The sequence below is a fragment of the Gobio gobio genome (assembly GCF_949357685.1).
Source record: "Gobio gobio genome assembly, chromosome: 13".
NCBI lineage: Eukaryota > Metazoa > Chordata > Actinopteri > Cypriniformes > Gobionidae > Gobio > Gobio gobio.
The window spans coordinates 30726620-30790029 of record NC_137106.1 but is presented as its reverse complement, the minus strand read 5'-3'; the positions used below and the strand labels follow the sequence as shown (position 1 = coordinate 30790029).

The 63410-nt window shown below is 41.1% G+C and overlaps 1 protein-coding gene across 3 annotated transcripts; it reads left to right on the top strand.

Annotated features, from left to right (window-relative positions):
* The first annotated feature begins 13263 nt into the window (after positions 1 to 13263).
* On the top strand, positions 13264 to 60320 carry bcl11ba (BCL11 transcription factor B a). 3 transcript variants are annotated; one of them, XM_079833332.1, is made up of 4 exons: positions 13264 to 14400; positions 26601 to 26984; positions 55622 to 57475; positions 59439 to 60320. In XM_079833332.1, exons 1-4 carry the CDS (start codon positions 14343 to 14345, stop codon positions 59459 to 59461), a joined length of 2319 nt encoding a protein of 772 aa, XP_079689458.1. In that variant the 5' UTR covers positions 13264 to 14342; the 3' UTR covers positions 59462 to 60320. The 3 variants fall into 3 exon arrangements, with proteins under 3 accessions (XP_079689458.1, XP_079689456.1, XP_079689457.1); XM_079833330.1 differs by having other exon boundaries at positions 55622 to 59768; XM_079833331.1 differs by having other exon boundaries at positions 14270 to 14400; positions 26604 to 26984; positions 55622 to 59768.
* The last annotated feature ends 3090 nt before the right edge of the window (positions 60321 to 63410 follow it).

Below are 63410 nucleotides of genomic sequence, written 5' to 3'. Positions count from 1 at the left end.
TGCGTGTTGTGTCTGAACTTGCATATAGTCCTCACCGTGAAGTACCACACAGCAGGAAGAAACCTCTAGAGAATAATCACAATAGAATTGTGCGTGTCTGCTGTTTACAGAATCAATTTCTGCGAGCGCTTGTTATAATGAGTTGAATTGTTATTAGTAAAGCATAATTACATTAAAATTGATACAGGCTCTCGGCAGCATGAGCCTTCGATGGTAATTCTCTCTATTCTTTGCTGATAGGGCACAACGCCTGTTGACATAGCAGTGCTCATTACTGCTTGATTAAAGACTTGTACTTTAACAGGAATTAGGCTCCTGAACTGTACACAGATACTCTTCATCTATTATTCAGTAGGCAATTAATATTTAATTGTGCTTTCATATCGGTGGAATGGCAACCTTTTAAATGTGACTGTGCTACCTCGACTGTTGTTAATTAAAGTGAGTGGTGCTAAGCACACGCACCAGCAGGAGTTATGAACAGAACTGGCATTAGATGGGCTGGAGCAATCATACAATGGGCTTGTTAAGGCTCCGTACAGGACTGATTGCTTGTTGCCTTTGCAAATAGCTCCATAATACCTAAATGATGCAATGTGGGAGTGTATGTTTGAGTCAAAAGATGATTATTCCTCTTCGACTTCTAACTTATTTCTCATTCAGTCAGTAGAGTAGGCTACTGTACAATGGTTTGTCATTTTCACCACTGTGAAGCGTTCAACCAGAGGAGGGCAGTAGCGGGTAGTTAATGAGACAAATCCTGTAATTAGTTGTCCAGCTAAATTCTGATTCAAAGGCTGAAAAAAATGGAAAGAAATAATGCATGCGTTTTGAACATGGGGAAAAATCAAAGCTCCTACCAACTGTTTTGCAAATCCTTCTCTTTGTTAGCATTGGACTTGTTCACAAGCCACTTCTTGGTTGTCTCTGCAATTTGGGCAGGAGCATTGTCTTGTTGAAAGGTAACATCTGATCAACTTTTCAACTGTGGGAAGCAAACAATTCTTCAATATTCTCCTGTTCTCCAAAGCATTAAATTACTAAAAAGGCTCCCCACACAATGGCAACACTTCTCCCATGCTTCACTGTAGTAGAGATGCATTTATTATTATATTTCTCACCCGATTTTCAAAGACACCTCTCTGGAACTCTGGAATCGTGTTTCATTGTGAAAAACATTGTAAAACACACACACACGCATCGGACTTGTTTGTTCAGCACATCCCTATGCAGCCCCATACGCAACAAACTGTGATGCACTGTGTATTCTGACACCTTTCTATCAGAACTACCATTAACTTCTAGAGCAATTTTGAGCTACAGTAGCTCGTCTGTTTGATCTGACCACACGGGACAGCCTTCGCTCCCCACGTGCATCAATGAGCTTTGGGCGCCCATCACCCTGTCGCCGGTTCACAACTGATCGTCTTGTTTTTGATAGATACTGACCACTACAGACCCCACAAGAGCTGCAGTTTTAGAGATGGTCTTACCCAGTCGTCTAGCCATCGTGTGTGTGTGTGTGTGTGTGTGTGTGTGTGTGTGTGTGCGACTGTGCGTGCACGTGTTTTTTTTTTTTTTTTTACAATGTTATTTATACAAATGAATTCATATTAACTATGAATTCTGAAACACTCAGTTTCAGTCAATCTCATGTCAGTCTTGAGTACCTAGAGTAGAATTGCATCCTTCATATCTCTGAAAAGTCTTTAGTTTTATTATATTTATAAAAGAAAGATACATTGTACCGAGCGGCTGGAGGCGTATCATGTGGGCGGAGCTAAAGTGTCACGAGCGCGCGCAGCTATTGCGTTGAGAGCGTCTGAAAACTCTGAAAACATTAATAATGATAATGAAAACATTATCCTAAATAAACCATGGAGATCAATCAGATTTAGCCATACATGTATGATCCAGAATCAGATCTAGAGGCTGAAATTGAACAGGAGAAGCAGCAACGACGACTACAGCAGGACGTCTCAATGGAGTACTGTAGCTGTAACTTATATACTTGCTTAGCGGCTTGTCATGTGTGAGTTTTACAACATTTGTGTGTGTGTTTACTCGTGGATTGCGATGACATAATTTGGTGTATGGACTATTGTATGCGATTTAATGTTAGCAGTAGCAAGCGGAACAGGTTTGCACGTCAGACTAGTGCGTGTTTACATAGAAAAACATTGGAATAGTAGCGCATTTGAATGAACGAGTCGGTAGCCAACAAAGACATTTGAAGCAGTTTTACTCACCGCCTGCTTCCAATGCATGACCGTGAACCTTAATCACTGAGACCACTCCATCTCTCAGCATTAGACGAGCTACAAATCCAGCGTCGAACTGGGCCTTGCTTATAAAACCATCGTAGCCGAAATGCAGGGAACAAGCAAAACACTTGCATAACTCCGTTGCTGCTCCGGAAAAACAAACTCCATCCACTGTCCCATTAACGCTGGGTTCTTTAGGAAGCTGTGCAGGGTTGTCTTGCCCTGACAACCAAAAACACACATCTTCGGTGACATTGTTGATGTCGTGAAGCCCTGTGACTTCAGCGCAGCCGAGCAAAGCGCTTTGATGGGCGTACTGCTTTCGCTCTGGTCCACGGGTGCGCCCGCGCCCTTCCCCTTAGGGCCTGTTTAAAGGGGGGGGGGAACACTCAGTTTCAGTCAGTCTCATGTCAATCTTGAGTACCTATAGAGTAGCACTGCATCCTGCATATCTCCGAAAAGTCTTTATTTTTATTATAATTATAAAAGAAAGATGCGCTGTTCCGAGTCTTTCCGGAAAAAGCCGTGCGGCTGGGGCGTATCGTGTGGGCGGAGCTAAAGAATGTCGAGCGCGCGCCGCTGTTACTGTGTTGAGTGCGTCTGAAAGCTGCGTCATCCCTAAAAGCGGGGAAAAACTTTATTCAACATAAAAAATGGCTTTTAATCAGATACAGCCATACATCTATGATCCGGAATCAGACCCAGAGGCTGAAGTTGAACAGGAGCAGCAGCAAAAACGACTAGAGCAGGACGTCAACTATGTGGTATAAGTTACACTAACTATATAATATGTTTAGCGGCTTGTGTTATTTAGAACACCATGTCAAGCGCGAGTGTTACAATGTGTGTGTGTGTGTATGTGTGTGTGTGTGTGTTTACGCGTGGTTTGTGAAGACATGATTTGTAGTAAGCGGACTGGTTTTGCGCGTCAGGCTAGTGTTTACATAGAAAGACATGGAATAGTAGCGCATTTGAATGAAGAACCACGCTTATTTAGTTCAACATATTTCCCCATTCTTTGTGTATTGTTGTTTGGAGTGCTTTTACAATACACAAACATACACATATAGTGGCCAGCTAAACAAATGTACACACACTATACATCGCATGCTCCATTGATCAATACGTGATCATGTTTGGGCTACTTGATGGGCATAGGCAAAAACAGACATTTGAAGCAGTCAAACCTGCGGTTCCAACGTTGGGACCTTTATCGTTGGGACCGCTCCATCCTTCAGTATTAGGCGATCTGAAAATCCGGCGTCGAACTGGGCCTTGTTTATAAAACAATCGGCACCGAAATGCAGGGAACAGACATAAATATTTGCGCAACTCAGTTGTTGATCCGGAAAAGCAAATTCCATCTGTACGAGCCAGCGCTTTGATGGGCGTAGCCTATTGCTTTCACGCTCTCTCTCTCTCTCGCGCGCGCGCTCTTCCGGTAGAATTGTCTGTACGGCCCATACAAGGAAATTCCGCCCTGTTGACGTCAAGCGGACCCATGATCGAAAAAAACTTTCCGAAACTTATGACTAACAGGAAGTACTAATTTTGGCAAAGAAATACTCCCATCAAACGTCCACCTTAGCTTATGAAACGGTGTCCATGTTTAGCATGGGAATCCAAGTCTTTAACAGTGCCAAAAGATCAGTATGCATGAAACAGCATTTCACCCCCCCTTTAAGGAAATTCCGCCCCATTTGACGTCACATAGGCCCATACTCGAAAAAAACTTTCCGAAAACTTGCGAGAAACCTGAAGGAGTATTTTTGCCACAGAAATACTCCATCAAGCGTCTAACTTAATTTTTGAAACTTTGTCCATGTTTAGGATCGGAATCCGAATCTTTAACAGTGTAAAAAACTCAGTATGCATGAAACAGCATTTCACCCCCCCCCCCCCCCCCTTTAACCTTTTTCTTTTTTAAAAACTTTTTTTGCATAAATTGCTTAGACTAGTCTAACAAATTGTCAGAATACACAGTGCATCGCAGTTTGTTGCGTATGGGGCTGCTTAGGGATGTGCTGAACACACAAGTACGATCCGTGGAGGCCCCACCTCACAACTTACAGGACTTAAAGGATCTGCTGCTAACATCATGGTTCCAGCCCAGCACACCTTCAGACATTTTTTTTTTTTAAATGGTAAAAGATGTTATGCAAAAACAAAAAGAAACATTATCATCCCATTATGCTTGGAGAATAAAGCTCCGTTTGTCTTCTTTCAGATGATACCACAACTATGCTCATACCCCAAAGGGTTTAGGAAAGACAACAATTTGAAAAGGGGGGTGCGCACCAAGAGGTCAAGTTGGTTACATAAAAAGGTAGATTGGTCTAACCGAAAAGTAAGAAATTAGCCCTACTAATTGCTTATTGGTCAGACTTATAGCGGCTTTGGTAATGGCCACGGGTTTCCTCATTCTCCAAGCACAACGCTTGCCTCTAGAACAACAAGTCATTATTTTATTACTGCCCACTTCTTTTTAATACAAAGTGACATCCATTTAACCGATTACATAAATAATCACAAGGAAAATCTATTTGGGGAAAAAAAGTGTGTGAGCTGGAGTGTGAAAAGATATCACGGTTCCTGCGAGCGCTGTGCACTGTATTGTGTATTCCACCTTTTGGGCTAGTGTAGCATGTAGTGTGCTGATGAGCCATCGATTTTAATTCCAGATAGAGGCAGATTGAACTGATAATCACAATTCTGTCTAAACTAATTTATCAGTCACCTCTGCATAATTAAGGGCAAGCACTGTATTGATAAGGGATTAAAGCGTACTCGGATACAAGGCAGTACATTTCCTCTAACGAACGCATCAGACAAGACGCACTCTATCGAACATTATTAGGCTAAAAAGGTTGATTTATCCATTCTTGAAAGATCTTTTCTTCTGACACTTTCTGCGTTTTGAGATAGACGCTCATGTTTTTAACATCTTGCTTAGTTGCATGGCTGGAACATTGTATTGACCAATTAGCATCCAGGACCATAAACATCCATTTTTATCCTAGGTTCCTAATCTTGTGTCTTTTCTCTTATTCTCGTTCCTCCCTGTGCAATGTGGCACAGTCTGGCTGAAGGGGCTGACATTGAGATGGTAGATAACGCTCAATGACGGAGAGGCCGTTTGCTGCTGATCCTGGGGTGATGAATCGCACGAGCAGAGTGAGATGAGCTCGGAGCGTGGAGGAGAGAAATGTGAAACAAGAAGATAGTCAGTGGAGAGGCCAAAATTAAGGCCCTGTCGAGACTGCGATGAGGGGTTGGGAGAGGGGGGACATGGCCGGCCTGCGAGGACCCCGTGTCGAGCCTGCAGGAGGGAGCGTAGTGTGATAAGGAAAGGTAGGACTTAATCTTCTAAAGTGCTGATGGTGCTGGATGGAGAAGACTACGACTGGTACTGCCGCTTTCAAAAAAGGACGCCATTATTCACCATCAGAGTGCAGGGCCCGCAAAGATTGTACGCCTGTGTGTGCGTCTAAGAGATAGTGTGTGCGCAAAGACCCATTTGTGTAAAGTATGTATGGTGTCCCTCGAAACGCTGATTCCTGATAACAAGTCACGGCGACAAACAAATACAGCAGGTTCAGCCTGTGGGGTCACTGTGTGTGTGTGTGTGTGTGTGTGTGTGTGTGTGTGTGTGTGTGTGTGTGTGAGACATGTTGATTAACTCTGTCCACCGCTTACAGTCTGGAGTGAAAGAATCTGCATCACTGCTCAAATAGCAGTCTTTACATTATGATAGCCAAAAACATGATTTACGTTATAAAAGTTAAAGTTGCAATCTGATTGGATGGGCCGAAGCTGTCTGATATACGCACACCTGTGACAGATTAAAGGGTGTTCACCCAAAAATGAAAATTCTGTCATTTACTTTCGTTCATCTTTGAAACACAAATGAAGATATTTTAACGAAATAGGGACAGAGAGATCTTCCTTTTTGGTTTCGAAGATGAACGAAAGTCTATGTAAATGATGACAGAATTTTTTTTTTTGGGTGAATATCCCTTTAATTGAACTCTATATTAATGTACCAAATTTGCTACAAAACAGTTTTTTTCAAACTAGGGTAGCAAGGGTTTGCTTGGGGTCTGCGGATCATTTGAGGGAGAAAAAAACATTTTTTTAGTACTGTCAAAGTTAACATGTTAACTTAAGATATTAATTAAATAAGTTTAACGCAACTTTTTTTTTTTTTAGGAACATCTGATTTATTATCTGATCTTTTTAATTTGATATTAGTACCGTTTCATTATGCGTTCAGGTCAAAATCATTTTATTTTTAAAATTTCTTTCTTTTCATATTTTACTATTTTTTATTTATCTGGAAATTATGTATAAATTAAAATGTATTTATTTAAGCATTATTTATAAATAAAATGTATTTATTTATTTTTCAAAATGTATTTTATTTATACGTTTTACTCGATTAGTGGGTAGAAAAAAGATGGACTGTCAACATTCAAAGTAAATATTCTCCAGATAATATTTTAATAATTTGTTTTGACATCAGTGCGGTGATGGTCATTGTTTGTCTAATTCAGTTTGATGTTAGTGATGCAGAAATTATTCGTTGAACATTGGGATCTTTATTCATTGTTGTTGCCTCCATTTTATAAAAGGAATTGCCCGTTTAAAGGGATAGTTCACAGATATTTATATTAAGATAGATATAAAAAAATGTCCTGGCTTTTCCAAGCTTTATAATGGCAGTGAATGGCAGCCCAAAATTTGAAGCCCAAAAAAAGTGCATCCATCCATCCATTATAAAAGTAATCCACACGGCTCTGGAGGGTTAATAAAAGCCGCCTTAAGTGAAGTGATGGGTTTGTGTGAGACCAATATCCATATTTATTTAACACGTTAGAAAGTAAAATATCTAGCTTCCGGCGGACCGCCTTCCGTATTCAAACGAATAAAGCATAACTAGCACGCCGATGACGCCGGTCGTAGCGCGTTTTGAACTGCGAGAGGTGCTACACTTTCTTCGTAAGTTGAATACTGAAGGCAGTCCGCCAGAAGCTAGATATTTTACTTTATAACGTGTTGAATATGGATACTTTTCTTACAAACTTCTTACGCTTCAGACAGCTTTTAATATCCCCCCGGAGCCTTGTGGATTACTTTTATAATGGATGGATGCACTTTTTTGGTTTTCAAATTTTGGGCTGCCATTATAAAGCATGGAAGAGCCAGGGCCTTTTTTTAATATAACTCCAATTGTATTTGTCTGAAAGAAGAAGGTCGTATTATACACCTAGGATGGCTTGAGGGTGAGTAAATCATGGGTTAATTTTCATTTTTGGGTGAACTTTCCCTTTAAAGGCACAGTTAAGCTTTATGTTGTGCTTAACTTTGGTAAAATCATTGCCATGCATGACCTCTTGTCACTTTATTAAATCATCTGGCAGATATAAGGATGGTTGTGGCAAAGCTGTTTCTCAGTCATTCCTGAAGGGACGATAGCAAGGTAACTGGATTGCCATCGTTCTCTTGTATCCTGACGCTTCAAAAATGGCAGTGTGAGCATTGCTCATGATTGCATCATTGCAACATGCCCACAAGAAAACAATGAGAACTAATTTGTGTCATCATTTTCGTACTTTGCAGCAGTTGCGCCTGGTCTTCTTGTTGAAAGCGTGTCAGGCCTTTTGATATGGTACAGCCCCGAAACCATCCCGCGAGCTCTCGGTGGGAGGACACGCGCGTACGCAATCCCACACACACGCATTTGTCATCTCTTGATGTAAATGAGCCCCGCATTTACGGCTGGAGCGGCGTTATCGGTGTGAACCGGGAGTGACTTCTGTGTAAGGACGGCAGGAGATGGCGACCGTACTATACATCACTGTAAAGATGCACACCTCAGGCTAACACGGTCATCTGACCAACCCTGAGTACGGAGAGGGTACGGGGCATTAGATTATAGCAGATTTAATGATGGACAGCTTTATGCCACAAATACCACAGTGATGAAATGTGCTGCCAGGGGAAACCGGAGAAAGGGACAGCTGAGCAAAACTCTGTAGTCAGCCTGACATCAGCCAAGAAGCTGAAGGATAAAGACGAGATCTTCTTCACATTTCTTCGGTTTAATCCCTGTGGTCTCCTCAAACGCCAGATCTCCCTTTCCGTGGTGGTTTTAAGTCGACAGGCCGGCACTCTTACACCTCTCCTGAAAGTTTCTCCGCAAAGCTTGTCGTGCATGTGTGTTAGAAACGAGATGATCGCCCCATTTGTGTTGGGGCTTATGAAGTTGCATTAAGAGGTTGGGTTTGTCCCTGTTTATCTACTTAGACTCCTTGATGGGCCGTCACTCCCGCACTCCTCTGCAGATTTAGAGACGCGGCAGCCGGCAGCTGTAAATGATGTCAGCCCAGAGTGAAAGAGAGCTGTTCCTCTAAACAAAAGCAGGCGATTAGATAACCACCTAGGGGATGGATAACCATGGGGCTGGGACTGAAAAGGTAGCTAATTGTTGTGAATGTGCGCCTTTGGCAACGTTCAACTTTTCGATCTGATGCCAGGATTCGCGGGCCCCGCGTTTTCTCTCGGGAGCGGTGGAATCAAGCCTTTGTCCGGCTGCCAAGCAAACCGATTTAGTCACACTCTGTTGCCATTTTTCTTTTCAAACAGTCATGTTTTACCCCCCGGACCCACTCACCGGGTCCCGGAAGGTGCAGGGAATGTGCCCGTCCCAACAGGGATCGGTGATCGGAGTCGTCCCGAAAGCCCCTGGGCAGAAACAAAACTGTTTGGTTTTATTTGCTGGCCTGAGGTGAGCGTCGCCCACAAGATGGCCACCAGGCCTTGAGCTGAGTGATGACAGGAGGCTGAGATGTGATTTATCCGACGGTCTTATCGCTCACATCTTTTATTGCTTGACAAAGCCATGTCTTTCCATTTTATCTCTTTTTTTCCCAATGAACAGCAATTAAGGCTGACATTCCTTCAGATTCACTAGATTAATGTTTCTCTCTTGATGGTGACATAGCAGGGGTGGGAGAAAGTCGGGGACAGATGAAATAAGATGAATCTTCATAGACTGATCCTAAGCTCTATGATGAGGATATGCTGGGTGTGTATTCATATTCATTGTGATGTTTAGTGGATTTTAGATTTTGTTCCCGAATTTCAAAAACATTTGAAAAGTAGGAAGATTTTGTCCCCCTCTGTGAAAGTAATTTCCACAAATTAACATTTCAATTCTTTGTTTTATGTTCACAGTGCACATCAGGCTATTTTTACAATCTGAAATCATTTTTAATATAATGCATAACAACATGTAGATTTATAAATCTGTCCGTTTTTATCAGCGCATTTGTTTTAATAACTTTTAAATTAGCTATACACTCTAAAAAAAAAGGCTCGTAATCATAGGGGAACCTTTTTTAGTGCTATATAGCACCAATTTTGGTGCTTCAGTGGTTCTTTAGCGGTTCTTCAGAGGTGCTATATAGCACCTTAGTCAAAGAACCGGTGAAGAGCCTCTGAAGAACCACTGAAGAACCTCTGAAGAACCACTAAAGAACCACTGAAGCACCAAAATTGGTGCTATATAGCACTAAAAAAGGTTCCCCTATGATTACGAGCCAAGAACCATTTTTGGTGCCATATAGAACCTTTTTTTTTTTTAGAGTGTATTACTATCTTCAAGCAAACAAACATCCGAGATGTTTGTGATTGGCTTATGCATTGTGAGCAGTTTTCCAAGTGGTGTTTGAGAGATGACAAGAAGTGAAGTAAAACCAAGGTGACTTAATTGCTCATTAAACATCTCTCAAACTATCTAGCTCTGAATATAGAGTTCAATCGGCATCCTCCAACATACAAAGTCTGTTCAGTTCTTTATTATAAAATGTCGAAGAAACAACATATCAACATGATTTATAATTAAACAATATTTTAATAAAAGAAACTCGTTAGAACACAGTTTTATATTCTTTATTCTCTTAATGTAAACACAACGTAAATTATGGTTACAAATTGGGTCATTTTGTATTTTCAGAAAAACATATGTAGATAACTAATTCCAACACAATACATGTTAGCTATTCTAAATGAAGTTGGTTGTTTCATTTTGGCATGGGGAAAAAGAATTATGATGTGTGAAATTGAAGGAAATGGGTGTTTGAGATCCAAGCTTGTGAATTTTTATGGCAGTAACTGGCCAATAGAGGGTACTGTTGCATTGCAAGTTCAGCACTTGGGAAAGCTAGATTGCAAATACATATATCTTGTCAAGTGTGGTGGACACACTTAGTCCTTATAACTGAACACAAATTTTAAGAATTTAATGTCCTGGGTTTGACATCACATATGAAGATATTTATTGCATGAGCATTGCAATATAAAATACGGTGCACTGTGTCTAAATTCTGGTGAAGTGAACTAAATTTAGAGTTTGTGCTTCCAATATTTGATTTGTGATTCACCTCAGCAAGGCTGTAGGCTTGTCTGTGTTTTATTCTGTTAGTACTTTGTTTTTAAAGAACCGCATTTAGAACTTTATTGAGATGCACAAAATGAGTTTTATATCATTGTGGCATTGCCTTCTTCCATAGGCACATGTATGGAAGTTGTCTTTTATAGAACTAGTCATACATGAAGATGCGTGTGTGTGTCCGAATTCCATGATAAGCACCTGAAAAAATGTGGCCCAAAATATAGGTAACTTTATTAACATTGAAGCAAAATTGATTCATATCATTTTTAAATAATCGTTTTACACATTTGCTGAGGTGAACAAGAATGAAAGACACCATTACTCTCACTGCCAATGTATGGAGGAGAAAGTTTGTTCTCAGTTTTTTTTTTTTTTTTTTTGGACTGAAAACTGATTTCAGTCAAAAATATTGTTATAGAGACAAATGCATTGGCATTTAGCAGGAAAAAAAAAACACTCAATGCAAAACTGAGCAAAGTACAGGATGTGTCCAATGAATTCATGCAATAAAATAGGATTCTCAGCTGTGGGTAGCCACTGCTTTTCAGAGAACATTTTATGTTTTTTTTATAGGGAGAATAATCCAGCAGTAGCAGAGCCCATATCAGCTACAGCCTTCTCCAATCCTGATTTCCAGGAAGATGATGTGTCTAGATTTGAACATTCTTGTAAATCATAAAAATGTCTTTTTTTTGGCAACAACTGGAATTTCAAATGTATTTCAGTAACTCTATTATCTATCTATCTATCTATCTATCTATCTATCTATCTATCTATCTATCTATCTATCTATCTATCTATCTATCTATCTATCTATCTATCTATCTATCTATCTATCTATCTATCTATCTATCTATGGATGTGAAAGTTGTGGTGTCGTTTACAGTGGCAGGATATACGGCATTGTTGGCGAGGCTGTGCCACCCAGCATCACATCCCATGATGGATTATGAGCAGACGGATCAACGCGTTTGGGCACTACCTGCCTCTGAACTGGCACAAGCCAGCCCCTTTGGTAGCGCCAATGCTCTTCGGTTAATCAACTGTTGAAGGTACAGACTCTATACGAATTAAAATGGTAATAACTTGTCCCGTTCCCCTCAATCCCATACCATTAGCTTACTTTTCCACAGCATGTTTCGAAATGCCTATCTAATTGGTTTCAATTTACACTAAACATGTTCACATCGTACACGTTACTATAATTAAGTGCTATAGCAATAACAAAAAGAATGCCTAATTACACGCAGTTCTAGAAAATAATTACATATTTAGTGCTTGTAGTTCATTAGTTTTCCTCAGTGTTAACACATGTATGAACACTAAAGTGTGACCTCTTATTTTTTTAATTGAAGTGTCATTTTGAACAAACTAGCTGGTTATATAGAGTGACACTTCTGAGAAGCCCAGTTAAAAAAAATTGAACTTTAAAACAAAGGTGCAAACTTGAAAATAATTACCCAGAAATGGGAATTGAATCTATAGTGTAACATTTGTAGAACCAACATTTAAAAATAAAATAAAGGTTGGTTCTAATAAGAAAAAAGTTTAAAACACAATGTTAAAGTACCTAGAAACCAACACACTGATCTGAAGAACCTGCCCCAAAAACAAAAATGTCATTTTTTACAAGACAGTTACGTTTTTTGCTAAACCTAAAACCGCAGAAGAACCTATATTTTTAACTTGCATTTTCATTTATATCTCACATTTTGTTTTTTTCTTTACAATTTTCAAATTTCAGTGAGAAATGATCGAAAAAAATCTGAGCCACATGACCAGCTTTCATATTACTGATGCACGCTGAGTGTAAAATAGAAGCGAAGGAACGCCGCTTGCATTTCACCCAGTAAACTCAAATCATGCAAGTATTTGCACAACACACCTCCCTATTTTCATTTCCTCCAGTATTCAGTCTTGCGTTTCCACGCATGCAACAGTTTAAGTCTAGCGTTCATACATTTGTTCAAATGTGATCATATTTTTAAATGACAATAATGCATGGATTTAAATGATAATTAGATTGCCTACCTAAAAAAGATTAAGAAATGTACATTGAGCACTTCACAATAATTTTTCTTCTTTCTGATTTTTTCCCCTTCTTCAAATGTGGGTTTAATTTAATAATGTCATTTCTGTAGGACATAAAACACATAAGGAAGAAATGTGATGTGAGTATATCAACGCCTGTCTTGTCTCATGTAATGTATTGCTTGTGAGGTAAACAGCACACTTATGTCTCACTGAAGTGTATTCTTTGTGCTTGCATTCACGCTTTAATCTTTCTATCAAATGATTTGAGATTTTCCGATTTGAATGTTTCCTGTTAATGCATGCCTATCAATAGTACAGTTTCCCTATTGTTTATTTTATTTTTTATTTGCATGCATGAAATATGTAAATGCAATTAACATAAGTACGGGCAAATATTTTTTTTTTCATATATAAGCTATTTGCAACATTTCCCCTTTAAATGCATTACAAACGTTGTAGTGCATGCGATTTTGCATTGTTTTATTTGCACTAAAGCGGATACAGACAAGCAGTGCGCCGGTCTGTCAGGTGCTGTGTGTTTGTGCGCGTGTATGTGTGTGTGTATGCGTGTCTGTGTGTGTGTGTGTGTGTAAGACAGCGGCTCGCGATGTCCACGCTCTCCACCACTGTTCTGGTGATCCGATAGTTGTGAAAAGCCACCACTAGTCGCCCCCAGTGCTCTTGCAGTCTCCAATTTTCTTTCCCACTGTAGACTTAACGTCACGTCCGCACTTGAACTTGAATTTTATCCCATTGTACGGAGGCAGCCCTCGCCACAGAGACACAGAGAGCTCCCGGAGAAGCAGGACTCCGCCATCTTCATAGAGGCAGAAAAGGGAGAAAAAAAAGCTTCATTCATTTGGAAGGGAGGTGGCAAGTCCATGTCCCTGGTCTCCAGTGCGCAAAGCCGAGTAGGGGAGCAAGTGCAAAGAGTTGGAGAGAGTGCAAAGTAACCGGGCATCGCATGCACTTAGAGCCCAGGAGAGAAGAAGAACTGTCCAGTGCTTGGCACAATCAAGTGCCAAGTCAAGGAGAATTTGGATTCGTTTCATCCAATCTAATAAGTAATGACCATTTTTCTTTTTTAGAATTATTTTGACTCAGAGAAGAAGAAAAAAAAATCAAAATCAAACTGCCTTTGACAAATCCACAAGGCGCAGACCGGACGAAGAGAGAGCCACCACAGGGTCCAACCTATCCAAACGCACCGGGTATCTCAATCTGAGACATTTCCAGTGGTTTCTTCACAACTGTCACTCGTCAAGGATATTTTCGCCCTCGGACAGATCGCGCGCGGCACACAGCTGAAGTGCATGTGTGTGTGTCGCTGAGGTACTGACGGTCTGCGCGTCTCTGGTCATCTGGAGAGCCGGAGCGCAAAGATACTTTCGCTTCTCTCACATTCACGGGACCCCTATCTCTATCCACGGCTCGGAGCTGTGGCAGTTCTTTGGAAGTCCCGGGAAAAGTTTGTTACCGAGGGGGGGAAAGCAAGCCCACGCCACGGCCACGGACACGGAGGACAGAAGACGCGAGCCGACTATTCCTTGTGCGGGTCTCTGGGCGATGCCAGTGTAAATGCCAGGGCAATGTCCCGTCGCAAGCAGGGAAACCCTCAGCATTTGTCGCAAAGAGAAATTATAACACGTAAGTCAATCTTTTGATTATTATTTGTGTTTAGGTGGATGTTTAGCGATTTCTGTCTAGGAACGATCTTGTGGTGTCCGTGATGAACTGATTAGCTTATATTAAAACGCGTTAAATCATTATAACCTTCTCAAGTAGAAGAACAGAATTAGAACAGTCGAATTAATTCAATTAATTGTTAAGATATTTATGAGTTCGGCTTTAAGCAAACAGACAGGTTTATAGACTTGCTGTAAACGAATTAAAAAGTGATTTGCTTAAACTGTATTTAAAGAATTAAATAGAACCATTTTCTGCTCTACTTTAAAAAACAAATCTTTCTTTTAGTCTTGGTTCTGTTGTTTAATTTTGATATCAGGGAGTTTGGATTAATGTAAGAATTGTTAGCAGGCCATGAGATCAGATTAAAAACTTTAAATTGCATTGATTATCGGAGTATTTGCAAAGTTTATGTGAAGTCAAGTTTAGTTAGTTTAAATTGAAGCGTAGGTTGAGCAAGGTGTGTGTTATTTTAGTATTTAAGCATCATTAAATAAATTATGCAAATTTAGGGTAAACATGCTGTATTTTTTATTTTCTCTAGTAAAACCCATTTATGAATTGGACATTTTATTAGGCTATATATGTTCATTAAAATAATTGATTGCAAGAGAAAATAAATGTTTAGTGCATGTTTTATTTTGCTCACAAAAATGGCTTGCTTGAGTTGTAGGCCTGTCTTTTCAAATCCAAATGCAGTGTAACTTTATCTGTCGTGTTTTGTTTTAAACCAAAGTCTCTGCACTTTTTTTTCCTTTTTATTTTACAAGATATCTGTAGTAGTTCTCAAGGTGAGAAGCTACCTGTAACCACCGAGCACAAGAACAGTTTACGGTTTTAATTTTGCAGTGCACACACTGCACGATAGCAGAGAGATTGTGTTGTTGCTGTTAAACTAGGTTAAATTGATTGTAATTGTTCAACATTTGTGCTTTTAAGTCTTAGACGTGCACTTGAATGAAAAGAGGTGTCGGGGCAAGGAAAACGATTTAGTTGAAGTGGAACTTGATGTCAAAGGTGATACAAATGTAAAGTATGTTTACTTGTACTTTAGCTGTTAAACTGAATAAGAAAATACATTTTTGAATCGGCTTCTCACACAACTCACTCTTCTATGCAGTGCTTTTACTTTTGTGGAGAAAACAGAAGTTTGCAAAATCAATACGAGCGTACACAGAAACAAAGGAGGCGTAGGTCTAATAATGTTTCTCACACTTAGCTTTGCCCCCGAGTCAAGGTTGTGACTGTAAAGCGTAGGTAATGTGAGGAACATACTGAAATAGAGACTTTTCGTGACAAAGTTCCAAACAAAGACAACAGTTATATTCTATTGCTTGATAATTTCCTTTTTAGATTTCGCTCGACTCATAAATAATTTGTAGGGTATACACATGTATACAAACTCACATCCAGCAACTCATTTTAAAACGTGTGTATGCAACTGTCGCAGTATAAAAATATAAAACAACTTAAAAGTCAATGAAATCTGTCCTGATTTAGTTTCATATTCATTCTTAAGTGTAGTCTACAGAGCATAGATAATTCATAGCAGAACCCTAGTGATGTAATGCCACCCAAATCTGCTTTGTGTTGCAGGGTTAAGGCCATGCATGCTGTGCATATATGCACAAACACACACCATTCTTTTGCTAATGGCTTGATCTGTTACTGTACGTACACATATGTACGCCGTTGCACTGTAAACATTTAGCATGCCTGTGCTTTTGTGTGTTTGAATTTGCTGTTGAGTCTTATGAATATGACTATGACTTATGACCGACTGCGAATGGAGATGTTATTTAAAGCTTAATGCACATGATTTTGCTTGGTTTGCATGTTGCTAGGTTTGCCATAGGGTATGCGCTGCCCTTTTTGTGTGTCGTCCGCATATGCGATTATGACAGTCGTTTAAATATATTTTTCTCATATTTAAATGTGCCCCAGCATGTGCATGCATGCAAACCGATTTAGTTTACTGCATAAATGGCCTCCGTTCAATATGCATGTAAAACAATCATTCTGGTTTAGCAGAAAATGACCCTTTTTGAAATTCCGTCGCTATAGTTATCACATGTCCCATCAGTCATTGCATGTACAATGGCTGTGGTTATTAATTTGGGCTTTAAATTTCAGAATGCTCCTGTTACACCAAGGAACTTTCCCTGAGTGCTTTCTCTCCCTCACACACACACACACACACACACAAATGCAGACGTGCACATGAGTAAAGCAGACGCCAGTTTAGACATCAAGCTTTTGTGTTTTTTTTTCTTTCTTTTTTTTACATGCACGCAGTGAAAGAGAGAGAAATGAAGGTGGTTGACTTTCTCCTTCTTAGAAACTAGAGATTGAAAGGTGTTCATTGCATCACCGGTGAATGAATATATAAGCTTCAGAGAGGTTCCTTAAACGTATAATGCCTTAGTGGTTTTTATGCAGAGGGCATGTAGGCCAGGTGCTAGCAGATAGTCATCTGAGCTCAGGGGTACGTTCATTCCTCGTAGTTCAGAATTCTCATCACATGCTGATGTGTACGAGTTTGTGGCTACGGTTTTGATGTAACGAGTGTTTTTGTTTGTGCTAGGCACTGTATGAATTTTTCGTGCACGACAGCGTGTGTGCAAATGTGCAAGCTCAAAGGCCAGCTTGTTCACTCTTATTCTGTTTGATATGTGGCCGATTATGTGAAATGGCTTCAAAATTAGCATGGAGACAGGTGATACATCTGGGGGTTTTTTTCTTTGCAATAGTCAAATTTTGCTTTAAATGTCAAGGTCAAAAACACAGTGGTCCCAACCTCAAAGTTTTATTTTTGAGGACATATTTGGAGCTGTAAACAAGGGTGTGTGTGTGTGTGCATGTCTGCTCGTCAGCATGTCTTCTGTGGTATTTAGTTTTGTTAACCACGGTGTCTTAGCTGGATTAGCCTCGAGTTAGTGAGAGGCAATTTTTGTCTGCTCAAGTGTTCAGGAGAGAGAGAGAGTGTGTGTGTGTGTGTGTGTGTGTGTAGTTACGTCCATGGTAATTTATGTGTCCTCGGCGTGAGTGATCTGCAAACTTTGCAGTGCTGTACATCAGTAGTTTTAATGGTTTATCAGCCTGTGGTTGTGTGCTACATTACGCCACTCGAACGAATATTCTATAAACCCAGTGGTTTATTAGTTCTGCGTGAAATGCGAACGGATAACGTATTTTCTTTATATATGTTGGAATTTTCATTATTTTATTGACTGAACTGAAAGTATTTAAAAGTTTTGTAGTTTTCTAATACGAATGAATGATGAAAATCACATATCTTGTTCTGTAAGTTACCATATACATTTTCTTTAATGTATAAGTGCATTCATGTGAGCGTGTCATCACTGAATTGGCTGAATTTAAATGAGATTTTTTTTTACACCTGTTCAGTTTGTCGTTTCAGTGTAGTGCCTTTTTATACAGTAGGGATTTAAAAATAAATCAAAAAGCGAGTTAACAGATGTCCTCTTTAAATGAAGGAAATCAGATGACAACGAGAAGGTAATTTTTTCTCCGGTGAATTTTGAAATTGTAATACATTTTCAGCTCTTGCTTGAGATGCATGTTTCACACAGGAAACTCTTTCAGAACTTTGTTTTGAATGCCTTTAGGGCATCAATTTTAGCCATGACTTCATGTCATCACATCTGAGAGAATTGAATTTATGATAATAGCTCGGATCAAAACACATTCTTACCTGTTTGGATATAAACATTAACGTATTTGGTTATAGTAACTAAAAAAGTCCAGATATTTGGATGCAGGCACAGGCATTAATACAAGAGGTGTGCAGCTGCAGACATGCATAACACATTGTCTTTTTATTTTATTTATTTATTACAAAAACATTTTTTTTTCTTTATTTATTTGTCATTTGCAAAAGTATGTATAAAATAGGCAGGGTTTTATTTTATATTATTTTAAGTTGAACTAAACAGGTCTAAAAAATATGTTCAAGTTGCCTTTTTTAAATGCTAATTTTATTAATTTCTTTCATTTTTATTTCATTTTGTCTGGGTGCTGAAATGGGCCACCTTGCATTTGCAGTGCAGAGTTTGCTGGCCATGACCTGCTAGGGGGAGCTCTAAGTCTGCCAGAGGGGGTGGAAGGCAGTTCTCAAAAAGTGTAAAAACATATTTCCTAAATGTACTTAAATGGTTAAGTCGAGTGAAATAGGGGGCTGCGGCTTCCGACGACTCTGCATAGATGTTTCAAACGATACTGCCATTAACACACATGCTCAGACGCAAACTGTCAACGCCTCACAGCAGCAGCTGGTCTTAAAACATGATGGCCCTGTCATTCTCTCTCCCTTTTTTTTAACTTTGTCTTTAGCGCTCAAACCCTTATTTAATTATTTACAGTGAGGGTTAGTGCTCATTTAGATGTGTAATACGTGTATGATAGGTGTAGCTTTAAATATAGATAGAGTGACACCAAAACAAACAAATTTAGGTTGAACGTCACCTCGCTCGTTTTTCCAAGCGTGCTTAAAAGTGAATGATGAAGTGTCTCTGGAACTTGTGGGCCCCTCTGACTGAGGACCTATTGTTCTTGCCATCTAAATAAATAAATTTGAGTCTGTGATATAAAAAATGGTAGCCTCTACAGAGCTTACACTCTCCACATAACAATGGGCAAAATGTCTGCCTGGCACGTTTGATTAATATGCTTGCATATTCTCTCTTCCTTTCAGTTTCAGGTGCCTTTTGTTTGCGCCACGAGCGGGAGAGTGAGAAAGCCCTCTCTGATGAAATGTACAGAAGTCTATGGCTGTCTGTCAGTAGAAACGCATCAAGGCGGCTGAATCCTTAGGACGACATCAAAAGTGGGCATAGTTTTCCATGGCTTGATTTATGAGACGCGGACACTCGTAATAGTGGCTCGAGTGTTTGACGTCCCACAGCTGGCTGAGTTCTGACCAGCTCCGAGCATGGAAATGCTGCGCTTCCTGAGCATCGGATGAGCGTGTTGTGTGGGAATGTGTTACTAGTTCTGTGATTATATACGTTCCTTTAGTGTTATTTCATTAAAAACCAAGAGAGATGCTAAGCTTCAGGTAATATTCTAGCTACCCATAATTCCTCCCATCTTCTTTCCTTGTGAAAATATTAGGTAATATCTCCCTGATGAGATTTGCAGATAAAGGGTTAGTGATGCTTAGACGGGCTCCCAGTGGACATCATCATGTTAATCTCCTTTTACCTGCAAGACAACTCATTTTCTTTTTTTTCCCCCCTTTTTTAATTAAACAATGGACTAGTGCCGCCGCGGCGGCCGAGGATCACGCTTTTAAAATTCCACCGCCGCCGTGTGCCACGATGATCCCTGTTCTCTTCTTGTTAACAGCTTCATTTGCACATGCACCACGCTTTGCGCTCACACATGCACGCCGCCACCGCGCACGCATTTACTAGTGTTTTAAAACCTCGCCGAGGCGCTTTGCATCTGCACAGAAGCACTCTGCAAGCTAAATATCCTGAACAAGTGTCGTTCTTGTGTTTTATTTTATAGGATTTGCGAAGGCCTTCAGGCTGACAGTCTCCTAAAACAGGATGGTGTCACTTATTGAAGAGTGTTTTATGTAACACATTTTGACACAAATTTAGCTATGCAAACAGGTCGCAGAGACGTTTTTAAACAAGAGAAAACAGGAAAAACTAGAGGCCTAGCGCAAGGCGGAGGTTTGCGGTTTGAGCGTTGGTGCGCTTGACTGTAGGTTACAGATTAATGACGGACTAATTAATTCCTGATAAATTCCTGTAAGCGCCGCTGATACGTGTGCATGTGTTACACAGGCCTTTTGCACGTGCGATGAACGTGAAATGACTAGAGAGACGGCTGCCGTTGACTCGCCACCTCTTTGTCAATCTGTTGTGTGTGTGTGTGTGTTTGTTTGTTTGCGTGCCATCTGAGAGGAAGGCTCAACCCAAATCCAGCCTGTCCTACTCAGCTAGCCTGCATCTCTGTTATGTGCTTGGGTAGCGGGCGGCTCAGAGTGGGTATTTCAGAATTTTAGTTTGTGGGCTGGTGTGGTGAGGTTTGTGTACGTAGCAGGGCAAATAGCGAAGCCCCCACCCACTGCTTCTGCTCTTGTGCAGCTCGGGCTGATGGGAAACATAAGAAAATAACGCACAAACAGTAAAGCGGAGCTTTTATTGTTTGATTAGACCCTTTCCCTGGCTTTCATTTTCAGCACGCTCTCCCCTTTGCGCGCACAGTTCTGTGAATGGCTTTAATTGGCATGGGGTAAATCTTTATATCTGGACAGCATTATAAAGTCTTTCAAGATTTAAATACGAAAATTTATGGACCCAGTAAAAAACAATATGAAATCCGTTAAATGGTGTGTGTGTGTGTGTGTGTGTGTTGTCTAATTAGGCCCTAACAGTTGCAATGGCTAAAAAATCCTGTTTGTCTGAGACTTTTCGTCCTGATATCGCTACGGAAAATCTCAGCAGCTCAACTGTCAGCCAAACAGCGCTGAGCGTTAATGGTGAGGTTTGCAGGGTGACAGTCCGAGGATGAAAGGTACCCTAACGTTGGGCTGCTGAAGCGCTGTTACGTAACACGCAGACCTTTGTGTGCTTTGGAGGGAAAGCCAGACTGTATCGTGATCAGCCAAATACCTGTCAACAGCAATTTGGTTCCTCACAAACAAAAAGACTTCGCAAGTATGAGTCAGAGGGTCCATGAACAATGGTGCGCAAATCCAGAATGGAAAAGGATAAATCCAGAACTGTGCCTTGTGATGTGTTCGTTTTTGGAAGCCATGTCTTTTTTTAGTTTTATGTTTTCTAGAAATCCTATTAGTGTGCATTCTGACTCAGGCTTATTTTTGAACATTTCCACGTTTTACTAATTGCAGGTAATATGTGGGTGAAAAATATTGCCTACTGTATTTGTGCTTTTTTCATTCAAAAATGTAATTGAGGTAAAATAGTAAGCGCATTTTATCCAAAGTCGAGATTTCATTTCATGTCATCCTTTTTTAGCCACCTATAAATATTATTAGATTAGTCTTACTTCCGCTGTCCCTCACTGTCTTTCTCTCCGGCTGCCAGAGAGTGCTTGATAAAGACAAATAACATTTGACATTTCGGTGGCCCTGATAGAATTATATGGAGTATTTGTTGAGGGATCAGAGAAAATCATGAGCTGTAATGTTACCTTGGTGACAGCATTGTTATCGCTGGTGGATGAGAGTGTGTGTGAGAGTGTGAGTGTGTGTGACTGTGAGGAATTGCAGACTCTCACCTGTTTGCCTAGAGCAGGAAACGCAAACCGTCTGATCGGGCCTGCGTAGTTCAATCTCGTATCTTGAAGAGAGTTACCTTCAAGATCTCTTAAAAATGAAAATTCTGTCATTTATTCTGTCGCTTGTCTTTCCAAACCTGTACGACTATCTTTTCTCCCCCCACCCCCCTGCGGAATGCAAAAGGAGATGTTTGGAAGAATGTCTGAGCTGCTCTTTTCCATGAAAGCACCAAGATAGTTGTTCATAAACTACATTCTAAAAATGCCGTACAGGTTTTGAATGACATATAATGACATATTTATGGTGTTTTACCCACTTATGGATTAGTTCAGACTCTATATTCAAGTCCAAGACTGTACCGTATGTTTACATGATTACAACACCTGGTGTGTGTGTGTGTGTGTGTGTGTGTGTGTGTGTGTGTGTGTGTGTGTGTGTGTGTTTGTGTGTACGGGGGTCCCTTCTTTTGAAGTGCGTACTCGCGGCATTGCTTGCAAGCAGCGTGTTTCCTGTGGTTGGCACAGACAGAGAAAAAGAAGGGGACAGAGGGAGAGAGAAAATTTCAGCTGCGCTCGTTCTTTACCACTCTGTTTTTTTTCTCCAGCTGTCACTTTGATTCAGGTCTGTGCTAGACCTATGACACATTAAACTAACGCTTTCCACTCGCGCACCTTAAATTCTCTCCCACAGTACAGCGAGGCTGCAATCTCACTCTCACCTCCTGTTATGCAGTCTGAGAGCTTCACTCTGCTTATTACTTTATTTTATTTTATTGTACGACTTATTACCTGTTTGGCGAATTATAGCTGTTTATATGAGTCTATTACAAATGTCAAAAATATGCACTGTGGTTCATGTTGTCTTTTTGAACTTGTAAATCATAGAAAATTACCTCTTCCTGTAGTGGTGTGTATGTAAGGGTTAGTCGTTCCAGTGTGTGTGTGTGTGCATCTCTGCTGGTGCAGCTTCCCAGGATGCGCAAATGCGTGACACACAAACAGGCGCACACGCATTGCTCATGTGCATGTCTGCAAGCAATCTTCATTTATTGGTTCAAATGCAAATGCTTTTTTGTGCATGTGTTCACAGGTGCAAATACAGTTACAGATATAGTCACAGATATATGTAAAACAGTTTTTGTTGTGAGATCTCTCCCAGTGATTGAGAAATGTATTTACAGTGGGGTACTTATATATACATACATGTGTGTGTGTGTGTGTGTGTGTGTGTGTGTGTGTGTGTGTGTGTGTGTGTGTGTGTGTGTGTGTGTGTGTGTGTGTGTGTGTGTGTGTGTGTGTGTGTGTGTGTGTGTGTGTGTGTGTGTGTGTGTGTGTGTGTATATACACTCTAAAAAATGCTGGGTTAAACATAACCCAAGTTAGGTTGAAAATGGACTAACCCAGCGATTGGGTTGTTTTAACCCAGCAAATGGGTTTTTTAAGCAAACATTTAACCCAGCCGCTGGGTTAAAACAACCCAAATTCTGGGTTATTTTTAACCCAGCATTTTTTAGAATGTGTGTATATATAAATGTGTGTGTGTGTATGTGTATGTATATATATATATATATATATATATATATATATATATATATATATATATATATATTATCATATACATATATATATATTTATATATATATATATTATCATATACATATATATATATTTATATATATATATATTATCATATACATATATATATTATCATATACATACATATATATATATATACACACACTCTAAAAAAATGCTGGGTTAAAAATAACCCAGCATTTGGGTTGTGTTAACCCAGCAGTTGGGTATGTATATATGTATGTATATATATATATATGTATATGTGTATATATATGTATGTTAAAATAAATATTAACATATTAAAAAATAGGGCTTAATATGTGTGAATGTACTGTGCATAATTATTGTATATATTTGAATACACACACGTATATATTTAAGAAATATTTGCATGTATATATATATTCATAACATTTATATTATATATAAATATTTTATATAGAAATATATTTAAAAAATATTAAGTATATACAGGCATGTGTGTGTGTATTTATATATACATAATAATTATACACAGTACACACATACATTATGTCAACACAAACTTTTATTTCGGATGCGATTAATCACGATTAATCGTTTGACACCACTAATAAAAAAATAATTTATTTGAATTATGTCACTGCAATGTAGTCAGTGTCACAGTCATAATTTCAGTGCAGTGTATTACAAAGGTTGATTAGTCTCTGTGCAGGCCTTTCTCTTTATTTACATGCAGACTAATCTAATGCACAGATGGTCTGATATTGCCCGGAGGAGGTCTGTGCTCCACTCCTATATGTCTGAGTCGGGGGGCTGGATTTGAGGGGGGTTGAAGTACCTTAGTCATCTTCAGTTATTTCCTTCATCATGGTGCAAAATCTGAACCCAGTGAGCTGAAATAAGATATTTTTGAATACATCATGCTAACTGAAATGCTTCCTTAATAAAATTAGCAAAGTGTTCAGATGCTGTTGTTTAACAGGATGCAGATCTGAAGTCACTCTAATGTAGTACGTATCGTCTGAAATGGAGATAAGAGGGGGTTTAGTGGTTTCGTTTTCAAAGCTGCATTCCGAGCTTGACATTACAAATCTGTCCGCATTCATAATTTGGACCGTGGACAAATTGCAGATGGGTGCGCAGGCTGCTCGTAATTTATCATCGAAAATTAGTGGTTAGGCAGTTCCTCTGGGAGATGTAAACAGGGCTACCTGTGTTGTGTGAGCAGAGTGGTCCGTTCCTCCATCTTTGTCTCGCTCGGCGTCTGTCTCTTCTCATGCCGTTCCACGGTTTCACTCGCTTCTCTGGCCTCAGGGAGGCTTTTAGGCCTTGTACTGGCGAAAAGCGCATTTAAAGATGAAAACAATCGAATACATTAGATCCTAATATGCGAGTAGTTCCGCAAGGTAGTTGTTTCTTTAAAAACATCTCGCATTTGTCATTTAGGCTCTGGCAATTTGAGAATTCCGCCCTTCATTCTCCTTCCAGATTTATGTGCACTTCAAAAATCCGCACCTGCTCACTGTTTGGCTCTAAGTGTTGCTATGGTAGTGTTTTTCTTCTTTTTTCCTGCTTTCACCCAAATCATGCAGCGTGTTGAGTAGAGAGAGCATGAAAGCAGTGACAGGAAGCTGAAGAGTGTAAAGTGGCAGTCAGAGAGGTGTTTGTCTAGATCTTATGATTAGTATGGCGCAAGGATAAGCTGTCAAATGTAACATCAACAGAGCTGTCTGTCAGGGGGTCCCGAGGGGGCTTTGTCAAGGGCCTCTACTGTCTTTGATAAAACTGCTCTTGCACTCGGGCTACAAAGGGCCGATTGTGGCCGCAGAGTGGAAGGTGAGGCTGAAATTTCAAAATGGAGGCAGAGGGACTGAGGTTGTCCGGCGTACTCTGTGGTTTCAGCGCCCGTCGCTCCTCGCTGTTTATCTAGGTGACAGAATCAACCAGAAGATCTGCAGGGCCTCTTGCTCTCATGGCTGTGCAAATATCTCTCACAGCCAAAAACGGAGCCCTCCCTCCTTCCTACTTGCTTTTTCTTTCACTCTCTTCTCCCTTCAGACTCGCTCTCTTTCTGTTTCAGGTCTGGCGGTCTCATTCTCAGCCTCACAAGTACTGTATTGTATATTAATAACAGTTCTTTGCTCTTGGGTCTCGGCCTCACATATGGATGTTTATCAAGAGTTGGCTGGTTACAGGACAGAACACGCCGAAACGAGACTGAGGTGCCTCGTGTGTGGCCGCTGGGATGATTAAATTGAAGTCTGCCTTTATTTTCTGCTCTCAAAGTTTAGTGGGACTGTCATGGGACATAGGTGAACGCTTAAACGGGCCCCAACATTCATTTCCTTTATTTTAACAAGCTGCCAAATAACAAAATGCTAAATGACCTGACCCTGAACTCTCAGAAAACGTGTGATTGCGTCTCAAGTTCCACACCATTTGTATTTTATTTCAATTCCCTGCACTGATGTGTTCAAGTCAGGTTTTTGTTTCATGAATTAGTGTATGAAGGTGGCTAGGGAGGCAGTTTTGGAGGGAAAATGCATGGGTAGATTATGGGGGGCAAATTATGAGTTGAAGATGAATCGACGTTTGCCATAATATTAAACAGGAAATAACTTCGAGTGATTTGATTGGATTGTGAGGGCATATTATGTTTTGCTGTGATATTATTGGTTAATATTTTGTGTCATCCCCAGTGGCCAAGTGGCCAGTTTTCCCCCCACATGAATTTGTGTAGGAAGGCAGGTGAAAGAATCTGGAAGAGGAAAAATGCATGGATGGATACAGTATTAACAATTAACATTTGTAAATGCATTTCATTTGCATAAAGTGGCGCATTTCAGAATGAAACGGGGTGTTAAGCAAGAAAAGAAAAGTTGTATTATTATTATTGGTTAATCATTTTACTCATCCAAGTGGCCAGTATTTTATTTTGATTTCCCATACTGATGTATTTAAATAAGGGTTAAAGGATCTGGAAGAGGGAAAATACGAGTTAAAGATTAATTGTAAATGCACTTAATTTTGGATGTGAAACAGAATATTATGTGGGAAATAATCTAGGGTGGGACTTTGGGATTTTATTTATCAGTATCTGATTAGATCGTGAAATTGGATTAAACGTGTTATTCTGTGGTGTTATTGGATAATATTTTTCCTCACCCGCATGGCCTCGGTTACATCAGCAGAACTGAAAGTAATTTCAGAAGTAGACTAAGTTATTAAGATGAAATCATTTTTTATTTGTTTAGACCACTGCACAGAGATGTTATTAAGATTTCATGTTGTCTCAAAGCACTTCTTTCTTTTGGTCTTCCTCGTAGCAGAAGCTGAGCATGTGGATGCGGGACTGGCCGTGGCTGATCTCCACTCTCACCCGTTGCTGGATCCCAGCATGCCTGGGCCTCTGCCTCCGGGCTTGGGCGACCACGACCTCCTCACCTGTGGCCAGTGCCAACTAACCTTCCCACTGGGGGACATTCTGCTCTTCATCGAGCACAAGAAAAAGCAATGCCAGGGTCTGACGACTGGCCACGGCTGCTACGACAAGATGGCGGACCGCAATAGCCCCTCGCCGCCCCGCGCCGAGCTGAGGAAAGTGGTGGAACCGGTCGAAATTGGAATCCAGGTGACACCTGAAGAGGAGGACGAGAGACTGTTGACGCCCCTAAAAGGAATTTGCCCCAAGCAAGAAAGTGGCCTGGCAGGTAGGTCAAACTCTCTCAAGAAAAGTTTCGAGCAGGCATAAGAAGCTGACGCTAATGAACTCGCACGTTCTCTCGCGCCAGCATGTTTTCTAATACTGATGTGCGCAAACGTACACTTACAGCCTGCAGAGTTGCAGACAAAGGGAGACACGCACTCATTTACCTCAGTAGGACTCTGGGCGTCCTGTAGTGATTGTGATACCGCTCATCTGCGAGCCTCAAGAGAGATTGTTTTTCCTTCAGCTGATTTCATTAGGGGAGCCTACGCCGCGCAAAGTGAAACATCACATTACTGACTCAAAGCCCTAAAACCCCCTGAAGGACTCTGGTAGTTGAAACAAATTGTGCAAGACGTGACGGAGAACTCACCCTACTTTCATGGAGAAATCCAGCCTGAGCCATCTGCTTAAAAGGTGAAAAGCTCATTAAAATTCAAATGCTCAACAAAAAAAAAAAAGAGAGAGGGAGGGAGGGAGGGAGGGAGGGAGAGGAGAGAAGGAAAGAAATGGAGTAGGATTAAAAGAGTGAGTTTCCTATTGAATAGGGGTAAAGAGGCAGTTTAGTTTAGTCCAGCTGTAGGGAGAGAACTCTCCCAGTTATCTTACAAAACAGCGCAGTCAAGTCCTTCACAAAGAAGCCGGAGGGATCTTGGGAAATGGGTCTCATAAAATAATATTCTAGGTTGGACAAAGTTACCGGGGGAAACGCAGGGGAGCGGCTTATGACACTGCCTCGGTTTTTAATAACGTCGTTTTTTAATGCCTCACAATCCTTATTTGCGAAAGTTACCCGCGGCATCGGAGACAATTTATTCCGTGCCACCACAATGCCTCGTGTATTTAAATGTCTGTAATAATGAGGCCGCTGCTAAATTACTCAGTACCTCACATGATGCAGGCAGACTTCACTCCCAGACTGACTGACTGGCTGGCTGCTCGCACAGAGAGAGTGTTGGCGTCAGTTGTGAAATATGATGCAAGCATCCACACAGTTACGTGCAAACTGTTCCACTACAGTTCATCAGTGATGTTTTTTTTTTTTTTCTTCTGAAGACTGACTGGTAAACGTGTGCTTTGCTAACCACACAATTTGCTAAATAAAGAGATTAGGTCAGGGTCCAAAAGTGAAAGTTTTAGGGCACCGGCAAATATTCACCTTTTATGTTATTTTTTATTCTATAATTTATTGATAATAATTCATTTTGAAATCAAAATAATACAGTTAATGGCTGTTTTTTTCTTGCATATTAGTGACAAACAGTGGAGTAACAAAATGTGAGGATAACACTTTTTTTTTCCCTTTCCTCTAAAGAAATGTACATATGTTTACATATGTGTGTTGTGGCATTCTAGAGGAAAATATATGCAAGCACCCTAAATGGACATTTTTTTATGATACATTATTCATTAAAGTGACAGTCATGATACGTCAGCAAAAGTTTATAAAAGTTTATTTTTTAAGTTTAAAAATTATTATAGGTTAAGTTAATTTCACTTGCAATTGACATTTGGCGGGCGTATCGTATCGTCTTTGTCCTTTTTTATTTTTGTAAAAATACTTTAAAAACCTTTAAATGACTTATTCCTGAGTATACAGAATTTTTGTTCTTAACAAAAATCTCTTTTTTTTTAACTGTTAAAAAACAGCCTGTATTTTTAATGATACAAAGAAAACGATCACTATTTATCTTCTAGTGCGAATAAAAAAAAAATTGTGATTACCCAATTCATGTTATTTCAGTCAATGCCATACAAAATGACTAAATCTCTCTTCATTTTGAGTCACCATTGTGGTAAGATCCGCATTGAAAAGTAGTTTTAATCTCATTTAAACTTTAGAATTTGAAAAATGGGATATTAAAATGAAAGCTGAACATTTGCCTTTGTAAATCAGCAAGAGTAAATTTTACACCTTTCATTAATTCAGGGCTGGAGAGGGAGGCAGTTCGCAGAGAAGAATATAACGGCAGATGAAACATCCTCTGAAAGTGATTAAGACGCTTGAATGTCAGCTTGAGCATGCGGCTAAACACTCACAGGCTGCCTTGTATTCATAATTGCCTCCCAGCAGGTTAAAGTATTCTTTTATGCTAAACCTTTCCCGTTCCATTTGTTCTCGACGTGAAACAGAAAATGACACGCAAAAAAACACTCATCCACTCCGCCTTGAAAATAGCAGTGGTACTCTTGCTCTCAAAGCACAGATCATTTTTCATGAATTTGTTTTTTTCTCCTATAATATATCCATCTGCTAGCTTCAAGTGGAGAAACGGGTGAGAGCATGAGAATGCGCGAGAGAGATGTGGATGAGGAAGACCACTTCTGGATCCATCGATAAGATTCCAAAAGCCAACTCTGATCATACCAACGTTATTTTCACAAGAGTTCCCTGCACTTCCAGACCCTCGCAGCTTTTTTTCTTTCTTTTTCGGCCAGAGTGCATTTTGATCTTTTCATTTAACCGTCCGTGTAACCTTGACACACGAGCACTGTTGTGACAGGCCTTAAACTCCACCGCTTCATTCCCACATGTCAGCCTCCATCACATCAGCCCGTCCTTATGTGATTCACCATTAGTCCAACGGGAAGAGCATCATTTCAGGCCTTACTTCCTGAAGTTAACGTTCCCAATATCACAGATCACATCTTGCGTAATATTACAGGCCTTTAGGAAGAAAATCATCCAAGTGATTCTTTGTTTTTGGTTGAGGGGAGATACCGAACGGCAACTTCATTAAGTCACATACGTAACCGTTCTCTAGAGACTCCGTAATGATAACTAAACATTGTGCGCTTTGCTCCCGAAACCCTATAATCAGTCGAAAAAGACCTAGTGATAAAGTATTCTGATTACTGAAATTGCTTTTAGCGATAATTCTCCCAGTGGCTTTTTCTTTATTAGTGTGAATGAAAAAATCAACGTTATCTATGACAATACGGGACAGCCATTGAAGAGGAACCACTTGAGGGTTGAATTCAATATTTCTCGCATAAATATCAGCAGGACACAGGCTTGCTCGGCACCGTATTGTATTGCCACTTAGCCTTCTTAAGTTTCAGCGGAATTTAATTATATTTAATAGCCCTAATTAAATAAAATATGACATTCTGCATACCCTCAGGCAATAGGAACTGCTGCTGGGGGCAAAGGGAGGGCTTGGTTTGCGTGCACGAGCCACTAGAGCCCCTCTTGTGTAGCACAGCAAGGTTAAAACAGTTCAGTGGCACTGAAAAATAGGGCCCTGAGATGGCCGACATAGCTAGCTGTTGCCACTGTGCACCATTAAGCAGTCCAAATGCGAAATGTGTACATAAATAAACAAATAAATAAGACATTTACCACCCCTTAATGCATCTAGATGGCTTAGCCTGCTGAAGCTGGCCAGGCATTTAATGGTACTTGTTATTTAATTATAGATCTCCGATAGAGGTGCTATGAACCTCGGTGCATTGTGCTGAAACCGTTCGCTTCGAGCATGCCTTAATTAAAGAGCAATAATATAATATGATCTCATGAACCTGAAACAAAAGGATTATGGGATGAGAGATGCATACATTCCTAGAATCTGTATTTTTGGTTAAGGTAGACTCAGTCTAAAGTGGTCCTATTATCACATCTGAATAATCTAATCTAATAATCTAAACTCTTTAGGAAACGTTAGCTCTCTTATTTGCCCGCTGATATTTAATTCTCTGAATAAGCTTTTAAATCCTCAGTCACTGACGTGTAAATATGCAAAAACTGTGATGGTGAAAGTATAGACTGTCAAGCTTTGTTTATCATACTTGTGTTGTACAGAATTCAACAGGGAGGGAAGTCTTTTAGGTTTTCAAGAAAACTCAGATGTGGGGTGTAGATAAAGAGTGTAAGTAAAGGCTTGGCATTTGGCGTTGGTTGTAATCAAGCTCTTGTTGGTTTGAATGTGTGGTGATGCAGCCATGTACCATTCAAACCCTACATTGCATTTGAGGTTAGCTTAAATATGAGCATTCAAATAAGAGACAAATAGGAAAAGGAAAATTTATTTTTTGATTTGTCCATATATATTGGATTGCAGTAATGGTTGTGTTAATGTCATAGTTTAGAGCATTAGGAAATAACAACAGTTTTTGGCTTTTTTATTTATTTACTTATTATACTGACTGCCATTCAAGACAGGTCAAAAAGGTATGTTTAGGCTAATCGCAAGTATGCAAATAAAAGAAGTACGAAAGAAGACTAATCGGATTGTAGTATGCAAATACGCTGTTCGATTCTGAATGCTGAGAACAAAGATTTTAGATCATTTGATTAATTATTTGATCATTAAAACAATGTTAAATGTATATTAAGCAGTTTGGGCTAAATTAAATTAAGTTTAATACTAAGATTAGTACTAAAAATGTCAGTATTGAGGAAGGAATATCAATACTAAAAGGACTGTAAATATATGTTTTATAAGTTGCATTAGTGCTCAGTTAAAACCTCACAGCAGGCTGCATCAGTTAGCTCGCATTCTATCACTATAGGAACCCCAGCGGACCACGTGGTGAGATGGTGGACATGTCTTTTGCCGAGATGGGCCCCTGTTTCTGTCAGCGTTTCACTCTCTCTCCCTCTCTCGATCGCTTTCCACTCGCACCATCCAAGCACACTCACACAGCTTTACACGTCTAACAAGTGCTGCGACAGGGGGAGTTATTTCTGACCCTTGGCTCACCAGATCGCCGCGGTGAATATTTCATGAGACATGCTATATTTATAAAGAAATTTACCTCAAACACTTTCCTCTCTCACCCTGCCTCTCCTTGAGAGTGATCACACTGTTAGGCCCCTGTCGATTAGGAGCCCGCACCTGCCATTAATGCCGTCTTGAGTCTAGTGCCAGAAACGTTTGTAGGTGTTATGCAAATCGATTCATCAGGAGCCAAAAACGCTTGATGTTCGGGGCCTGACACTCTCAGTATTAGCATATTTGATGGTCAAAGATTCATTGTGAATGGTAATTAAATGTGCACTCAGTCATTTATTTGTTTATTAAATTTTTACTTTCAGTGGTGGCTAAAATTATTAGAACAATAATCTTTTTTTGCCTCCAAAACATGATTTCATTTCATAGTGTTCATGAAACATGCAGATGGTTGCTCTGACCATCAAATATGAGTCGAACTGTTTTTATCCACTTTTAACTTTAATATTTGGTATGTCCAACTTTTGCAGCAATTACAGCAGCACATCTCTCTGGCATAGTGTCAATGTATTTCCTCTGAGAACTTCAACACTAATGTTAATCCCATGCCTTCTGCTACTGAAGCCAAAGGCTTTCCTTTGAATGTACAATAGATCTGTCCAGTTTATTTTCCAACTCGCCCCAAATGTGCTCGATGGGGTTGAGCTCCGGACTTTGAGGGGGCCAGTCCATCATTTTCAATGTTACGGCAGATTCCCTCCGTCACAGGTATTTCCGGCAATAGTTAGAAGAATGTTTTGGGTCATTGTCCTCTTGGAAAATAAATCCAGGCCCAATAAGACGACTCCCAGATACCAAGTGTTCTAATAATTTTGGCCACCACTGTAATAGTACTGTAAAATGTGTGTAAAACAGACCCCAGTCTTATCAGTAGTATAAAATAAGTATTATTGAACATGGAGCCGTTTACCTCATGGGAGCCACCATGTTGAGATCACATGACCAGTTGTGCTTTGGTAACTGAACATTTTTTCAGCAAAATGTTAATTCTTCAATATTCTATATTCAGAGTGCACTGTACTATATTTGAATTGTACTTTAAGTTTTATTTTAACGATAAAATGCGGTTGTTGTATCTCAATAGTGAGATTGTGATACAGAGCTTTTAATGCTCTAGAGAACGATCGGGTCCTGGCTTCAGTGATACTGAGCCTGGCCAGCCGGTTCCTGTTACGTGCCCTCACTTCCTACCTATTTTTGAGATTTTGCCCTGAAAGATTTGTTTCGGAGTTTCACTTGCAGTGGTGTGGTGCCAGCACTGTTTGCCAGCTTTGTAAACTGTGCATGATGTGCTTTGTTTTGAATGTAAGCATTTATTTAGATTTGATCTTTGTTTTGTTATTAGTTATTAGTGTAACTAGGGTGCTGGCTTCATTCAGGATTCATCGACTAGCACGGTTTAGTCTATCTCGCATATACAGTTCACATTTTCTCTGATGTAATGTCTAAGTTCAATATTTACAGAGTGGAATTGAGAGAACATGCGCTGCCCATTAGATGTTTAACATTGTTATGAAGCAGACTGAATTTTGAGTACATCAGAAGATGGTATAGTTTTCTTATTTTCTGCCCAGCAGAGATGAACATGCACAATCCAGAATAAACAGATATCTGGATCCTCCCTCGCTGCGCAGAACATCTCAATTGAGAGTACATGTCCCTCTCTCAGAATCAACATATACACTGGGAGGGCTCTTCAATAAATAATGACACAACAGGCGCAGAGATATCGAAAACATGCTTCCATAATATGACACACATGCCATTTTTTCAATTAAGATTCACAAAGGCTTGGCAGGAGGACGGCCTGCCCTGGTGCAGGGGCTATGCCTGAATCAGTGTGCACGGATAGATGTGTGTTTGATTTTATATGCTGCTTCAGACGCAGCTCTTTTGCTGGTCTTCTTGTTTTATTCCCTTTTAGTTGTTTCAATAAAGCCTGAAGTGCCAAACCAAGCGGCCGTTTTGAAGTGATAATTGCCCACTTTTGAATAGTTTCTCCATCTTTTTTTCCCCCTCACCCCTCTCTTTTTTAATGTCTGCATTAGCCACACTAGCCATTGGCTAAGTTCAGACTTACAATGCAGCATTTTTCTTTTTATTTCCCTCATTTCAAATTTGCAGTCTGGATGCATGTTAATGGACATCCCAAAAACCTCAATGCCACATTAAAAGTACCAACCAAACATGCATGGATTTTATCTGTCATGTTTTCTTAGACTAGATTGCACCTTTGAAATGTGCATTAATAGTTTGTTTACTGACTTAAACGGCATGCTAAGCCCTTTAAATTGTAAATAACTTGCGTTTTTACATTAGAGTGACATGTAATCAAGCTTGAAAAATATATTTAAGCTGTTAGTTTTGTGGCCTTCGTGGAAAGTAAAGTGTCTGGTTTTAGCAACATCTCCGTTAATCTGCGGTTGATTACGTGGCCCTCTGCGGTGCATGTTGAACCGGCCTCCGTAGTTATAACATGGCCTTACATGCTGCCAAAGCCATCCCCTTTGGTGAACCAGACTTTAATTTCTTCCCTCCTGTGTGTTTAATCCACTACTTCAAAATTCAGGAAAGTGCTACCTTTACTTGGCTTTTGAAATGCCTTCCAAATCCTCGCATTTGGGTTGTGTCCAGCAGCAGCAAGAACAGGAAAAGCCAGGAGGAGTGAGAAGCCGAAAACGAGAGAGAAAGAGAGAGAGTGAAAGAACGAGAGAAAACAGTTTTAGTCATTAATAGACCATAAAAAAGGAAAGCTGCATCCATGTTCTTCCTAGCATCTTGAAATCCTTTTCAGATTTTTGCCTCGTTGCTTTTTTCAGTTAATCACTTTGCATGCACTCATTTAAATATTAAAATTTTCTTTAATCATCAAAGGCAGTGAGCCTCATGCATATTCATATCCGCATCCCCCCCCCCCCCCCCACGCTTCCCCCAGAATTACAGGTTCATTACCTCGCTCCAAAGCCAAACAGTCATTACCAAGAGCCAGCTTTTTAATTGCGGATGCCTGGCCATCATCGCCTTACTGCTAAGATTTAAACTTCCATAAGAATATAAAAAAAAGATTTCCCAAGTTCGAAATAACTTAACATACTTGTTATACATTCTCTGTGCCTTGGAAAAAAGTACAGAGCTGGAGAGAGAGAGAGACCGAGAACGAGAGAGAGAGAGAGAGAGAGAAACCTGTTCTTTGGCTGGAGCTCTGAATATTTGTCAAGAGGCTTGACGAAAGTTGCATTTGCATAATGACTTTGTAGTTCTGCATTAATAAAATTTGCATATGAAGCCGTGTTAATTACTCCTGATCAGGCTTTTTTGCATTCATGCATGGTAATTTTCTGCGACTTGCGAGAATTGATGTCCTGGCGTCAGGGCTGTGATTGGTGGCGGTGGCGCTTGTGGATGTGGGGATTTGTGTGTGTGTGTGTTTGAGTGAGTGTGTTTGCGTATTTCTGTTGGGGGGGGGGGGGGGGGGGGGTGTTCAGAAGGAGATGGCGTCGGATGTACCGGAGAGAAAGAGGAGATGGTACATTTGTGTGTTTGTGCGGGCCTCTTTATTGCATCGCTCGCTTGCTGTTGTCTCGGATATCTCCTGTAATTTGTCTAAGAAAAAGAGCAGTCATTTAAACGGCTTTCTATGTAATGAAACGTCATAAAGCAAGCAGAAGAAAACAGCCCCTCAACGGCAGACAGGCATTTCAAATCTATTGTTTGGCCTATTTATTTTTAAACAAGACGACTGTTCTCTGCAATAGAGGGCTTCGGTGTCTTTACCATCTGAATGGAGGACGTTGTGAGAATAGAAAACAAAATATGACCGTTTACCTTCTTAATTTTTCATTTGGTTCCAGATCTTCCTCTCCCCCCCCTTTTAGTCTCACACCTGATTGGTTTAATCCGTCTTATTGCTATAAGCAATTAAGTAACATGTTTACGATTCGCTTTCTTCTCTTGGTTTACTTGGCGTTGGCTTGTGTGATCTTTTCCTCTTTGAAATAGATAAAATGTTTCTAAATGTGGTGTTTTTTTACTTGCTTGTGTGTGTTTTTTAATAACTTTAACTTTAATAATCTTCTACCTTTGAAATGAGCTCCATTTACTCAGTCCTTAGGGATTTGCCTTAATTTAAGCACATCAATTTGTGCACTTTTCACTAACGTTACCTTTCCACTGATTTTTCTTTTCCCTTTGTCAGAGCCCTGCTGGGTTCAAGCATTTGCCTATGGAATTTTGGCCCCTCGCTTGTGGTTTGGCAAAGGCATCACACGACACTGTGTGCGCATGCATGTGTTTGTGTCCGGTTGTGTGTGTGTGTGTGTGTGTGTGTGTCTATGCCCTTTGCTAGCAAGACTGAGAAGTGTGTGCATTTGTGTTTCTTTTTCTCCTCTTCTTTTTCATAATCTGGTGGTCTCCTTGTCATTTTGATATAGCGACAGAATTAAACACAACTTTTACCAGCATGAGGATTCTGGGGCTGGATCCAAAACAAAGAGATGTGTTTTTGAGCCAACAGACGCTCAGCATATGAGTGCTATGCTGCAAAGCACAGAGTGTGTGACGGCTCTGGCATACCTGAAGCCTGGCGCTTTCTAAATGCTGCCATGTGTGCCATCAGTGTTGTGATAATGGCCGAGAAAAACCTACAACGAAGCTAAACCCTCAAGGGCAGCGTAATCATAGCCAGTCAATCATCCTGCTCATGTTACATGCATCAAATGAGACCTTAAACTTCATAGCAAGCGGTTTAATTGAGAAGGAAGAACTACATTGCACAAAAGCTATATTGTTAAAATAAGTCGAAAATGTATCAGTTGGATTTTGAACTGATCTGGACACACCCCACAGGAAGTTGAACTGCAGGAGGGTGACAGGATAAGGAATGAACTGAATTGTAATTCAAATAAATTCAACCCAGGTCGTATTTTGGTGTACACAAATAAAAGTATATTAACTAAATACACATTTCAATAGGTGTTATTCAGATATCTATGAAGGCTTTCTAAACTTTTTTGAAAACTTTGAGAACAAGTTTTTGTCAAGCCAACATTCAAAGTTTGAAAGAAATTAGAGTTCTATGAATTTCTTTGAATTGCAATTCATTTGCAATTTATCATTTTTGCCACAGGCGAGGGACTGACAGATTTCCCAGGGAACTGTAAAGAAGTAAACAATGCCCTCCTACTGTAATTGTGAGAGTGTAAGCTTGTGTTCTCTGGACTGTGTACAAGCTTTAAGAGGTTACCATATCCCACATGAAGACATCAAACAGTCCCTGTGCCACTTTGTGGCTGTCGTATGGCGGGATTTTAGTCTCTCCTGACCACAGGCAGGGAATAAACTTGTCACTAATTTGGACTGTGAGAGCTGGCAAAGCTCTGTGCACACGCTGGTGGCTTTCGCCCTCATGCTGTCCTTTGTTTTATTTATTTTTCTGTTTCTTTTATTGTCAGCAGAGCTGTACACTCCACACCGATTTCTCCTGCATCACTCATGCAGAATTATTCAAGGTAACTAACAGCTTTTAAATCCTCTTAAGATTTTAGAGTTGAAGCCACTTCTCAAAACCAAATACATATATGGTGGTATTTCGTATTTATCTTAATTTGTTTAGCCCTGTCCTCCTCCTGCAGGTTTGAAAGCTGCGTCGCTATTCAGGAAAACTGAGCACCTTCCCGGCTTGTCTTTTGCATATCGTTACAGAGGCTCCATCAAACTGACAGTGTTTGTTTTGTGAACTAGTCTCCATGAAGATTTGAATTTGTAAAGCGGGGGAGATGCTGGGGACGAGAGCGTATTGTAAGCCCCTCAGGCAGGGTCTAAGCAGGCCTAGATGGCAGTCCCTGTATTCCTCCCTCTAAAGCCGCTTTGGCAAAAGTGGATTGGCGCCGCAAACAATGGGGTGGGTGTAGAAAGCAGTGGACAGGATGGGATTACCAGGTTAGCGCAGGTTCCTCCCAGCGTTTGCACATTCTCCTGGGCCGTTCAGGCTTTTTGACACGGCGCGTCTGAGGGAATTAGTCCATCTCGCCGGTTTAAATCCGAACCGTCTAATGAAGCCTCTCAAGCCTGGAATATTTCGCACAGAAGGGTGTTGCCATTTAGCAGGAGAAATCACCACTTAACAAAAGCTAATTTTTCCCTCTGTTAGCTCGGGAGGATTAGGGGCCAGCGGTTGAATAATACAAAGTTTGTGGATCATGCGGAGAGGTGGGGGAGAAGCTTTTAAGAGTGAAATTAAAGCCCGATGACAGTCTATGGAGGGGCTGTTTGTCGCTATTGAAGGTAGGAAGCGTGGCGGAGTGCGTTCGGAAAGGACCGGAGAGCGCTCTATGGAGATTGCGTGCGCTGGTGTGCGCAGGCGGGTGGCACAGCTTGACGAATGCGTGTTGATCCCCTTGTTTAGGGGGTTTTAAGTCTACCCAATTTCACATGCTAACGGTCGCAGAGCAAGCCCTAGACATTCCACCCTGCCAGAGTGATGGCTCTAGCCGCTTTAAGCTGAAATGCATCCTACAATATTGATATTTGTTCCCCAGGGTCTCTCTCTTTCCCCTGCTGCCTTTCTTCCCCTTTGCTTTATACTGTCCTCTGTCTTTCTTCTTTTAAAACCCCCGGCATGTAAAGCAGCAAAATGCCAGGCCTGTGTGGATATGGCAGACCTATAATCATGCTTCTCTTACAGTAATTGCTCTCGTCTGTGGAGTTTAGAGAAAGTGCTCTATCAAAGTGCTGGCTGGAGTAGGGGATCACGCGCTGGCATCGTTCGATCGTCCCATGAGACGCTCTCAGGTTAACCCTTTCCCTCGTCTTTCACCATGACGAACCAATTGCCGTTCGGTGAGACTCCACTCTCCAGCCGTTTCCAAACTTTCCGTCCTGTTTAAGTTTGGCACATGTCGCTTTCTAGAGTTTATTTTGTGCCTCTGCGGGTGAATTCTGGTGTTACTTTTCTATTTACTCTACACGCGGGACTGTCTGGGTGGCAGCGTGGTGAAACTAGAGCAAGTGTCTGTTTAACAAAGCACCGCATTCCCCCCGATTACTCATCAGAGGCTCAGGCTTGTGCATTTAATCCAACCTCCGCCTTTATCAAAACACAATGAGCTCAACAAAACACATCAAATGATTCCCTTCGAAATGGCATGAAAATAGTGGCCCCTTAATCCATTAAAACAATATGGCTGCCTATGGTAGCGTTTGTCTTGCTTAGAATCATTTGGATTACTTTTTGAACTCTTGAACAACAAAAAATCGGCAAATAGCTGTGCCCTTCTGATAATTTCATATCTTTGACACAAGCCGTGGTTGTTGCAACCTGTTGGAAGGCCAAAACCACCCATTGGCAGGCTAATTCATTTGCTAGCTCAAGGACCTTTTAGCTGTAAACAATGCTGGACCTCAGCCAACGGCAGTCACTTATTGTGCCTTAATACACGTCCTTCTGATTAGAAGCAGGAAAATAAATCACTTTCTTCAGCACTCCACAGCCACCAGAGAAACCCGCCGGTTAATCCAGCGAAATTGCTTGTGGCGGTTGAGTGGAGTAGTGAAGAGAGACTTGTTATTTTAAGATGGCACCCCTGTTGTCTGTATAGAAAGGTGTTAATGCACCTGGCATGACTTGAAGGAAAACATGAAGATGAAAGGCATATCTTTCAGGTAATTGAGCCACTTTTGTTTAGTTACCCTCTCTAGCCTCTTAATTAGGCCAGAGTTTTCTTTGAAAGGCATTATTTGCACATGGGCAGTTAGGCAGTTGTTGTGTTAGGCCACCCTGTTCACTTACCTCCAAGTCTTAATGCCATGTCTTTATGTGCAGAATTTTCTTGGGTCCCAGGTGGCCACGTCTTGGTCGGGAGAGATCTGTAGACCCCCGGCTGGGAGCATCGCTCCGTCCGCAGTCTGTGGCCCCTGTTGTTGGAAGAGGATGCCATGTGGAATTTCGCCTCTGGCGGAACTTTGGCCATCTGCCTAATTTGAAAGTGAGAGGTAGCATGTGAAATTAAATTAAACGGAGGCCAGTGCATCCGCCCAGTTCAATTGGGGCTGGAGAGTCAACTTTTTCTCTCTTTTCGCTATTCCAAACATCACTTCCCTCAATGGCACTTACCGATATTCTCTTTCTCTCTCTCTCTCTCTCTCTCTCTCTCTCTCTCTCTCTGCTCAGTTGGGCCCAGAAATCAGATAAGAATCGCAAGGCTAAATGAGCATCATTAAAGTTAATCAGCAAAGCTGAAATAAAGCGGAAGGTAATCGGCCTCGTCCTCAGATGGTAGTGATATCAATCAACCCTGTTTAAACCTGAGGTGCGAAATGAGTGGTGTGAAGTTGGTCAGTAAAACTAAGCGGCTCTTTTATTTAAGGTTCTGCTTGCTAACTTTTTCACATCTCACATATCCTGGGTAATCAGTTTTTGGTGTTGATTCACAGATCATCATCATCTAACGCATGATTTTGAGTTCCCTTGTCAAGCCGGTGTCATCCGTGCAATTACAACCCTCGACATCTAAAATGTGTGCCTGGCCATCCCAGCTGGCACGACGCCCTGCCTGCCCCCTGCACATTTCTGCACACACATCACAGGGACCTTTTATAGTGCCCTGCTCTCTTTGTGAAAGGATTGTTGAATGCCCAGCTTTTTATAGTTACATTTAAAGGGAGTTGGATGCCTGGACCAGCTGGGGCTCATTATGGTATACGCCATCTAAAAATGCACGTGTAATTAATTCGCTCACACAGGCCCCCATCTTCCCTTGCTGCTTTGGCTCCCAAGACTCGCCTGGCCTCCGTTCTGTGCTCCTTCTGTACCTCTGAAGGACTCCTCGGCGGACCGCACAAGTCTCCGCTCACGATCAATAACCCGCCAGAGCAATAACATGCATGTGGATTCCCCTCTAAAATCCAAGGGTTGCACTGGCAGAAATCGCTTGGCTTTTAGTAATTTCCGGTTGATGTGGACTAAACGAGAATGAATCATTATCCTTTCAGTTTGCACAATGCCTTTTTTCGCTCTCTTTTCTTACAGCCCTCTTTGGGTGTTTGAGACACTTTGACATTATTTCAGGACCACGCTCAACCATACCAGAGCTGGAATCAAGGGTAGACGGTCCATTTTGGCTCTTGTTGTGACATTGTTCCCAGTCAGTGATGTAAATTCTCTCAAATGAAATGAATAGCTCAGCTAATGCAGTTTTTTGAAGTCCATTTTTTCCTCTCTGTTGAGACGGTGCCAGGAACCATTGCTCTCTCTCTGACAGTGAGCATTTTCCAGTTTTCTAATGTCAGACCGCCTCTGTTCCTGCTCTCCTTGATGGCATGACTGAGGCAACCTAGTTAAATGTTTCGGCGGGTTTACCTTCTCATTTGCTAAATCAACACTCTACTTTTTCTCTACTAATCTGACTTGCACACAAAGTGGGGGTGGGGGGTATTGGTTAAAGCTATACGATAAGTCATCCTTAGGCTGATAACAATATGATTTCTTGCTGGTCATTAGCTGGTTGACCAACAACCCTATTCCAAAAACCAGCTTGACCATTGTAAGATTGTTTTGTTGCCAGTCCAAGTCGGTCTATCAACTTGCCAGCATGTTCCAAAACACATCTGCCAGCTTAAGCTAGATTTTATAAAGATATTGTTGTCTTGCTAATCATTAATGGGGTATTTCATCCAAACATGAGAGTGAGTAAATAATGACAGAATTGTTCAGAAATGACAGAAATGAGGGTTTGTTTAAGATTCACCAAATTAACTAGAGTTCTCAAGGTCTCAGAGTACTGTTTGTACATTTATCAGGTATAAACAAACAAACAATCTCTCTGAATTAAGTTCCAAAAATGATAATGAGCTAGAGTGTCAGTGGTTGACCAGTGAGAGTCGAGGACTTGATATTTAAAGTCCTTCCTTCGTTGAGGACCGGGTTTTGGGAGGAGAGAAGGGGGCGTTCAAGGAGCTCTGTTTCTGGCAAATGAAAACAGATTGGACTGGTTATGGGAGAGGGCCTGGTTTCAGTTATACTGGAGACAGGCGTACTGTGTGAATGCCATACCCCCCACTACCACCACCCTTTCCTCCATTTACAGTCTCTGACATGTTTTTTCCAGCATTACTTTCGGCTGTGCTCTTTTCTTGAGTTTTTTTTTTTTTCCAGTCCCCTTTTTCGCTTGGGAATTAAACAGAAGGAGACCAGCTCACGGCTCCTGTGATCACGCTTTCCATTTTGAGACGTTTTTTGTTGTTGTTGGTTGCAAAGAGTTAAAATCACACTCACAAAGAGAAATTTCAAGTGTGTGGTTTGACACGCTGGGCATGCCAGTGTTCATGCTGCTGAGAGTCATGTGATTATCATCATCTCTTTGACATCAGGGCCATTTTGCAACTTTGACTCACTGTTATAATCATCCTGTGAGAAAATGTTTTCTTTGTGCTGACAGGGAGGGGTACTTTGTTTATGCTAACTGGAGCACCCAATTTCTCTTATTATTTTGTCTAGCTGAATGCTCTCCAGACAGGGATACCAAACATTGCCTGGATAAGGCAGACCTGCCCCCCTTCGAGCATGCGTTTTAAAAACTCCCGGTCTGTCAGTACACAAACCTCTGTGTTTTGTTTGCTAATTGCAGCTACATCATCCTCCGTGTTTGGTCTGGCTCAGTGATTTAAATATTTCATGCAGTTTGCAGAAAGGCTTTAGTTACAGTCTTTTTGTGTGTGTGTGTTGCTCTAAAATAACATTTACATTCAGTTGCAGTGCTGCCGAGTGCCACGGAAATCAAGTGCTTGTGCAATTAGTACGTTATTGCAAGCCTTTCCTCCCTGGTCTGAAGTACAGAGTGGGCCGGGACACAATGGCTGGCGCGATTATTGGGTGCATTTGGTACGCCTGATTACATTTTACAGGTGCTTGTTAAAGCAAGCCTTTCACACTCCCGACTGCCTGATGATAGGAAGCACCTCTCTCTCTCAGGTCATGTGCTTGTGTTCGTGCATATGTGTGTCTGTGTGTGAGTGCGTTTTCACCACTCCTGCGGTCCTACAGTCTCGGCTGCCCCTATCTCCGTGCAGTCCATCAGGTGCAGCTCGCGTGTGATCAGGCCCTTATAAGGGCCTTTTATGATAGAGGACACATCCTCCCCCTTTCTCTAGCCTCTGGATTCCCACTCTAACCCATGTCTGGTCTGAATCTGCTAAGACAGAGAGAACCTGCTCGCTGTGTCCTGGAAGAGCAGTGTAAACACAGAGACCTTGGCCAGAGCGCATGGACGCTGCCTCCTAAACCACATAAACACACTCATGGGTTTGTTCGCATATACTTATGAGGGCGTCCCGTTGACTGCTAAAGGTTTTAATGGTACTGTAAGTTAGTCGTTCTGGTACTTATGCCACTTAGCTGAATTAGACGCAGAACCTGATTTCACCAAGTGCAACATGTTTCTGCATAAACATCTTTTTTTGATTCTGGAACAACAAGTTGTCTATTTTTGAAGGTATAAGGGATTTAGGTTAAGTTACAGTCTGATTATGCCTCACAAGATATCTTGCTTATTTTTTTAGGATGCAAGCATCACCTGGCTTCATCCTCGCCACAAAATGCCTCTCAAACCTCTCTCGAATTTCCCCCAAGCTGGCATCTCTGCTAACTGCTGGCTAAATAAAGGTGCCCAACCACAAGCCAAAACCAAATTTTTTGCTCTGCCGTGGGAGACACCCACTGCTGAGGCCAAGTGTAAAGTGTTTAAACAGACTGATCAGTGAGGCAGATGTTTGAGTCACCTTCCTCATACATTAGACTGACAATTGCAAGAGTCAGTCAGAAAGTAACTCTGGAAGCTGGATTTTTCTATAAATCTCTGCCTAAATAGCTTTTTACTTTTTTGAAACAACCTTTATTTTGTAGCTCTTTCAGTTACGTATCATTTTTGTCTCCTTTAGGAGAAATAAAAATTAAGCAGTTTTTGCTTTACTGTAGCAATAACTGTGATTTGATTTGCATAGGCCAGATAATTTGGTTTTGGAAGAATTTGATTGTTTGTTCATATTGCATTCTCTGATTTGAGTTATTTTGGTCAATGAGAGCACACCGAGTACATGATAAAAGCATTAGTTACTTTTATTAGTTAATAAATGTATTGATTATTTTTATTTATTTATGAATATATACATTTTTACAGGCTACTGTGTAGATGTAATGGCACTGCCTGGGCTCAAAAAGACTGGAGATTCGTTACATCATAGAGCGAGTTGAGCCAATAAGAGAGGCATATCATGTGGGGATGCTCCCTTTTGGGCCTGTACACTTTGGACCCTCTCACTCTGGCATGGGGGGCAGACTGAAGAGGCTGTCCAAAAATCTGTTGGTTTGTAGTCCCGTGCAAATCAGGCTTATGCTGTGTTCACAGTGGAAGCACCAGTCATGGCACTGATGCAAAAAAGCATGGTACGTGTCCGGGTAGACAAACACATGACATGAATGGCAACAAAACAAACATCCTTGCTTTAAACATTTAGACCATGATTTAACAATTATTAAAATTGTTAATACTCATTAAATGGATGAGATTATCCGTAATTACCTTGCCAGTCACTTGTGATGTTTTTGTTTGATTTAGTGCCCAGAGTTGTGCAGCTTTCAGAATTGAATGGAGAATGTTTTAATTTCCTGAAATTGAAGAGGAAAGCAGAAAGCCGAATCGCAATTTGAATGTAAGGAAGAACAGTTAAAATGGTAATTTCTCTTTTTTTAACACTAGAAAATCAAATTTTGTCAAGAAAGGGTTTGATTGCTGGCTTGACAAAAGCTTGATTGAGCTTAGAAAAAAGTTTACATTTAAAGTTTGATATAGACAGTAAGCAATATATATATATTTTTACTGTAATTCAGTACAGTCAGCTAATTCAACTTCCTAAAAATCCCTGTAATTCAAATTTGATCTCGTTAATTGAAATTCTTTGATTCTGAATTCTGCTTTACATTAATATGCTTTGAGATATTACCTATTTCTAGTCATTCCATTCTTATGTTTTAAACTCACCACATTTGGAATTCTGAGAAGTTCTCTCTTGCATTTTGAGGCAGGTACAAGCAGGTGAGGCTGGTGCTATTTAAGACCTGTGTAGCAGGATTAGGGGTTTTAGATTGCCCCCCTCCCCCAATCTCATCTAAAAGCTGCCCACTTCCTCCTTTTCTCCCTTCTTCCCAGTGCTGACCAGCCTGATGCCGGTGTTAAGCCATGTCTGTCCCATTCACCTCTAATCCTTTTAATTTGTTAACATGACACAGGCTTTCATACACAGAGCTGCTGACATAGGCCTTCCGCATTAGCCCTGGTTCCTCATCCAGAAACTACTGAAAGCATCTACCTTTTTGCACACTGTCGCGCACACACACGGCCACACTTCCACGCGGGCACACTTATGGTAATTTTAAAGCCTTATTTAAAAGCTGATGTTCTCCAGAGGGAGTAAATCCAGTGGACTGGTAATGACAGTTTGACATCCACCTTTCCCCCGTCCGCAGAGAGGATGAAGGGAGATGAGACCTTCTGTTCTCCTCTAGCTCCCTCTGCCTGACAGTGACCCAGCGTGCCACGGTTTCCTGACATGATGTTCAAAGTTCTGACCCACACTCGCACACGCTCCCCGCCTATCTACCGCTGGCCTGTTTTGGAATGACATGACCTCATTGGAGAAAAATTGTTAATTCTTCTCTCCGCCTTGCCACTTTGCTGTCACTGAGTGAGTTAATGAATTTAATTCATTCTGATTTTACTAAGCTGCTCAGCATTCGTTTAAATTCATAAGAAATAATGCCAGTAACCCTTCAGCTCCGTACCCCCTCCCAACCTGCCTAATCCCTGCCTCCCCTAATCTCACGTGAGGAGATGGGCCACGGCGCTGCCACATGCACCAGGATTTCGCTCCGTGCAGCAGAAGGAGAAGAGAGCACGTCTTTGTCAGTCAGGGGAAAAGCTTTAACACACACAGTCATATAAATGTCAGTTCTCACGGTCACACACTTTTCCTGTCAGAGATGAATATAAATAACATCCTTTGCGTGAAATTATGACAGGATAATGGACGTTTGTGTTGGTTTATGGGAGTAGAGGTTTTGGCATTTTGTGAGGGCTCTACGCTCCACCTTAAGCACAAGTCGAAATTGCTAATCACTTGTGGTGAACGTGTTTGAGAACTCTCTTAGTTACAAACTCAAACTTGATTTTCCTTTTGCTGATAAGTAGATCCGGTGCTTGCAACAACAACAAAAACGTGTAGGTAGCCTTGCGGTTATCGCACAAACTTTAGCAATGTTGCTTATGTGGCAGATGCTAGATTGAAACTGGCTTGTGCACAGCAACAAAAATCTATTCTTGACACGTATTTGTGTACTTTTCCAGTTTAAATATCTAAAAACAAGTCAGTGACTGCTGATTAAAAAGACTTTGTTTTTGAAATGTGACCCCCTTCCTCCCCATCATTTCCAGTCTTGTCTCTCATATCTGCTTATTAATAAAATTGGTGATAATGGCAAAAGACAAGATGTGACATGCAATTGACAGAAAGAAGGTAAAATCGGGGAAAAAAGTGGGCGAAAAGTAGTGCAGTAGTGTTGTCCAAACTGCTGAAGTGTGTTTATCCTCTTGAACTCAACCTGTCCAGTTGGGGATTTGGCAGATCGGAGGCAGAGAATGTAAAGCAGATGTTAGCTGTGGGAAATGGCTGTGCGCTGTCCAGTCCAGGTCTGCACTAGTATGTCAAGCAGACTGTAAAAAACAGCTGCTTCTAGATTCCTTCGCCTCATTTACACTTAGTAAATCACACATGATTCCCTGCTGAATGCTATCTCTCCCCCTCAGATCTGCCCACTGTCTTTGTGGCAGAAGGCACTGTCCCCACTGAGCACTCTCAGAGATGCGTAACTTTGCGGATAAGGGCGCCCCTGCTCTTCACGCCACTAGTATCTCTCCTATCTGAGGCTTTCGGAGCAGGTGTAGCTTTTCCTGCAAGCGAACGTCACGTGTGTAAAAGCGTGACGCGTTCCTCCGAACGAGGCGAAACCGGGGGCAGGCGCAGTACTGGCTCTCTGCAGCTTTGTTCGCAGCAGCACAATGTGCCGGGACTGATTTGCATGTAATTGTTGCCTCCGATTTGCCATGATAGTCATAAACAAGACATTAGCAATTCAAGGTGAGGAATTAGAGGCCTGGGAGACTCCCAGATCACACACATGGTAATGAAGCCCCTGGCTTAATAATGCAAGAAATGTCAGGAAACTTTCCACAAGCTGGGCGGACGGGAGGGAGGCACCCCGTGCCTAGGGCTCATGTCATCTTTGTTCTAAATGCAAATCAGTTTGTCGTGACATTGACTCTATCAAATGTGGAGCGCTCCGACACCCCAGGCCCAGAAGCGGGCTGTCAGGTCTGGCTTAGTCTCCCAGGTCCACTCTAGCTCACGCGGCGGACTCTCACGTCCTGCGCCGCCTACTTCATGGCATTTTGAGCTATCGATCTGCAAAGCGGAGTACTTGTTTTCGTGTTTTCTGTCTCAGTTTCTTGTTTTTCAGTCCTCTCGCAGGAAGATGTTAATGCAGCGAAGCGCTGGAGAGAGTTAGTCTGTTAGCAGGAACTCAATCCGCCTAGTCTGCAGGTACCATGAAATACAAGGAATATAATCTTGACCTTAATAATTTAAGAACTCCAGTGTGTGAAAAACTCCAGGCAGTTCAAAGAGAGATGACTCTGGCTCAGAAAGGGAGACTTCTAACGCTCTGGAAATTCCAAGGTTATCTGAGTAAGTCCTGGTTAACAGGATGTCCAGTTTTGAAGTGGGATTTGCAGTCCCATGTGACCAATTTTTTCCCTCTGCTCATCTCCAGCATGAAAAGACAGAGTCTCCCAAAAATAACTCCAAAGGTTAAGATATTAATTAAACGTTAAGGGGCGAGAGGACGGATAATGAGGGGACTCTTCACAAACAGACTGCCTAGTGCTCCAGTCAGGAAGCCCGGAATGAGTGAAGGTACCAAATCAGTTGCTCTTCACTCTCGGTCTCTGCAGTCATTACACAAATTACCTCCTAGCCTCAATATCCGCCTGCACCTCTTGCAGTTGTCATAAGTAGCCCTGGTCATTAGAGTATGCTGGGTAATCAGATGGAACAAAATTCATCCCAAGCAATTAAAAAACACCTCCAAGACCCAGTGGCTGGCAATTAAACCTTTCACTGCGCATCTCGACCATCATCGTCTTGGTCTTTCTTTCTTTTTTCCAGTAATCTAATACCTTACAGTGAAGTATTTAAAAGCTTGACCTTAACACAAAACCAGATCCGATGTTTGGGCCCTTTTTGCCTGAGTTACATCCAGTTTGTTTAAAAGCCTAATCTGTTCCAGCGCAAAACAAATAACCTTTTGAATTTGCCGTAATAAGGAATTTGCATACGTTTCTCTTATTTCACAGCGCACAGGGCGCCAAGCAGGGAATGAACACTGTAATTTGATGGCCTTGACACAGTTGACATTAATCGTAAACTGTCTAGTGATTGGCACTTTCCCAGCAATTGTAGATCTAGAGGTAAACCTGTTTCCCTCTCCGAATGGTGCAGCCTTCCATAATAGCCATGATTTAATTTAGCTATTTAACCTGTAATTCCAGCAATATTTATTGAAGAGCGAGGGGAGAAAATTGGGCCATTAGGCGCAGAGGATGAATACATTGAGATGAAAATGAACACGCCTAACTGGTAGTTGACCTTCGCGTTTTGTAGCAGTTTTTATTAGCACAGGCCACAGTAATTACTGCAAATTGAATCATAGAGAAAACTGAAATCATTCGGTAATGAGCATTTTTATTCGTTATTGCACTTTCCGAATGGGCTGTGAGGTATGAAGTCTCCGCTCGGGGCCGGCGCACGCTCCTGAGAGGATTCCGGTACACGGAAACCCGGCTAAATTAACACTGCCGAATGTTTCTTCTCAGATCTGTGCCACAAAACGGTGTTAACCAGACTCTCTCGCTCACACCTCATACGAATATAAAGACCATCATTATAAAATACCTAAAATGTTCTCCCTGAACCTGAGGTGATGTTTTGTTGTTTGGTTTGTTTCAGACGGTGGCTGGATATTGTTGTGTGCCATCTTTAAAACAACATCCTCACGCATCCTCAGATGTTGTTTTTCTGATCCGGGGAGAGATGGGTTGGGGGGGCGGGGGGGTGCCAATTTATTTGTGAGCATTGTCTTTTTTGGACGGCATATGGCACGTCCTGTAAGACGTTGCAAGATGCAAATTCAGGGGAGTCTGACTTTAAATGAAGCAGTGACAGTGACAGGAGCCCTTTTGAAGAGCACACATCACAGTACTCCAGGGAGGAACAGCAGGGGAGACCCACAATGCCGTGCGGCTCTCTCATTCTCTATCTCTCTTTCTCCCCCTCTGTCTGCACCACCCACCTCTTCCTTACAGTACAATGGCATTCATCATAGCCGAGACTGGCGTTACTGTATGCACGCGGCCCTCATTTACAGGCTTATCCCGCACCCTGCCTTCCTCAAATTGAGGCTAGCCGTAGTGTCGAAATCCAGCAGCCATAACATCATCTTAGTTCTACCAATGTTTACAGTCTCATTTTGTTCTTTTATCTCACGAGTCTTGCTTTGTTACCATGTAGCGGTTAGCGTGAGGTGACGTGCTGTGTCGTTTACGTATCCATGTATTATTTCCCTGTTGTCGCAAGGGACTCCAATTTGCTTCCTTTTCCCCTCTTGCTCTCCCTCCGTCGATTCAGATAGACAACTATTTTGCCTCACAATTGCGTCTCTGTTTGATGCGTTCATCTGCTTGAATAGAGACGTGTGGCGATTCTTTACACTCAGCTGCGCGGTGCTTTGCAGCCAGACGCCGCGGTTGAATGAGGCTGCCGCCATGTTTCACGAGACCCGTCTTTGCTCTGCAAAACAGCAGCTTGAGTCCTAATTAATGGGACATGCGTCGCTCTGCATATCTATCCGAGGAGAATCTAACTTAATTTTCGAGCAGGGTGTCCACACTAATAATCGTTCAATGGAATAGTCATCCCGAGGCCTGTGGAGTTTAGTCCCTCTAAATTATCATTAAGGACCAGACTACACTTAATCAATATTAAAAAAAGAAAAAAATTCTAAGAGAACACGCCGGGCTAGAGATGAAGGTGGAGCTTATTAGAGGGGTCTCAGAAGACGTTTGCATGAAGCAGGGCCTCCGCACAAGCCTGGCGCCTTACTCTAAACAACCGTAATAAGTTTAGGGTGTCTCGCTCTGGAGCATCCACAGAATTGCGTGTGTCTGATGTAGTGAAGTTGGGTTTTTTTATTAAATGTATGGAATATGAAGAAACAGTTCTGTTTAGTCTAGGATGTGATTTCAATGTTACAGTCTATACACAAGAATTACCCATCATTCCAAGCTGCCAAATTTAGCACATCACGGTGCTCTTAAATGCTTTTTCTACTCAAGTACCCTTAACCTGTTCTTATTAACAATTACAGTAATTTTTCACTTTTCAGCAGCTTCATTTTATTTTTGTTTCAAGCTGAAAAACATTTCCAGACGCGCAATGATGAAGCACTTATGTCTCAAAGGCGTCTCGGTTAGCGGCGTGACTCTCTCTGGATCTGTCTTTACTGTACTATGACAGTAGTTTCTGTTGGAAATTTGGATGGCGTAACTGTAAATGCCGAAAATGGGACACCGGACTCCCTCGTGGGCCCAGAAAAGCTACCGTGCACGAGTGAGCTAGTTTCTCGCTCTCCCTTTCTTTCTTGCGCGCGCTTTTCCCTCTTTCCTCTGTAAGCCATCCAAGAAGCCCCCTGCCAAAGCTGTGTGTGAACCACAGCCAAACAAAACACAGGCAGCGGTCCAGGCCAGCGCGGCACGCTTCCACTAATAGAGAGAGAAAAGCTTCCAGACCCAACACGCTACTTACAGGACGGCAAAATTCTTTACGCTAGATAATAACTTAATGACAGCCTAAATGAAGTCCCTATAGTGAAAACCACTGTCAGCAAATGAGCACCTCATTAAAAGATGGTATATCCCTTTTCTCTCCCCTCCCTGTCAATTTATAACCTGCCTTTATTGTGTCAAAAATCTCAAATTCCTGGAGATTTTTGCTCCTTTGTCCTCGCAAGATAATCTGGTTTTGTCTCGCTCACACACACACACACACACACACACACATTCACCCTGCACTTTCAAAGCAAATAACATCAACTATGTGTCAATAAATGGCAAATGAAACAAACATCTTTTGTTCTTTGACTATCTGTGTCTTTTTCTTTATCCATTTTAAATGATATGATATAATTATTCAAGCTTTATTTTTAATCTTGTTAATGGTGCGAACAACAAAAGACAATCCGTTCACCGAGCACGTCTTCAGGTGTAATTTACAATCAAACGTTGGCCTTGTTGCTTTTAACGACTAACACAAAATAATCGTCATGGTAAATTTGTGACACTGACTGTGAACTGAAAAATAAAATGGGGGAATCGCAGAAAATGCATGTGGAATAATTTTTCTTCCTCATTTTCAGGATGAAAGCTAAAGTGGCTCATTGTACCTCTCAGTGCTACGCTGAAACCTATTAACTGTCATCTTTTTATTTTTCGGTTAATGTGTCTTAAAGCCCGGCATTTGCATGCCGTTTAAGTCGATGTGTGCGGAGAGCCACGATTGTTATTAGTGATAATTTCTCTTTAATTGAATTGGGGTCTGCATGCACGACTGATACTGCCGATGACACACACTTTCACACAATACCGTCCTCGTTCTCCTCTCCCGCCCGGCAGCTGGGCCTCGTTGGGAATATCTAATTGAAAATAGAATCAGCCAGTGCTCAGCATGAGAAACTAATCACTCCAAACTTATCAGGAGAATGGGCAGGCTGCTATTCGGTCCTTTCATTTAAAAATCTGAGATGTCAGAATTCATTGCAACAATGCAAAAGAAAAACGACAAAAAAAACATCAGTAAATGTCTCTGTCTTGAAGTCTTTTTTATAGGTCATGTCTTGCGTATTTTTTGTATTTGTAAAGGTAAATGTGTATATATCGGTGCATGTAAATAACTAAAGACACCCAGATTCATTTCTTTAACTTAAAAAATTATTGCATGATATTCAGAAGTAATTTTTAATATTATTAATATTTAATATTTTTATAATTATGTGTCACACTTTTGAGGCCATTTTAAAAAACATTTATAAAATTGAATTAATAAAATTCAAAATAATCCCATAGCCTAGCCAAGCCTGATTCATATTTCTGTATGTATGCATCTATTTTATGCATTCACGAGTGTGTTTTTATGTGCATGTATATGTATAAAGATAACGCTTTACTGTTAGTTATTGCATTAGCTCGTGTTAGATACATTTATCATTAATATTTAATTTAGTAAAATATTCCCTGTATAAATGTGTATTATGCCTTATTTTATGTATAAATGTGTGCAAACGTGTGTTGATACAAGATCCCGATAGCGAATAGCTACAGCGCCCCATGTCGACACAAAATCTGGGGATGCATCCACCTAAACCTGAGCACACTCATAGTGTTAGTAGCAAGAGAAGTGCTGTAGGTTTTCTCTCCCTCTCTCTCTCCCCCTCTCTGCCTCTCTCTTCCTTTTTTCATATGGAAATGTGAAATAATAGGGTGATTAAATAGAGCTGTATATTAAAGTACAGCTGACATTAGAATTAGCATAATGTGCTCTCGCCTCGGGCTGCATACTTTATTTGCCATCTGCGTCGGACTCCAATCCCCTCGGGAGTGCAGGCGCTGAACACTTCTCAATAAACTCACGCCCGAGTCCCTTCAGCACGGCCACAAATACCATTTCAGGCAGCGGCCATTGATTCGTCTTAATTGTGGGGCAGAAATGAACATTCGGCCCCCTGATGACTTCTGTTTGTCTGCGAAAGGATCAGCTAGTACAGTAGCCTATGTTTTACGCCCCGGTTGTTAGCATAGAGAAAGGCTCTCTCTCTCTCTCTCACACACACACACACACACACAGAGGAAAAGGACAGTGCCTGGTAAACACAGACGCTACTTGTTTTCTAGGCCTCCTTTACATGGAGCATTAGTCTTTGAAAGCATCTGCCATAAAACAACAAGAGGAGGTTGGAGGATTGTGTGTGTGTTTAATGTGTGTATGCATATATGTAGGCCTTGAGAGGCTGGGGGAAGATGGCCATTGTGCTGGAGCTTACGCTCTGTCCACTGTAATTAAGTCAAAGGCTTTACAGGACAAGGGTAGAGGTAAACAGATGTTCTTATGAATGCACATCAGCCACATAATAACACCCCCCCCCCCCCCCCCCAAGCGAACATTTAAAATGCATTTTTAAGTGCTTGTAAATGTTTATCTTTTAAAGGTTTTTGATAAAGGGCATTGATTAAACTTTTATTTCTACGTGTCATTTATATCAGCTAGCGCATATCATCTGACAGAAGCTTTTTGTTTTAACCCTCATGTTCTGTTAGGAGTGACTGTTCATGCTTTATGTTTGAGGTCTCAAATGGTTACTGCAAGAACCTTAATAATAGTTTTGGATATTGAGCTTTCTCCCCCTTTAAATGATTATTATTAAGTTAATCAAAACCATACTATTGCAGATTTAACTTATCACAAAGTAAATATGCACTGACATTGAATATAGTACATTTGTTTCTGTTAATTTGACCCAAATTGTGTTTGTATTTATTTGTATATACCAGTATATTGTATTGTTCCATATCTGAAAGTGATGTTATCATGTATTTAATTTAAACATGTTTTATACCTGTGGTTATAAGAGACTCAAAACAGATTTTCAGATTTTTCATGGAAGATTTTTAAAATATTTCTTTATAATGAGATTTTATAAGGTTAGGACAGTCATTAAGAATCAATATGATATTAAATGCTAAATGTTTTTTTTTTTTTTTTAATTATTATTATTATTAAAGGGCATGAGGGTCTCAGACCCCAAACAGAACATGAAGGTTAAACTAATGATGATGGTAGAAGGATGCTATGGTACCTACAGAAGAAAACGTCACATTTCAGCATTTACAGGTGTTTTTTTCTTTTTGTGTGAATGTGGCAGTTTTGACATTTTTAAAATGAGCAGAGCACTACCCGTTTTTTTTTTTTGGGGTGCTAATTTACATTTTTGTGTGCTTACTATTCAAATTCCTTGATGAAATATTGCATTTCAGTATACCAATAAGATGACGCTTCAGGCTATTGCTGTATATAATCCCTTGTCTCTGTTTCTTTCAGATGAAAACACACTCCCCTGTTTAGCATTGCTTTTCGGCAGCATGTAAAGGAATGCTAGAACAGATACTAACCATTCATTCTCTCTGCTCTTTTTGATCCTTCACAATGGCCATGATTGAAATAGACACCCATGAGGGCTTCCTAGTCCCAGCTTCTCCGAGCCCTGTGTGTGACTGCCGCCCCATTGTTCTCTCCCCAGTCGCTCACTCTCGCACACATACATATACATGAAAACACTCATAAAGGTACACAAAGCACAGCCAGAAATCAAATACCCGAACAATTACGGCAGCATATGTTTTCCTGCGTATCCTAAATTGCTGCATTAGGTCAGAACAGCAAGCTTTCATTTAATAAATAAATGAAACTCATTTCCTAGTGCATAATTACCATTTCGACTTTGTAGATCCTTTTTTTTTTTTTTTACACCAGTGCCCCAGGAGTACAGCAGAGATGGTTTAGCATCCTTTTTCACTGTATACTCAGTACACTTGGCTTGTTTGTGCTGCCATGGTAATGAGTCCCCTTTGCATGGCGGAACCGATGTAACGGTGAAGTTGTAGCATCAATTAGTCATGTATAGTTAAAGCTCCTGAACCCAGAGTGTATGCAAACTTCACACATTGCAGGTATTTAATTATATGATTAAAACTGTAGAATGCAGAATAAAATCTGAGAAATTGTGCAATTAATCCACTGGTGAGCCATTTTTCCCCCCTTTTTAATCAAACTTCACTATGATGTCATTAATGGCGAGGGGGCTTTCCTGGAAGTGTAACTATAGAATAAGATAAAAACGTGAGAGGAAGTAAGAAAAACAATCTTGAGAAATTCTTAATGGAACAGTAAATAATACCCTTGAGCTGTTTTAAATGCCACAGACTTTAACGCTCACACCGGTGCACTTTTTCCCCCCACAGCCTCTTAAATCACAGGCAGTGTTTTCACTCTTTATTTGAAACCATTTATCTTGATGTGCGCTCCCCCTCCCCCAACCAAGACCCTCCTCTCTCATTTTTTTCGTTTCTTTGAGAAGACAACTTAAGTTTATTTGTTTTGTAGTGATGAGAGTCCCCTAAATCACAGTTTAAATTGTACTTTTCCAATTTGGTGGCATATTACGCCGGCATCCTAGGACAGTCTTGGTGCTTGGAGGGTTTCCCAGTTTAAAGTGTTCTTGCCTTGCATTATGCTTCTAAAATGAGTCAACCGTTTGTAAAAGTGAAGATTAAAGACAAGCTGAAATGGGGAATGCAATGTTCCCACAGCACCAGCCCTTCGTGGAGCCGTATGAAAATGCACTTTGTCAAAGCTCTGTTAAGTATGAGTTGCCCTGTTCATGTGACAGCATGATGGGCACACGACAATGGCCATTGCCCAAAGTGCAAGGCAAATTTAGAGAGGTGTCAGATATCTCAAAGTTTGTTCTTTGCAACATGTAATCACTCTTGACCCGATGTCTCATTTTCCATCAAGTCTGATATGCTTTTAGTGGGTTATTTAACAGGACAACATTTCTACCACTATGATACAAGTGTTGTGGAAGTGACCTGCAGAGGGACATAAATAAATATCTTTGTTGTTTTCTGTTTGGTTGCAGGAAGAGACGAACCTTCGAGTTACATATGCACGACGTGCAAACAGCCCTTTACCAACGCCTGGTTCCTTCTGCAGCACGCTCAGAACACGCATGGGATCCGCATCTACTTGGAGACTCACCCCTCGAATACCTCCCTGACCCCACGGATCACTATTCCTCCACCCATTGGTGCTGAATCCATACCACAGTCCCCATTAACCAACTTTTTGGGGGACAACAACCCCTTCCACCTCCTACGGATGACTGGGCCCCTACTCCGAGAGCCCCCACCAGGCTTTGTGGAAAACCGCCTCCCCAATACGCCTCCGTTTGTCAGCCCCCCTCCACGCCATCACTTAGATCCCCATCGCCTAGAACGCCTTAGCGCAGAGGAAATGGGTTTAATCTCCCAGCATCCCAGTGCCTTTGAGAGAGTGATGCGCATGACACCCATGGCCATGGAGTCCCAGTCCATGGATTTCTCCCGCCGACTTCGAGAGCTTGCCGGAAACAACAATGCCACTCCACCGCTGTCACCGAGCCGTGCCAACCCTATGCATCGCCTCATTAATCCCAACCCCTTCCAGCCCAGTCCGAAATCGCCCTTTCTGAGCACCCCTCCGCTGCCTCCCATGCCCCCTAACAGCACCACCCCACCACAGACACAGGGCAAATCGAAATCCTGTGAGTTCTGCGGCAAGACCTTCAAGTTTCAGAGTAATCTGGTGGTTCATCGGCGAAGCCACACAGGCGAGAAACCCTACAAGTGCCAATTGTGTGACCATGCCTGTTCTCAAGCTAGCAAACTGAAACGCCACATGAAGACCCACATGCACAAGTCTGGCTCCATGACGGGGCGCTCTGACGATGGCCTGTCCACCACCAGCTCACCCGAGCCAGGCACTAGTGACGTCACCGGGGAGGGTATGAAGAATAGGGACGGCGACTTCAGAGGTGAGGGCATGGGCCCTGACAACGAAGAGGAGGAGGAAGAGGAAGAAGAGGAGGAGTTGGAAAATGAGAGCAGGCCTGAGTCAAACTTCAGCATGGACTCGGAGTTCTGTCGGAATAGGGAAAATGGCACAAAGCCACCTTCGGATGAGAAGAACCTCTCCTTGGGGAAGATGGTGGAAAACGTAGGGCTCAGCTCCATCCAGCAGTACAATAACTTAATAGTCGACAATCGGAAAAGGCTTCAATTCTCCAAAAGGGTCTCAGAGGGCCAGAGGGACATGGGTGACGATGATTCAGTAGTGGGGGAAATGGACCAAGTGGAGCGGGCAACTGTGAACGGAAGGAACTGTGGCTCGGGCGACTCTTTCTCAGGCCTGTTTCCCCGCAAGCCCACTCCCATCACCAGTCCTAGCCTCTCCAACTCCTCTAACAAGAGGATCAAAATCGAAAAGGATTTGGACATACCCCCAGCCCCCCTAATCCCATCTGAAAACGTCTACTCCCAGTGGCTAGTGGGCTATGCAGCATCCCGCCACTTCATCAAAGATCCCTTTCTTGGCTTCACTGATTCCAGACAATCTCCATTCGCCACCTCCTCGGAGCACTCCTCTGAGAACGGCAGCTTGCGATTCTCCACGCCACCAGGGGACCTGCTGGACGGGGGCCTCTCCGGCCGCAGTGGTACCGCTAGCGGAGGCAGCACCCCGCACTTGGGTGGGGGACCGGGCCGGCCCAGCTCGAAAGAGAGCCGAAGGAGTGACACCTGTGAGTACTGTGGGAAGGTGTTCAAGAACTGTAGCAATCTGACAGTGCACAGACGCAGCCACACAGGCGAGAGGCCCTACAAGTGTGAGCTTTGCAACTACGCCTGTGCCCAAAGCAGCAAGCTCACCCGCCACATGAAGACACACGGCCAGCTCGGTAAGGAAGTGTACCGCTGTGACATTTGCCAAATGCCCTTCAGCGTCTACAGCACGCTCGAGAAACACATGAAAAAGTGGCATGGGGAACATTTGATGACAAATGAGGTCAAAATTGAACAAGCAGAGAGAAGCTAAGCCAGATTTCCTATTTTGCCTCACAATTCCTTGATTATAAAAGGGGTAGCTGGATACTCTGTTTTTTTGCTTTGTTTTTTTTAATGTTTTTTTTTTTTGTTGCTTTTTTAGTTAATGGTTTCGAGTTAGTTTGTCCTAAGAAACTGCCATCTGAGAATGATAAAGACATTAAAGAAGAGGAAAATGCAAAAAAAAAGAGGGAAATTTAATTTGGAGCCGGTATAAACCGCCTATCCTTGAGAGGATACATTAGACAATATTTTAAATGGAGCCTTTAACTGTGCAATAATTTCTGTATTTATTGGATTTTTTTAAAAAATGTTTTGGCATGTGCAGGTTCATTTTTATTTCATCGTTTTTTTATTCCATTATTTTATGATTTTTTTTCCAAATGCTGAGATTTTGTTGGTTTTTTTTAACCCAAAAGACATCCTGAGATTTTTCTTTGTTTGTTTTTAGCAAAACAGAGTATCGTTTGAGAAATCCATAGGCCGCTGCTTACGATGTAGATTATTTAAGCTACACGTGTAATTTCTTGAAGAGAAGCCGCATTCAATCTTCAAATTTCAAAAGCTGAATTGAGAAAGCTATGTCTTTCTTTTTGTTTTCCTTTTTGTTTATTATTCATACTAAATGAGCGGACAACAATCCTTAGACCTTGTAGCACGAACTGATTTTAAGCATGTCAATCTAATTGGGAATGTAGCACTGAATATCAGTTTCATCAGACCTTTAAAAGAGGACTGTGGGCCTGAAAACCTGTCTCCTCGAAATCAAGGAGAGGAGACTATAAAAACAGACAAAAATAAGCAGCTGCTTATCGGTACATGGTGCCAACCCAGACAACGCTAGTCATAGGATGGATTGTGTTATAGGTCTCAATAGTGAATTTGAATCGCCAGCACCCTTGCCATAGACACTGCACTTAATCAAACCCGTTTGATTTAGCTGAACAGCACAATAGTGGTAGAAAGTAGACGGCTTTAAAACAACTCAGGGTGAGCTGCATAGCTACTTCTGCCAAGTCTGCCATCTGATCTCAGCCGTCTTGTCTGATAGAGCAGTTCAGTCCTCTGGTTCAGCTCATTCACAACCCTCATCTTGTCTCCACACTTCATATTACACTGCCGACCACCCCTAAATGTCATGAATCAACTCCATCTTTCACATAAAAGTGACTTGTCATACTACATTGTTGTTAAGTTAAAGGGACAGACATCTAGGCCAGAGGATAAAGCAGTTTTTATACACTAGGAGGTAACTTAAACACACACACACACGCAGGAAGAGAAAGAGAGAGAAGGGTCTTTACAGTCCAATTTCGGGTTAGTAAACCTAAAAGCACATTAGTCAAAAGCAAGGCAGCACCACTGTTCTGTTTCCATTGACTGACATTTAAATCTAAACATTGTTATTTTGTGTTCAGTTCTGTTGTTTCATTTTTGGGTATTAGGGGCTTCGGTTCTAGAGGGAGTCACCACTTTAACCAGATTAGATTAGAATTAATTCAATTATACGTTCAGCAATGTTGTCATTCTATTACAATGTTTCTTGAATCACTTGAAACAGCCCTATGCATTTTTGTACATAAATATGTATATATATATATTTATCAATCATTTTGAGAAACAAATTTATACTGCACAGTAAATCTGATTATAGTTAAAAACGTTGACTTATCTGGTTAATCTGGTCATATCCCGTGTGTCAAAGCCATCAGCAGGTATGCAGATTAGTCAATTGCACAGTAAAGAGTGTATGTCATGACCTGTTGAGCGTGTGCTAAAACAGTAAGACAATTTTTTTCTTTCTTTCCTCTCATTCAGGACTTCCTGTGATGTGTAGTTGAACGCATTCTCAGAAGTAGCAACACGCTTACAGAATGCACAGCTGAATTTTCCCATTTCTTTTCTCTTCTATCCAACTGATTTATTGGCAGTTAAACAGCCTTCTTTCGACAAGATGCCCTAACCAGCGCAAACGATTGAAGCGAGGGAATATCATGGTTTAAAAAGAGCAAGGCAAACTAATGAAATAGAAAGAAAGAGAGAGAGAAAGAAAAGTAAACATACACAGCTTTTCGCAGTTGACCCGCACTTTATTATTTTGATTTACATATTTGAAAACAATGGCGAAAACGGCTTCTGAGCAAGAAATTATGTAAAAAAAAAAAACTGATTTATTAGGCCTTGCTAGAGGAAGCATCTGAGATTGAAGTGCCAGTGTTGATAGGCTTGGCTTTCGCAATGCTGGCACTATAAAAATGAAATTAATTTATTTGGACAGTTTTTGTACTGCCATTCAATTTGACATGAGTGTGCCTTGAATACTGATCTTCCTATTTATTGTCTTATAAGACAAATGCTACACTTTTGTGATGCAAAGAATTGAAGAAAAAAAAATTAAGTCCATGTGGTTTTAATCTGCTTCTAAAAGATGAATGGTAAAAACTGATACATAGGTCATTTAAAGACGTTGAACTAAAATGAGAAGTAGCCAGCACAATACTAATGTGTGTCTATGTGTGTATATATGTATGTATATGTACATATAACTGCACAAAAACACACACAATAGACAAATATATATATATGTACAATTTTTCACTTCAGGACAGGACTGCGTCCCTTGAAAATAATGGATGATTCTTTTGCTACAAATAGTCAAAGAAGAGACTGGACAAAAATCAGGAACTACAGAAACTTTTTAAAAAAAGAAAAAAGAAAAAAAAGTAAAACGTTTAGTGCACTCTGTCTTAAAATACGTTTACAGTATTGAAACAAGTACAAGGGTAAAATGATATTTCTGTGTATGTGTGTTTTAAACAGACAATTTTGTTTCCTTTTTTTTTCAAGTTTGCTTAAAAAGTTTCTCTGAATGCCATAGTGGCGTGTGTATATTGGTTTTTGGTGATGGGATTTTAAGTATATATATATATATTAAAATATATATATATATATAAATATATATGACATTTCTCTTGTTTACTGTAAAAGTATACCAGTATTTGTAATATTGGAGAATGCCTGGGCAATTTACAAAAAAAAAAAAAAAAAAAAAAAAAAAAGGGAAAGAAAAGAAAAGACAAAAATATTTTTCCCCCAATTATCATTTCTTTTCGTCTTTTTTTAATTTTCTATTTTTTTTTTTTTTTTTTTTTAAAGATTCATTTTACAGTCCAATTTAAATTGTGGGTCTTTAAAATGTTTTGTCACTGTAACTGTAAAAGTCTTGAGTTTTAGTAACTTTTCTGCCTTGGGTGTAAGAAAATAAAGATTAAATTGATTAAAAGAGAGCTGCAATGGGGCCAGCGAACATTTACGTATGGAAAGATGATCACAGGAAAATGACTGAGGGTTCCTGTCATGTGCATCTTTCTGGTTTCTTCTTCAGTAATGAATTTTCTTAATGGCTGGAATGAAATACATGTGTAGGCACTATGATGTGTTTATGTGTGTGTGTGTGTGTGTGTGTGTGTGTGTGTGTGTGTGTGTGTGCGTGTGTGTGTGTGTGTGTGTGTGTGTGTGTGTGTGTGTATATATATATATATAATACTGTATATGTACACACATTTGGCAGGATACAATTGTGAAAATTGAAATTAAAAATGTACAGATGAGTTTAAGAGGTTGTCTGACCTTTTACTGTAGCTACATATACAACAGTAAATGTTTTGTTCACTCTTATCTTGGTTGTAAATAATTTTATATGCTTGCCCAGACTTTGTTTAGTTTTCTCTCTCTTTCTTGATCCAACCCCCCCCCCCTCCCCCAACAATTTTTATTTATTTTTTATTTGTGTGTTCTGACTAGCACTGGCAGCAGTATGTCTTTATTAAAACAAAGCCTCTTCTGTCCTCTGATTTGGGGGTGTAATACCTGATTTCTGGGGCCTGTAAAGTTCAGGTCTTTTAGCATGAGAAGAATAGAGCACAAATACAAAATGTTTTACTTGTCCAAGTCATTATTGTGTCATTTTCTGACCAGGAAGTAAAGAAAAAGGTCTGGAAAGTTTGGAAGGTCTCTCTCTCTCTCCCTCTCTCTCTCTCTCTCACTCTCACTCTCTCTCTCTCTCTCCCTCTCCTCTCTCTCTCACTCTCACTCTCTCTCTCTCTCTCCCTCTCCTCTCTCTCTCCTCTCTCTCTCTCTCACTCTCACTCTCACTCTCACTCTCTCTCTCTCTCTCCCTCTCCTCTCTCTCTCCTCTCTCTCTCTCTCACTCTCACTCTCTCTCTCACTCTCACTCTCTCTCTCTCTCTCCCTCTCCTCTCTCTCTCCTCTCTCTCTCTCTCTCCCTCTGCACACGCACACACCCACAGGAAACAGGCTCGCTCATACTATGTCTAAAATAATCGACACAGGGGACTTTCAAATGTGTAGGTAACAGGATAGCCAAGCCAAACCTTGCTGTATATGATCTTCTCTTCAACTGTGTGCAATTCACATCAAAGCTTTTTGCCTCCAACCAAAGGCTACAATTAAAGTCATCAAGAGCTACTAAAACTGACCACACTCATACAGACACAAATCAATCAGCCTGGCCCACCATGTATTCTTTCGAACCCTTTCCCAGAATGTATTAACCTCTGGTATCTGCATCTTTAAAAAAGCTGTGGCACTTTGTGGGGGTCAGAGATCTCTGTATGACTGTTTGTCCACTCATTTATACAGTACATTCATCTCAACATGGCAATTATGTTCACTTGTGTTATACTAGTTGTTTTTGAAGGCTGCCCTCTGTGTATATTTTAGTCTTTTTTTCCCTCCCGTATTTCTTCCAAGCATTAGAAGCTGATGCCCCTTGTTTGGACTGAGGCAACTTTGGTATGCAGGTCTTGAATAAAAAAAACAAGATTTTTACTGCTGTTTACTCTTTATTTCACACTTCACAATTCATCACAATGTGTATGTTTGTTACTGAGAGACAATTTTAAACATTAATATGAAACTAAAATGAAAACACCAGTAGCTAGGCGGGGGCATGGTGGGAGGGGGTATTTTGTAGTAGGCTAGTCCAACGCTATCTCACGACCAAAGGGTAGGTTTAGGGGTGAATTCATAGGAATTGGGCAACTCGTCAAATATCTAGCTACGTACGAAGTAGCAAAAATCGTACGAATTCGTATGAGTGAGGTCGTAGCTAGCCTACAAGGCTACTCCTACGAATTAGCCACCTTGTAAAATACAAATCATCACTGATTTTAGCTTCTGTTTGCTGATGCCATATAACAGATAAAGCATCTCAACATAACTGGCTCCCGGGCATGTTCTTAACGTGTGGGAATTCTTTTTTAGAGCACATAAACATATTTGTTTTTAAAACTCTTATGATGTGTATTTAGTTGCAAACAATTTTCAGAGGCTAACAAGTGACATATTTAGTCGGATTGAAAAGAAAAAAAACAAAGATGCAGATTACCTCACACACTCGTCTGTCATTATGGGGCCATTTTGAGGAGAGTGGCAGAGCTCCATGAGTCGGAGGGATACAGAGCCCCTCCCGGGACCTGTCGAGGGTGGGTAAGCTGACTGATGGCTGGCTCTGCAGGTGCCCCATCCGTCGCGGGCCCTGGGCGGTGAATTAGCGCTCATCCCGACTGCTACGGCATCATTAAGCCCCCTCGTATCCAACTCTCCGCGGTGTTAAAAACCCCGACGTAATGCTCTCCCTCGGCCAGCCATCGAAACCTCCTGGCACATCCCGTAGGGGTTTAAGACTTCACTCGCTTAAAAAAAGAGGGTTGGATTACTCCTGTCTAAGATTAAAAACATGGAAAAAGTATAGAAGTACCCTACTTT

What these genes read in the sequence shown, in the direction of transcription:
- bcl11ba (XM_079833330.1), top strand. Translation starts at nt 14,343, where the DNA reads ATGTCCCGTCGCAAGCAGGGAAACCCTCAGCATTTGTCGCAAAGAGAA. An exon ending in GCAAAGAGAAATTATAACAC is followed by an intron (nt 14,401 to 26,600) that starts GTAAGTCAATCT and finishes TCTTCCTCGTAG; the next exon opens with CAGAAGCTGAGCATGTGGAT. An exon ending in GCAAGAAAGTGGCCTGGCAG is followed by an intron (nt 26,985 to 55,621) that starts GTAGGTCAAACT and finishes GTTTGGTTGCAG; the next exon opens with GAAGAGACGAACCTTCGAGT.